Below are 70,318 nucleotides of genomic sequence, written 5' to 3'. Positions count from 1 at the left end.
ACACACCTCTCAATCCTCAAGTTTGTCCATATGAGATGTATAGTTGACTTGCCCCCTACACTATGACTCGGTTCTACCATACATTTCTCATGTGTGATTAACCAACATGAGATAACATGTTTTCATTTCCCCTACGTTCAAAGTACCACTAGTGCTAATGCAAAAACAAAAAAGGCTTCGCATAGATCCAAAGTTAGTGGGGGAATAAACCCTCAGAAAACAGAGGGTTAGTGCCAAAAAAAAAAGCTGAGAAAAGCAAGCCGTGCGTGGTGATTACACAGCTCCATCCTGGCTTAGATATGCCTGAGCAATGTACCTTGCCGTAGGACACTTCACTTTTGGTCCTACACGTTGCAGCACGTACCACAGTCCATGCAGACTGTGCCATGCATACATATAAAGTCAAGGTCACGTTAAACAATACAAGCCAAAGCCAAAACTGACCCGGCGCCGCGGCCCTCGTAGGCACTTTCCATGGAAGCGGAGGCTTATCACATAGACTCGCCTAGTAGAACGTTTTTGGAGTTATTGCATTTCTCAGGCACTTAACATGGTCATCACGCCTCACATCACAAAATGATAAAAAGCAAAAAACTAAAATTAGAAGAAAGGTCCAAAAAGCCAGCTCAGCAATATATCCAACTGACAAGATGAAAGGCAATCAATGGATGTTGGCAAGTAATTAAGAGCTAGCATATCTTGGAGATGAGAGATGATACTCATTTTTTAGAAAACATTGATGGAAGATGTGCAAACATGTCCAGGCTCCTCTTCCCCTGCAAAAACCAGAGCCCACATTTCCATGCGCCGTAGCTCTTCACTAGGTAGAGCACTCTCAACAGCAGCTTGATCTCCCCTCTTTGGAGAAGATCAGAGATAGCTCAGAGGATGGGGACAAGTACAGAGATGCTGGATGTTATTGTTAATTTTAAGGCTGAAGCTAAAGAATTTCATGGGACAACTGTGACTCACTCCAATCTGAGGTGTTTTCTTGATACTGTTACACCGATTGTAAAGGCACACAGTATGGTACCATTTCTTCCATTGGTAAGCATTTCGGCGACTACAATTCTTTTTTTTAAATTTCTTTTTTTCCCCTGATCTTCTTGAACTGATGTTGTTGAATTTCTAGTTGTCTTTCCCTCTAATATCTTTGCTTGGGAAGATGTCATTTTCTTTGTTTGCATCTTACCTCGGTCCTCTGATTTATAAGAGGACATAATATTTAAATGAAACTTGCGATCTCTTTTATGTTCCATTGTGTTTATCTGATTTGTATGTGTGGACCTTTCTAACCACAAGACCATTATCTATGCACGCTCTAAGTTGCTTTATATATGTTAACTTGTGGGACTGTTGATGTTTCCTTCGATTTGTATGTGAAGTTAGATTCAAATTCCTTTGGCGCGAAACATACACGGTGGGTACGTAGTATGTATTTATGAGGGATGTCATAAACGTGGCAGTATTGTTCTCTGACCGTTCATTGCACGGTCATTTGAATTGGGCGGTTATGATGTGGGTTCTCACTTGAGGTCAATCCTAGACATTTTTCTTTCCACATTTAGTGCTTTTTATTTTTTTATCCAAAATTAGCACAGACCGTACAAATACTAAGACATGTTTAGAGTTTGCACAACAATATACATGTCTTATCTTTTGATATTTTTGTGGTACCTAGTTTGTGCCTAGTATCAATAGGTTTAAACACAATGATCTCAAAAGATCCATCACTGTATGTCCCTTTTGTTCTTACTTTTACATCTTCACCTTATGGTGCATCCCATGATACAAGATATGCATTAACTGATTCTACAGATAGCTAAACATGCATTTATTTAATAGGAACCCAAGTGAAAACGATTAATTAGCAAGATCTCCTCTAGATTTGACTATCAGATTGAATTCAACCCTAAACGTTTACATGATTTTCCATTTCTTTTCTTGCCGACAAAGTTAATAGGGACCTTCCAAAAGAGATGGCCCGATTCACGACAAGGTAAAAACTCACTTCATACCCAATTAACACATATTTTAAATTAGCTTACTTGTGGTCTCATCTACACTGATTCACTGAAGTGATTCTCAACGTTCTTCTTTCTCTTCTTCTTTTGGATGCATTGTATTGAACCAGCTAGGTCGGTGGGTTATTTATGTACTTGACCAGGATACACGAACATTCTACTCTCTATGCACACAATATATCTAAAAGCTGCACTAAGCTTAACCTTAAGACATGATGTTTTCTTTTTACATCTAAAAACATGAAAGGCAAACAAACTAAACTCTTATTTGTAACTGCAGCAAAATGGCTATGTTGAAAAGATTGCAGATGGAGTCAAATGTTTTTACCTTGGAGAGCTTTGGAATAGGTTCTATGAGTGGAGCGCTTGTGGTGTTGGTACTTCGGTGCGCCTCCCTTCGGGTGAGACAATAGTCCAATACTTTGTGCCATATCTTTCAGCCATTCAATTGTACACCAACAGAGCAGATTTTTTTCCTTCACAAAGGTAAGCACCTGGTATATATATTAGTGTATTCTTTGTACATAAATTAACATGAAAAGTGATAAATCTAACAGTACCATTGTTGCTTACATGATCATTACTGGAAGTCTCAATTGGCATAATGACTGCAATGTGGTATGTGGTAGAAGGTTTGATGAGGACAACCAGCACAATGTGATGGATTGTTTGAGTAAGTATGGATGTGAAACACCTTTACACAAGTCCAAGATTGGAGATGAAAGACCAATCTCAATATGCAAGGGGGAGTTGTTCTTTAAGTATTTTGAACTTGACTCCCCTTACGAAAGGATGCCTTTCGCAGACAAGGTATGTAATTTCAATAGCTTCAGTTTTAGTTTTCATCTCTATCATCCATATGTTTTAAATCTGTGCACTTTATGATACGCACCTCACTCAACATACCTTGTCTGGTGTCCTTTCATAAGTTAAGTCAAGTTCTACATACCGGAAGGATACCCCTTGCAAAGTATGCAGTTCCAATAGCTCCATATCTACTTTTCTCTCTGCCATTCACATGTTTCAATTTTCTGCACATTATGATAGATAGCTCATCCTACATATATCACATATGGAAAGACATACATTTGTTAGCATTTCTAATTTGACAAAACGATATACTATTTGCTAATTATAAAAGATTTTATTTACTAATTACAATTTTTTTAAATAAAGAATAAGCCAGTTGATCAGCCTTGCGATTAGTTTTCCCATGAGGATGTGTGCTTTGTGAGGATGCAAGTATCTTTGGCTTTAGCGAGGTTATTTTGCCACTATTAGATTTTTTGAGTTCACCAGACCTTAACTATAAATTTTGGTTGGTGAAGGCCTCCCAGAGCATGCATCACTAACAAGGAGGTTGCTAGTTAGGGTCTGGGGGGTGTAGAGAGAAAAAAGGGCGGTGAGGGAAACAAAAGTTTGGATCAGGGTGAGATTTGTGATTTGGTGAAGTACTTAGGGAAGACGGATCTAGCGGTGGTGGACTCACCAGAGCAAGTGCGGGAAGCAATAATTGTTGTGGGAGGTGGTGAGGGTGGCACCATCATCTACCTCTTTGGTGGCACAACTGCATAGATGGATCTTGCTTGTGCTCGGGCGAATCTGGGGACACAAAGTTTGGGTAATGTTGAGGCGGCGATGGAGTGGGCGGGGTTAGGGATAGGGATGGCAAAAGAAGAAGGGAATATATATAGGGAAAGGAAGATATTCATTGAATCTTTATCCAATGATGCCAAATACACCTATTATTCAAGAGAAGAAGTCATATGGTTGGTTGCTAGATGGTTCTTTTTGCAAAATTGTACAAAACCTTGATAATATTAGTAGGATTGGATTCAAGTGTAAATTTATTTAGTGGGTCCATTGCAATATTATATTTTCTATATGATCATATTAATTTCCTTTCTCTCTTGTTTAGGTGTATGAGCTATGCTATAAATTTCCTGCCTTAGCATCTCTAAGCAGTGTAGAGCTCTCACCATCAAGTTGGATGTCAGTATTTTGGTAACTTTCTAGAATCACTTATAGTTTTAGCTTAAAATTAAAATATACCAATATCCATGTTGTTCACCTGAAGTAAACAACGTTCATGTTTTTGTAACAACTTTCTCCTCTTGTGCTCTAGGTATCCAATAAGTCATACCCCTGCGAAGAATCCGAAAGATCTGAATACTTGCTTTTTGACTTACCATAGCCTCTCCACATCTAAAGGTATGTGACATTTGTTAAGAATAATATGAAGGAATTTTTTTTCCTTTTTCCTCTCATTTCTTTACAAGAAAATTATTGATTTTTTTCTTTCAAAAAGCAATGGTTGTTGGTGTCGGTGTATACCTCAGTCACACAGATTGGCTTGGAAACATTTTCATGTTTTATTACCAAATATACTAAGACATAAAGGTCCTCCAACATGTGTTTTTCTTCTCTTATTTTCCCAAAAACATTGCATTTCACATCTTTTATCTACACATTAATATTGCAGCTAGTAGTAAAAATTGTTTTGCAATGCTTATATGGAAGGGAAAAATGTTCATTCTTTCCAATTCAGTAACATGGTAAACAACTAGGCATATATTCTTAACAAAATGTAACATGGTGACACATTCTTGTAGAGTATGTGGCTCTAAATGACGGGCATGCCTTCGACCATGTGGCGCTCGCCCCATTCGGCCTCGTGACGCTCAAGCTGGATGAGAAAGTATGGGCTAGTCCAGACACTAGTGACCAAGAGCATATTGCCTCTCTCTTCAGTTCAGCTCAATCATGGATAAAGAAGCACCAAATCTATCACCACGACTTCAACTACTTCTCTTGCAGCAACACCTTTGCCTGAATAATATGAACCTAATTGATCGACAGTTAGTATTGATTGATGACTCAAGCATGTCGCGTGTTGTTTTTAGCACATATTCGCGTGCAATGAGAGACTGTAGTAGATGACTTATTTCTATTTTCTTTTGTCACTTTTTACTTGGAACTGTTGTAGACTTGCAGAACTGGAGGTAAATAACTAGTACAACATAGTTGATGCATGCTTTCATTTTAGATTCTTCAAATCATGCTCCATGAGTCTACTGGTATGGACTTTTGTTTACACATCTAGAAACTACACACCGCAAAAACATATGCGCATACAAGATGAAAATTGAGTTCCATGATGTTTTGGTTTCACATTGTGTCGTGCTCAAACACCTTATGTTCAGGGCAGTCTAGGCTGAACACTATGTTTAACGCAAAGTTGGCATGAGATTACATTCTTATTTTGACATGATTAAGCATGACCTCTAGAAGATATGGCGAACAATCAACTAAAAATATCTAAAATAGATTAACCTAAAAAGCATATGACATGACTCTATTTGATTGTCAAATACAATTCAATTCAAAGTTGTCATGAGTTTACGTTCCCTTTATTTATGGCACAATTAATAGCAACCTCCAAAAGATATTGTCAATAATAAATTGAAAACATCTAAAATGAATCTGCCTAAAAAGCATATAAAATGACTTTTGACTGGAATGGCTTTGCATTCCTTTTCTTGCTGGCATAGTTAATATATTCGCCTAAAAAGCTGCTAAAATGGCTCTTTACTAGATTAGAAATCATTCATACTCAATTAGTGCAGACTTTGAATAAGTTATGAGATTTCTTATATTTCTTGCAGATATTTATTCAAAAGAAACATATATTTAGTAATCACTAAGATCTCAATATTTGGGTTTTAAATTGGATTCACTCAAAGTTTGGTGTGAGTTTGCATACCTTTTTTTATTTCACGATTAATAGGATCATCCCAAATATATGGCCAATAATCAACTATAAGACATATTCGCCTAAAACAACATCTAAAATTACTCTCTTTGACTATCAAGTTTGATTCCGCGTAAAGTTGGTATGAGTTTGCATTATTTTTTTATGACACATTAATAGAAACTTCCCAAAGACATGGCCCACAATCAACTGAAAACATCTAAAATAGATTTGCCTCAAAACATATAAAACAACTCTCTTTGACTACACTACTACATAAAAGGGTCATTCCTACCCTCATTCACTACTGGTGAGGTAAAAATCGATAGTGATAATTTATCACCCGGTTCATAAGCTCAAGGCGCACATAAAAAGCCGAGTTAGCAAGAATCGGTAGTGATAGTGATTATCACTGTAAGTTATTGTTACGAACTGGTAGTGATAACCAACTTATCATTGCTGGTTCTTAGCTAGAATCGGTAGTGATACCAATTTATAAAAATTCATACCTTTAATAACTGGCAGTGATAATGGCTATCACTTCCGGTTGTATTTACAAACCGGCAGTGATAGCCCAAAAACCGTACCACTTCCAGCACCCGTCTGCTTAGCTTCTCCTGAACACCTTTAAATTTAACTCCAGCGCCCATTGCTCATATCACTCGCTCTTGGTTTTACACGCGTGCACTCGATCTCTTCCGCCCTCTCCCCTCCATAGCCGCTGCCATCATCGTACTATGGACAATACTCCGCCACCTTTTCCCGCTTCGGCCACTCCACCGCTGCCTCCGCCACCACCATCTCTGGTCAAGCCACTCGCACCTGCGCCGTCGTCCGATGACGAGGCTTTGGCCCTATTGGAGATCTTGGACGAAGTGCAGTCCTCAGACTCCGGTGGATCGGCAGGGTCCCCCTCCGAGGATGACATTTGGGATTACTTCCTCGATGAGCGAAAGGCGAAGAGGCTCCAGAGCTTGGATGAAGAGGACGAGGACGATCCAGAGGAGGGGGAGGAGACCGACACATGGGAGGAAGAAGAGGCCACGGATGAGGACGACGATGAAGGCAAAGATGACAACGACGACAACGATGACGACGACGGTGATGACCACTTCTTTTTCGTTGTGGCCGACCCCAACTGGTAGATGTGCGTGGCGGGTTTAGGATTCTTTTACACACGCAACTGTGTCTTTTGTTTTTGGTGTATATTGATGGAGTTAGGAATTATTAGTGACTTAATTAATTATTAGTGTGATCTAAACCAGTAATTCTAGAGATTAGTAATATAAAGCTTGGATAAATTATTGCATGTCTATTCAAATTTTAATTTTCCCCCTAATTGAGTATCACTTCCGGTTCGTAACTAGAACCAATAGTGATAAGTATATCAATCGATAGATTGCGCTCAAGAACTGGTAGTGATATTTTGTACCACTGCCGGTTCATGGATCCAACTGCACAGATATTCATTACTAGTGCCGGTTCTTGATCCGGCAGTGATAATCTATAATCTATGATTATCACTGTCGGTTCAAAAACCAATAATAATGTAGTTTTTGAACCAAAAGAGATGACTATTTATGTAGTAGTGCTATTAAATATAATTCAATTAAAAGTTAGCATGAACTTGCCTTTCTTTCCTTCCTAGCACAATTAATAGCAACACCTCAAAGATATGATCAACAATCATTTGAAAAAAATAATCTAAAACCGATTCACCTAAAAAACATCTAAAATGGCTCTTTTTTTACTAGTATATTTAATTCAATGCAAAGGTGACATGAGTGTACATTCTTTTTCTTGCTGGCATAATTAATAGAAACCTCCCAAATACATGGCCAACAACTGGCTAAAAAAAAAATCTAAAATAGGTTCACCTAATTAAAAAACAGCTATAGTGACCCTTTACTAGAGTGGCAGTCATTAATATACTCCATTAAGCTAACATTGAATAAGTTATGAGGCTTGTAACATTTCTCGTAGATTTTTATTCAATAGGAAATGTATTATTGTGTAGTTAGCAAGATCTTTATATTTAAGTATTAAAATAGATTTAACGCACAGCTGGCGTGAGCTTGCATTCCTTTTTTTCGATGACATAGTAACCTCCCAAGTATATGGTCAAAATCAACTGAAAACATCTAAAATTAATTCACCTAGAAAACATAAAAACAACTATATTTGACTATCAAATCGGACTCTCAGTGCAAAGTTCCTTTTCATGACGCCACTGATAGGAAGCGCCCAAAGATATGGTCAACGATCAACTGAAAAATTAAAAACTGGATGCTAAAAATTTGAATCTAATTTGCCACTGCAGCCACGCATGCAGCTAGTCAAGATTGGAGATGTCGAGTTAAAATGCTTTTACCTTGAAAACATGTGGAAAATGTAATGAAGGACTTGTAGGTCAGTAACCTGTTGTGCGGCTTGTGCCTCCTTTCTAGTGAGGCGATAGTCTAGTACGCTGTGACATAACTCTCTGAAGCTCAGATGTGGACCAGCAAAGACAAAGACTGTCCTAGTTCACAGAATTAAGTATGTGGCATATTTCGTTGCACATACTTGATCATCCAAAAAAGGAATGATTATAGTGAATTTGTTATTTACATGGTCATTACTAAAGTCTTAGTTGGTACAATATGTCCACAATTAGTAAACCGCTGATCTTACAAATACGTGATGATAGTAGGAGATACTTCTCTTGCTGAATTAAGCGCCAAAAGACAGAGATTTATATAGGTTCGGACCTCCTGGAGGATAATAATCCTATGTCATATGTTCTTGTATTGATTTTTGAGATAAATTACAAAAGGACGTGGCTAGTCTAGATGAGATCTATTGCTAGTCGAAGGCTCCTTATACGTTGTCTGACGATGTAGATGGCGATGCATTTTTGATTGCGTCTAGATGGCTCTGGTTATCTCTCTAAATGCATTCTCATTTCCACATAGTCCCTCGGCTTCATATATAAGGGGGTTGTCCTGTAGCATCCGGACTCCTTTTTAAGTAGGATTATATCATCCTTAAACTAAGGGATAGATTTCCTTATTTAAAGGGACACCTGCAGGAGGTTTTCGTACATTCAGAGATTCCTTTCTTTAATACAACCATTTGCTCCGAGTATCTAGGAGACCCTTAGAGATTCATATACATATTATATATAATAGATTTACACTACTCATTGTCACAGTGGTTGCAAATTAGTATATGATATATGGTTGATGAGTACAACTGGAAGAGTGTGACACATTGGGTGGATCGATTTAAGTTTAAAATGCAATGAAGAGTTGTGTTTTAATTATTTTGAACTTGATTTGTAGTTTCAGTAGCTTGGTATGAGCTTTCTCTCCAGAAATTCTACCTAGAGATGTCGTTGCCTTCAAACATGATAATTTTATCATTTGCATTTTTCAAATTGTCCTCATTAAGATAAACGTCTGAACCGACATATACGTAGAGAAGAATGCAACAGTCACCATGCATAATTATACAAAACATGCTACAACTTGACAATTTTTTGGAAGTGTTATGTTTGTCAATAATAAGATATGCTAACTTTTTCAAACAAAAAGGGAATAATTCTTTTTGAATTGAAGCGATAGGAGAACTGTCTGTTGTAGAAAAAAGGAGAGTCTAGAAAAAATACACCAGGGCCAGGATCCCGGCATAATCCCAAGCCCGAAGCAGCAGGCCTACTCTCGCGCGACAAGGTACCCTAGGTGGCGCGCTCCCATGAAAGCCCAAAGAGAAGCTTCGTCCTTGATGACCTGGATGAGGTGGGCTCTGATCAGCTCTCGATGGTAAAAAAACACGCTGATTTCATTCCTTCCAAATCTCCCAGGAAACCAACATGATGAGCGATATGACTCCTTTGTGCGAGGAGTGCCGGATATTAGCCATGGTCATCCAAAATTCGTGGACCAAGTCCGTATGGGGCCAATTGGCTAGGTTGATGCCTGGCTGAGCGTGCCAAGCCACCATTTGCGCCTAAATGCAACAGGTGAATCTTAGTCCGCGAGGAGATGATGACAAGTCTCAGGGAAGCGCTAGCAGAGCCCGCGGATGGAGTTAGAGGGCCATCCCCTCTTGGAGAGTTGATCAACGGTCCATAGCCTATTTTGAATAGCCAGCCACGCAAAAAAAATTGCATTTGGGTGGCGCCCAGGCCTGCCAAAATATGATGGCAAAGTTGGTGTCCATGGATCCCCAAAATTGCATCTTGTATGCCGAAGATGTCAAATACACCTAGCACGCATCCATCTTCCATAAGATGTCATCGGGAAACTAAGGGTGTAAAGGCACACCCTGCGCAGCCTGCCATAGGAGAACAACCTGGTGAATGTGTTGGTGCGATGCCATCTGACAGAAGTCAAGGTCACTGAGCCAGGAGTTATCTCCCAAGGCCTTATGAATGTTTCGTCACTTTGCCCTGCACGAAGCATGGAGATTGAATCGCACCATTGTCATGGGAATCCGAGATGCAAAAGGAGGGAAAGAAAGTATTCCCAACAGACCGAGTCGATGGCCTTAGCGATGTCTAGCTTGAAAAGCAGGCCAATGTCCTCAAACTGTGAAGCTGTTTCACCGTGTTCCGGACGGCCATGTAGTTGTCGTGGATCAATCTTCCTTTGATGAATGCACTTTGGCATCCAAACACAATTAATGGAGTTCATGTATGGCACAAGGCGAAGTGCCAAGAGTTTTGAATTGATCTTGGCCACCGAATGGATGAGGCTAATAGGTCTTAAGTCTGTGATTCTCTTTGCCCCTCCCCTCTTAGGAAGGAGTACAATGTTAGCTGAGTTTAGAAGGTGCAGTCCGCTAGTGGAGCTACAGTAGAGGAAAGCTCAAATTGGCGTTAGAAAGTCATCTTTAATGGTGTGCCAGCATTTGCAGAAGAAAAGGCCGGTGAACCCATCCGGGCTACGAGCCTTGTCTAGCAGAAGGCAGAAAATAGCTTCAAAAATATCATCATCCGAGAAAGGTTGATTAGGGAGTCTAGCTTGTGGCTCGTGATGGTGAGGGGGCTGAGATTTAACTCCAAGGTTCTCGACTGTGACCTCGCCATGATGTTTGAAAAATGTTGTTGAATGACTTTTGCTTTTTCCTCGTGAGAGATGGCCCAACTGGAGCCATTTTGGAGTCACAGAATCCTGTTCTTCCTCCTTCTACCATTTATTTTGAGATGGAAGAATCTTGTGTTTGCATCACCCACCTTAAGGTTGGTTATTCTAGAAACTTGCCTCTTTCGAGATCTTTTGATTACCGCAAGGCCAAGGATGTGCTTTTTTCAGTTTTTGCGCAATTGGCGCTCTCCCGCTGATAAAACTCTACCTTCTTGGGTGATGTCAAAGCGCAGGATGACATCTAGGGCCATTAGCAGCTAGAGCTTGCAGCTGGAGAAAAGCGTATGACACCATTTCTTGAGCATGAAAGCCATGTTGCACAACTTGGAGTTAAGCACATGGAGGGGGTTTTGGTGCCTTGAGCTTCGCTGCCAAGCCGACACCACCACCTCCAAAAAGCTCGGGGTCTTGACCCAAAAAATTTCAAACTTTAAAGACCTCGAGGGCTTTGGGATGCTCTGACTTGCAAGCAGTAGAGGACAATGATCTGAGTGCGAGGATGAGAGAGCCTGGAGAGAGTGACCACCGAACATGGTGTCCCATTCATTATTTCATAAAGATGGTCCAGTCGAACCATAATAGGGCTTCGCCTGCTATTACTCCCGTAATTTGCAAGAATTGATTGTGTTCCAGAAGAGGTGCATGAGCCTTTGGTTAAGGTTGGAATTGTTCTTTTCCTTGGCTTTGTAGACTAAGTTGAAGTAGATCGTGTTGGCCCGTATATCGTTGATAGGAAGAAGGTGGATAGGCGGTTGTGCAAAGTTACTCTCGCGGAGATGTGGAAATCACCCATAGAGATGTCATCAATGACAACCAGGTTCTCATTCCAGAGGATGATGTGCCCCTTTCGGGTGCCGCCCCAAGGAAGCCGACTTGGAATCTAGGCCATTCATTCTTTCTCTGCTTAGCGAACGGGACGTGTCTGGCAACACATCTACAAGTTTGGTCAACTGCAAGCATGCCATATGACATGGAGTACAAGAGAGTAACACAGGAACGATGGTTTTTCTGGCAATATAACCAAGGTCGCGCACATTCTAGGAGAGCAGGGAGAAATCAGTTCGCGTCATCGAGCACAACAAATGACTCTAGGGTCCACAAGACCGGTAGGGCAATGGTCCATGAACTCGTGGCAAGCTGCGACCCTTATCCTTGGATGACGGGTAGGGAAGCCCCAGGAGTGGAGGTGATCGGCAACAATGAAGAAGCAGCCGAAGCGGAAAACATAGGCATAAACGTAAGCATGAAGCGTCAGTCAGAATTATTGGCCAATTAGACTTATGCCTAGAAGGTCTGCAGTGACGATAGCATACAAGTAGCGTAACAAAGCACCTGTAACTAGAATTGCTGGCCAACAGGATCAGATCCTAGTATGCCATGAATAGCATCATCAGAGTTGCATCATCGAAGAATAGTAGAAACACAAAAGGTGTCATGAAAAGGCCAACTAGGCCGCACCATGCATGGCAGCAAGGTCCTGCAGTGCCTCCTCGTCTAACGCTTCCACCAGAGCTTCATCCTTGCGATCAACGTCTTCATCACCTGTCGATGTATAGAATAAGGTCTCTTGTTCTGAGGGCTAATATGGGTTAATACCGGTTGGTAGAAGATTCTTTTCCGGTCTAGGGTCCCACTGTGATCAGACTGCATCTTCGCTACTAGGATCCTTACCACATAAGGGATTCATGCGCCCAGCCTTCGCTGGCCAGTCTATTCTCATTAAATGCATTCCATTCAAGTGTTTTCCTCCCCCAAGCACTCCTCCCTAGAGGACAAGTCATGACTGGCATAGTGGTGCCATGTCCAGTCTCGTAGCATTAAACATTACGGGATGGGCTCGCAAGTGTGTCAGACTGCTTTAGAGGTGCGTGTGTGAGACTGGTGATGGGATGGGCGCACTGACTAATCGGGGTGACGTAAGCGTCGAGGTGTCCAGTGGATGGGATGGGCTCAGCTACTTCATTAGAACAAAAAGGGGCACGTGCGCCGCCCATTTTAAATAGCCTAGGGGTGGGAGGTTTAGTTAAGGTATGAGTCAGCAGAAAGGAGCCCACTTGTAAGGTCTCCTTCCCTTTGGTATATAAAGAGAGGAGGACCCAGTTTCTAAAGGGACAGAGAAGGAAGGATCAAGAAAACTCATCTGTAACTAGTTCGCAAATACTGACAATAAAATACACAGGATATAGGGCTATTATCCTTAGGGAGACCTAAACCTAGATAATCAATGTGTTCTTGGGTTCATCATGAACACACGCACACTACAAGCATCGTTCACGCGCCCATCGACGAGTACACCCTGGAATTATTGTTAGGAATTAAACATTGTGGGATTTCAGCACATTGCTGCCCGATTGAATGAATTGACAAAAAAGGAGTGGTTTTCAAATGAGGACCTACACAAGAAAAAGAAATTGGAGGTGTGTTAATTCAAAAAGGTAAACATGTTACTTATTTTAGCGAGAAATTAAGTGGCCAAGTCTAAATTATTCTACTTATGATAAAGAATTATATGCTTTAGTTTGTGTACTTGAAACTTGACAACATTATCTATGGCCCAAAGAATTTGTTATACATTCTGATCATGAATCGCTGAAACATATTAGGAGTCAAGCTAAATTGAATAAACGGCATGCTAAATGAGTCGAATTTATTAAGTCTTCCATATGTCATAAAGCATAAGAAAGGAAAGGACAATATGATTGCTGATGCGCTTTCTATGTGTTATAACCTTGTTATCTCAATTTGATCATAAGATTTTTGGTTTAGAGATCATTAAGGACTTATATGCTATTGATTTAGACTTTAAAGAAATGCTCGAACATTGTAAAGAAAGGAAAACATGGAACAAATATGTGCTGAATGAAGGATTTCTGTATTGTGCTAACAAGCTATGCATTCTAGCTAGCTATGTTCATCTTTTATTGTTACATGAGGCACATAGAGGAGGATTGATGGCATATTTTGGAGCAAAGAAGACTGAAGATGTGCTGGCCGCCTACTTCTTTTGGCCAAAGATGGGATGTGACGTCGATCACTACGTTTTACGTTGTACCATTTGCAACAAAGCTAAGTCTAGCTTAAATCTACATGATTTTTATATGTCTCTTCCTGTTCCTAGTGCACTATGAGAGGATATTTTTATAGAATTTGTTTAGGAGTGCCTAGGATAATGACAGGGAGGGATAGCATATTTGTAGTTGTGGATAGATTTTCTAAAATGACACATTTTATATCTTGTCATAAGAGCGATGATGCTACAAACATAGCTGATTTATTTTTTAGGAAATCATTCGACTACATGGAGTACCTAACACTATCGTTTTGTATCGTGACACAAAGTTTTTGAGTCACCTTTGGAGATCACTTTAGAATAAATTGGGGACGAAGCTGCTGATTTCTACTACGTGTCATCCCCAGATCGACAGTCAAACAGAGGTCGGTACACTCCACCACCAAGATTTGAAGTCCTACTTGGGAGCAGAAGAAGAGCTTGAGTTGAGAACGACTTCAATTCAAGAGGGGGAGGATGATGAGCTCATGGCTCATTCGAATATAATCAATATAACCAATAATTCTTAAATCATACAAGACGACCAGGTGAACTCGTTTCTCGTTGTCCATGCTTCATTGGATGGATTACTACTAAATTCTTGTGATGTTTTATTGCTTAGAAATATAGGAGAAGTACCATAACCTTACCCGGATGTTACCCCTCGAAGGCCAAGTATACTCGGACTCGAGGCTGAGCTCTAGTCGTGGTCGAGTCTTAGGACAATACATCAGTAAGACATACATAACTCTCTCATACGAAGTCCATTTTAGGCGATCTAAGACATTCTAGAAAGCTTACAATGAGCCCTTTCTAATGGATATTAGCACAACCAAATATTTCTTATAGTTTAGTCAGAGTAAATGAAATAAGGTGATGCGCGACTATTTTGGACCTAGTTGGGTCTTGTAATCGTGTCGGGGTCGGAATCCAGGTTGTGTACGCCTCTTTCCACGGCTGCACAACCCTAGGTCGACCTGCACATGTCTCACTATAAATATACAGTAGTTGTCATAGTTTAGACTTGGGTTTATCTTAGATTATTTTGTTTTAGACAGTTTCACCATTTATTAGTTTGTTGAACCCAACTCGAGTACTTTATTGGTAAGTAGCAATATTTAGATTGCATCTACTCGTTCTTGCTTGTGTTATCGATTTACTGACAGGAAAAGCCTTCTTGGTGAGGCCAACCGCGTCTTGGCATGATTGATAATCACAAAGTAGTGTTGTAGTGGTTGCGAGGGTTCTTGATCTATTCTGATCGGAGCCTTTGGATCATTAATGTTGAAGCTCCACCAAATCAACTTATCATATTACCTACGAAAGATCGGGCATCCCCATATCACCAAGGAATCCTCTGTCTTGAGATAGAATCATTCTTCTCCAGCCTAACCATGATGACTTAAGTCCATCACAAGGTAAGAGCCCGCGATGCTATCGTGAAGGCGGAATCCGCAGCTCTCGGTAGCTGGCCTGGTCTACAACCTAGCCATGTAAAAATACCTAAAGAGATCGAAGCATGGCTCGACCCCAATGAAGTTCTCACATCTATAAGCAAAGATGCTTATCATGATGATGGAATTGGGATTGAGGTGGAGGTAGTAGATATCATAGAAGGAGATGACGATGGTGAAAAATTTAGAAAATGATGGCACAAGGCCGAACAAAAAGAAAGAGGCAAACACATGATCTCCCCCTTGTGGGGAGTAGATGCGTCCTCCCCTGAGCAGTACCCCAAAGAAAGGTGGTGAGAGAGCAGACGGTTGTCGTACATCTACTTCAGCTTCACTAAAGTGCACTTGGACTTGGGAAAGTCTGGCTTTTTACCAATGCGCGGAACCATTGGGAGTGGCAAAGGTGGTTGTGGGAACACGAGTGGAGATGGAGAAATGATTCATGGGCAAGTGTTGGCTTTCCAATTTATAGGGTCAACGCTAGTGCGCGGCACCATTGAGCACAAGGGCTTGAAGGCTGCGGGGATGGTGAAAGGATTCATGGGCAAGTGTTGGCTTTCCAATTTATAGGGCCAACGCGATATCCAACCGTCACACGGAGCTGAGCCATCTCAAAATTCGAAAGGCTGCATTTTGGGAGTTGAAATTCCCTCAGGTCTAGCGGAAATCAATGTCTCTCTCTCTCTCTTCCATGATGTTTCTCTCTCTCTATCTCTAGAAGTTTAAAACCTTCCCTTGGGATACAGTTTTGTGGGCCCACCGCAAAAGTGGATTGCGTTGATGGCCACTCGAAGGGTGAACTCGTGTTGACCTGGGGTCCAGGTGGTGCGACCAGGTCTATCCACGGCCACGCGGTTAACCACTCAAACCACCACATACATGAGGGAGCTTGGTGGCTACTTTTGGTGTATAGAATAGGAGGGTCCCCTATTCTGAGGGCCGACATCAGCTAATACCAGTTGGTAGAAGATTCTTTTCTAATCCAGGGTCCCACCGCGTAACCAGTCTGCATCTTCACGACCATGATCCTTACCACATAAGGGATTCCTGTGACCAACCTTTGCTGGTCACAGGACAGTTACATATCTAACAAGTCTATTCTTATTAAATGCATTCCATAAGTGAAACTCGCACTATTTCATCAGTGAAACTCTAGCTAACAAGTTGTTTGGTGTGGTTCGGGCCACTCATCCAATGAAGGTTCGTATTACTGATGGTGGTCTTTTAAATTGCAATTTTGAAATTCCCTCTTCTCATTGGTGGATTGAAGGATGCCTGTTTTGCTGTACATGAAAGTATTGCCATTGGGCTATTATGATATTATACTCGGCATGGATTGTCTCGAACCGTTGAGTCCCATGAGTATTCATTAGGCGCAAAATGTGACGCCCGTTTGTTTTTGCTGCAGCCTGGCCCATCTCCTCGCAGCGCAGCCCGACCCAACCCACTCCTCCCTCTCTCTCGCCGATAGCCTGGGCTCGCCTATCATCCCCTTCCCTCTGCTTCGCCCGCACCGCGCGCAACGACAGCTCGCACCGCGCGAAACCGCTGCCCACATCCTCACGCCTACGCCCACGACTTCGCAATGGACTGCTCCCCCGCTCCAGCTATATAGATGCGCCAGCAGCACACCGCGCCCCCATCCTGCACTCCCTCACCTACCCGAGAGACCGCAGCCTCGTCACCAAGCCGCCATTGTCGCCCCGAAGCTCCGCTATCGCTGACCGCCATGCTCGAGCCTTCCGCGTCGCGTCTGAGGACGTCGCTGAGTTTCACTGCCACCTCGTCGTTGATAGTCATTCCCATTGCGCCCCGAGGTCCACTGACCATCTCTCCGACATTGTAGGGTCTCGTGGAAGCATCTCTGACTGTCAATTTCATGTCTCTTGCGCCGTAGTCAAGCCTCAATCGAGCACAACCGCTGCCGCCACTTTCCTCCATCGCCGACCACCGTCGAGACCTCTCCAGCCATCGTGAAGCCCTCGGTGAGGATCCCCATCGCCTCCTCTTTCGATTGCATCATATCTCATCAAGTTTGGTAGGCCATAGCTCAATCCCGCGCTTCATCGGCGATGTTCCGGCAATGTCCGAGGCGGTGCTGCCGTATCCCCGCCACCGCCGGCTGCCATTTCTCCTCCAACCATCGTCGGCCATCCGTTGTGCCGCGTGCGGTCGAGATTAGAAGTCGCGTACCCCTTCACCCCTTCGCCCCTTTTGAATCATAGCCAAGCATTTTGATCATTCCATCCCGCTTGTACCAAGAGCCAAGCCGATCAATGTTGGGCCATATAGATATAACCCAGCCCAAAAGGACAGGATGGAGAAACAAGTCAAAGAAATGTTAGCACAAGGGGTGATTCAGCTAAGTTGTAGTCCATTTGCATCTCCCATGCTGTCGGTTGGCAAGAAGAACGGATCGTGGTGATTTTGTGTTGATTATCGTCAACTCAACGCTCTGACAGTCAAAAATAGATACCCGTTGCCAATAATAGATGAACTCTTGGACGATCTCACCCGTTCTTGTTGGTTTTCTAGTCTGGATCCGCGGGCCGGCTCCACGGGCCGGCTACCATCAAATACAGACAAACCCTGTGGATGAACCAAAAACGGTGTTTAAAATGCATAATGACCATTTCGAGTTTAAGTGATGGCTTACGGTCTCATTGGTGCACCTGCAACCTTTCAGAATCTGATGAATACAATTCTCAGCCCACTCATGTGCAAAGGTGTCCTTGTATTCATCGAAGACATCCTCATTTACATCTGAACTCTGGAAGAACATGTGCAGACACTCAAGCAGGCCTTTCTCATTCTAGACACACATCATCTCAAGATCAAACGATCAAAATGTTCTTTTGGCCGACAACAGCTCACTTACTTGGGCCATGTAATCATCGTGATGGGAGTTGCTACTGACAGTAAGAATATTGCCGTTGTCCGATAATGGCCGCAACCGACATCGGTAAAAGAGGTACAGGGATTCTTGGGCCTTGCTGGTTATTACCGCACGTTTGTCTATCATTTTGGTGTTATTAGTCGCACATTGACTGATCTTCTTAAGAAGAGTGTGGTGTCTCTTTGGTCAAATTTGGAAGAAGCTTTTTGCGCACTGAAACAAGCACTGATACCTGCCCCGGTTTTGGCATTGCCGGATTTTACAAAGCAGTTCGTGGTGGAAACGGATGCATCAGATAAGGGCATTGGGACTATACTTTTGCAAGAGAATCATCCATTAGCCTATCTTAGCAGATCTCTGGGGCCGAGGACTCATCAACTATCCACTTACGAAAAGTAATGTCTGGCAATTCTACTGGCAATAGAACAATGGCGTGCATATTTGCAGACTGGCGAATTTCAGATCAGGATGGATCAGCGAAGCCTTGTCCACTTGCAAGACCAGAGATTAACCAAACCATGGCAGCACAAAGCCCTGAGAAAATTACAAGGACTGAAATACCAAATCATTTACAAGAAGGGCAAGGACAAACGGCTGCTGATGCATTATCTCGTTGTCCATCCACTATTGAACTTTCTACTGTCTCCACTTGTGTTCCAGCATGGATCTCTGAGATTGTGTCGGGCTACGACACTGACAACGCTACTCAAAACATGTTGGCCAAGCTTAGTTTGAACCCAGCTGCTCTACCCAATTTCCAGCTGAAGGATAGAGTAATCCGGTACAAAGGCATGATTTGGGTCGGTCGAAATCCGACAATGCAGAATACATTACTCAAGGCTCTACATGACAGTGCGGTTGGGGGTCATTCCGGTATTCAAGTGACTTATCGTCATGCTCGCAAACTGTTCGCGCGGCCTGGGCTAAAGAATGATGTTAAAGCATTTGTGTTAGCCTACTCTATCTGTAAGCAAGCTAAACTAGAACATGTGCGGTACCCCGGACTTTGCAGCCGTTACCTGTTCCAGATCATGCTTGGCAAATTGTCTCTCTTGATTTCATCAAGGGACTGCCACAATCTACAAACTACAATAGTATTTTGGTGGTTGTCGACAAATTGACACGGTACGCGCATTTCATTCCTTTAGCTCACCCATACACTGCTTGACAGGCGGCTCATGCATATCTGACCAATGTCTACAAGATCCACGGTCTGCCACAAGCACTGATCTCTGACCGTGATCGCATTTTTACGAGTGTGCTCTGGAAAGAATTGTTCAAATTGGCAGACACTCAACTCAACATGAGCTTAGCATATCACCACAAACCGATAGCCAAACAAAAAGGATTAATCAAACTTGTGTTGTTTCGTGCATTCTTGCCCTTCTAGATGTCATTCTTGGTTGGCATTGGCAGAGTTTTGGTACAATTCATCGCATCATTCGGCGTTGGGCTGCTCCTCGTTCCAGGCGTTGTATGGTCATGAACCAGGCACTTTGGCGTTCAAAGCTGGTCCGTGTGCGCGGACTCCAATTTGCAAGATTGGGTTACAGGGCATTGTTTGCGCATTGCGTTGCTTCGCCAGAATCTGCAGAGAGCTTGTCGGAGGATGAAGCATCAAGCAGATTAGAAAAGCTCGGAACGAGTCTTCAACGAAGGTGACTCGGTGTATTTGAAACTCCAACCGTACGTGCAATCTTCTCTTGCTGATCGTTCTAATCATAAGCTAGCTTTCCGGTTCTTCGGCTCGTTCCTCATTGTGCGAAGAATTGGAGCTGTGGCTTACAAGTTGCAGCTACCGGAATCAAGCCGTATCCATCCAGTGGTCCATGTCTCTTAGCTCCGGAAGGCGATTCCTCCTGCTACATCGAGCACTGACTAACTACCTGAGCCGGAACATGATAAAGCCAAGCCGCCCGAACCGGAACGCATCCTGCAACGCCATCTCTACCACCGCATAGCCAAGGTCATGGAGCCAGCGCTGATCCAATGGACCGGACAACCTGAGTCGTTGGCTACCTGGGAGAGGCTATCGGAGGTGCGCCATTGTTTCCCATCGGCACCGGCTTGGGGACAAGCCAGATTTGGAGGAGGCCAGGGGATGCCACGACGCCAACTACCTCGGATGATCATACACCGGAGGAGCTCAGCGCGAGAAGGGAAGTGAGTGGGACGAAGGCTTCGGGCAGGAACGAGCTGGGAGCGCCAAGGGCTCGCAGTCGGATCCGTAAGCCCAACAGGTTGTACCCGCCGTCCAGCTGGGTCCAGTGAAGCTACAAGCTGGCGCGAGCCATATGTAATGAGCGATCGAGGGAGAGAGAGAGGGAGACAAGCGAGATCAGACATCTAGAATCCCTCCAGTCTTCTCCTACCTTCCTCTTCTTCCTCATAACCCTCTCTGAACTCTCGATTCAACCTTACTCTGTGAACTATTGAAGAGCCTCGAATCAAAGCATTGAGGCGGATCGTAACAGTGGGACTCTTTTCTTGGCTCAATTCCATGTGAAATTAAACTTAGCTACTCGCACACTGAAGCAGATGCCATGGAGCTCGATCGGCCCCATAATTTCCCACACTTCCTAGCTAGATATACAAGGAAGTTACAGCAAATATACAATAATACAAACGATGCATGCAGCTCAGTAATCCTCAGCGGACAAGGGGAGCCGATGGGCTGCAGCTGCCGGCGCCGCCTCAGGTTGCTGCTTAACCATGACGAACTCATACAGCGCGCCAGCCAGACCGGCGCCGATCAGCGGCCCGACCCAGTAAACCCAGTGGTGGCGCCAGCTCCAGCCGACGATCGCGGGCCCGAACGCCCGCGCCGGGTTCATCGCCGCGCCGTCGAACGGGCCTCCGGCGAGAATGTTCGCGCCCAGGACGAAGCCGATGGCGAGGGGCGCGATCGCGCCGATGACGCCGCGGCTCCGGTCCACCGCAGTGGCGTACACGGCGTACATGAGCCCGAACGTCATAGCGGCCTCGAGCAGGAGGGCGTGCCGCTCGTGAACGCCGTGGCCGAGCTCGAAGCCCACGGGGCGCTGCAGGACAAGCCATGCGCATGCAAGAGTGAGACGTGGCGGGCATGATGCGTACGCGTGTGCCTCCAGATAGCTTACGCCAAAAGGAAATACGCAACCATTCTGACTTTGTTGCCAGGACGAAAGAAACAAAAGGTGACATGAATGTTGACGTACTGCTCAGGTATGGCAGCGTTCGTAAACTACTAGCAGGAAAGCTTAATCAAGAGCAAAATAGTGCTTCCGATGACGGAAACAAATTACCGTGCCTCCCGAGATGAGCCTTAGGAGCAACGCCGCGACCACGGCGCCGAGCAGCTGCGCAGCCCAGTAGACAGCGGCACGCCCGAACGAGATGCGCCGTCCCACGAGCACGCCGAACGTGACGGCCGGGTTGACGTGCCCACCCGACGCATTGCTCGCCACCGCCACCGCGGCGGCCAGCCCCAGCGCGTGCGCGATGGCCACCGCGAGCAGGCCACCCGGCGTCCCCGTGTCCTTGTACAGCTTCCCTGCAGATTCAACAACGCAAAACCTTCAAGCGCCGCACTTCAAAGTTGAAATCAACATTGAAGCCTCGTGTGTAACGAATGCGAGTGGGCATGCATGCAGACGCAGTTGCTAGTACTACATATGTGTGTTCAGGTTGGCGTACAGAGGCCGTAGACGGAGCCTTCGGCGGCGAACACGAACATGGCCGTGGCAATGAACTCCGCCACCGCCGCGCGGGTGGCGGCCGGCAGGAGGGCCCCCGTGCCGGATGCGTCAGCACGGCGGGAAAGGTGGCGACCTGGCAGCATGGCCGACGATACTAGGAAGGATCCCGCCTTTTTCGTAGGTTGTGGAACCCGATTTCTACACTTCTGGCCACTCTGCTTTCCGGCGAAGTGTTAGCTGGGGAGCTCAGTCTTTGCAGTGTGAGAAAGGCAGTCCTGGAGAGGACAGGTGGTCAGGGGCAATGGACACGTGTGGGAGGGGTGACGTCTGGGAGTTCGACGGTCCCAAAAGCTTTGAGACCAGCGAGAGAAAGCTTAAGAGGGACTGGGATCCTATGCCGTAAATTTACAATAATCTATAGTAGGGATATATCTCGATCCTTCGATCGGCAAGGTTGTTCCGGATTTAATTGCTCCAGTAAATGATACAGCACAGAACTCTCATTGTAGTTCATCAAAATACTGTAGAGACAGTAACTAATGATTAGTTAACACAGTTTACTATAGCACTCATTTTACTGTGTCACAGTGATCCTTAATGCAGAGGATCTCAGTCCGCTTAGAAGAAGTCACCACACTTTGCGTACGGAATATTATATGTGCAAAAAATGAAGGCACTCGGAGCGTCACACATACCTCATTTTATCACTTTTGCGTGATTCAAATCTTATGAATTATCCATCCAAAAAGAAACCTCTTATCAACCTGTTGAAGTATATTTTCACCTTTTCACGTCTAGCAGCTTTTAGATGAATCAATCAGTGCAGACAATATAGCATGAACATGTTTACATAGTTTTCTTTCCTTTTCTCTTTTTAGGAAAGCCAGCTGATTCAGTTCAGGACATCTTTGAAAGCGAGAGACGATGTCTTTCACCTGGGGCCCAACAAACATTCCATGCCCCAGCATCACCACATTAGGCCCAATAAAACCACATGGCCATAGACGGACAGGCCGAGTCTCGGAATTGGGTGGCGCCCCTGCTAGCGCCGGCCCTTGTTCACAACCACCCACCTGAAAGTTGAGCTAGCATAGGAGGCTGAGCTTGCTCCGTTGTCCCCTACCTTCCCGACTACACTTCCAGCAGACCCACCCATGAAACCGTAGCCGGTCTCCCTTGATGCTGGCATCTGCGCTTCTTGTCCCCTCCTCCGCCTTCAGAAATGATTCGTTGGTCATCCTTTCTTTTGTCTTTTCTCCGGCACGCTTCCTAAATTTCAGTCGCTTGAAAACGGGATCAACATCTCAGGCGACAAAAAATGATGTGTTGGCGGGGGTTAGGGAGGTTTTCATTTTCGGCAGGATTCTCCATCGGCGGGCTTAGAGGGAGGTCGTGGAAGGTAGGCTGGCTCATCAGAGAAGGTGGGCGCAGGGGTGGCAAGGTGGCAAGGACGTCGTTGGACGCAGGTGGCAAAGGATGATCGAGGGGCAGAGCCAGGGCCGGGGCAAGCGAAGATAGCCTGATGGATCAAGGTTAGTGTGATGGTAAGCGGTGCCGGTGGATCTGGCTGTGGGAACGCTGCTGGAGACGGGTGGGGGCGAGTGTGAGGCAGGGAGCGAGCATGGGAGAAAGGCGAGGGAGAGAGGTCCCATCCAACAGCTCTCAATCATCACTTGAAAAAAAAAATACCATCTGAGAAATAGTAATGCCCTCACGTTGCTAAATTTTAGGTGCCTGAAATTAAAGGTCATTTTAGTCAACGTTCCAGGGCCGTTCGACTGTCATCAGACGGGAGACAAGTTGTTTTCAACCTGCGGCACTCTCTGTCACGCTCTCTGTCACGCGTGTTTTTGTCTTGCATTGTCCGCCCTCACCGCTCTCTACTCACCCTCGCCTACCGCTCACCTCTGACTGTCTCCTACAACGCTAACCTAGATCCATTGGGACACATCCTTACCTTTCACCACTGGCACTGCCTACTAGCCATCCTCTGTCACCCACAACCAGTAGTGTTCCCGCTACCCCGCTTGAGATCATGCACGTTCACACGGTCGCCTAAGATATCACGCAATTTCAGACGTCTGAACTTAGGAAGCGTGCATAAGAATTGTACCACCTAGCATTTTGGTCTATATTAGGCAGAATTTTTTTAAGGCTTTTTTAGACGATTTTTACTTATGAATGATGTTATGAAAAGCTTAAATTTTCTCTGCAAAGGATAAGAGGAGGAAGTGGCAAATGAAGTTATCAAAAGCTTAAATTTTCTCTGCCATGGAGGCTACATCACATGAAGTCGCGGACCTTTATTTTATCGCGCAAGAGGCTCCGACTACTAATCAATAAGGGTACACGTATAAACTCAGCAAGGAACACTTTAAAGGTTTGAAAAATGAAATTTCAGCAACTACAGTTAACCCCCCTGCATAAATTATGTTGTGCCATGATCCCACATTCTAGGATGATTCGTCGCCATGTCCCAACTCCAAGAAAATCCGGGGCGCCATTGCCAAAGAAATATGCATCACACTCATGTTTTCATAATCAACCGCTCTTTACTCTAAGCCATGGCATTGCATGCAAGGGCAGGTGGTCAGTGAACCAAAATCCAACCACGGTAAATCCCAAATTGTCGGTGGTTTAAATGCTCTAAAATTCCAGGAAAAAAAATCATGGATGTCGGGGGCACATGCCATATTAGCTTAAAAAATCTCTTATGCCGTCCACTTGCAGAAAAAAAAAAAGAGAAACAACTGACTTAAGTGGTTGGTAAATGAAATAACAACCAGTCCACTGCACATGCCAATTTGGAAACCGACTCCTCTGACTTAAAAGTAAGCAAATTCAAAGGGCTACAGTAGTATGATTAGTATTTTTATGGGACTATGAATAGTAATCTACAGTGGAACACTGTTGCACAAACACTGTTTGGGAAATGTTGTGCTGATTTCACTGCGGCATGAGCATTGTATCATACTGTAGCATTACTGCAGCACTAGATCTTAACCATACATTTCTAATCCACCCGCTCATAGTGGACCAAAGTCACGTGTATTATAGTCCCGTGACTTTGCTCTGTCAAGTCAACCGAGGAATACAGTGACACATCATCACACTAAAAATACTTGTGGAAGCATTGCTTCTATTATCTTAGGAGCACTAATCGCTAGGAATGGAAAAAAGAATTTTTTTGGGTGGTCGGTAAATAAATACGTACCACCCCATTTACATTCGCGTGCCACCGAGCCACGATTTCGGCATGCATTGCAAGCACGATCCGTCCGCCCACATTATTGACAAGCTACCCAGGGCTCCACACAGGTGCACGGTGCTCTTCTTGACATGGCGTGACAGTGAGGCCATCGTACATGACTAGATAGATCACCACCTCCTTCAGTTGTGCTCCCCCCCCCCCCACCTCTTACCGCAACATGACCAAGTAGATCACCACCTCCTTTAGGTGCCCACATGGAGCGTGTCACGATAGGGCAGGGCAAGACGAAGAACATGTCGTCCAGGGAACACACACCGGTCGCAGAGTGCTCTAAGGGGTGTGAGACCCCTTTCCTGAAATCTTCTCTACCTTCTTTATCAGTATCTGAATAAATATCTAAGACGTATAATATAATAATTATGACATTATAGTCATATATTGTATAAAAAGTATTAAGATTGCAATAGTACAAAATGTCTAAGAAGTAGGTTGCGATAGTACAAAATGTTTAAACCATAGAGTATATTTTAAAAACTTGCCAACAAAAGCACAGCGGAACAACAACCCAAAGTCACATGGGTGTGAACGTGATAGCTAACTCTACTCCTCATTCGCGTCTTCATCTCCAGCGAAATCGACATCCATCTACTTATCTGAAGGATAACAAGAATAAGTACAAAAGGCACTCAACAAGTCTTATACTATTACAAAGGTTTGATAGATGCATAAAGGATGACTCAAGGATCAGACTTTATGGTTTTATTTTAAGCATAAAGCAGTTTATACAAGTATCCAGTTATATTCTCTATTGTTAACTTTGAAATAGTATAAGCAAGGTATCAAAATATATCTGAGGAGTTTTCTGTCTTACGAGGGGTTATACCTCACTCTGCAGTTTCTATCATTATGTTTAGTGCACCTCCAGTACTATACAACTCCTGACGGATCGAGCCAACAACCTAATGATACGAATATGTACATGTACAGATTGCCCATAAACAGGCGTTTCACTCCAACACACGCTGTACGGAACGGAGCATTTTTTTTACATGTACGGACACAGGAGAAGTGAAAATCATTTCTTCATCACAACACATGAGTACACGACAGCACCATGGTAGATTTGCCATCCTTTAATTAGTAGAGAATTACATAACGTTAATGAGTGGGGCATAACCGAAAACGTAAAACGGTGTACATTTAAATAACATTCCCGCTTTCTATAAACTCACTGCTACCATTCTCTTGGCAACTTTGGTTTACTCAAGTCATGGACAGGTCTGACACAATGCCATACGTTCTGGCCTATTCGAGAGGCAACTTACAAAACTTCCAGCCAACTATCCTGCTCACCCCTCCTTCAATGGCTGGAAAAACAATCTGAAGGAAAAGGCTGGAGAAACTCACACCAAGCTGAAGTTGCAACATTATCAACGATGATGCTTAGTGTCATTCCATCACCATAAATCAAGATGATGACGAGGGGCCACGTTCTAAGTCAGAATCATCGACCATCTTCTGTATAGATTCGATATCACCAGTTGCAGAAAGGGTGTGAATTCGGATGCTGTCCACGTCCTCACTGCTCACAAGAAAACCGAAAACAAAAATGGTTACAAACGAGGGACAAAAATCTTCCCATGAAAAGAGCAGCACAAAAAGCTGTTGAGGTAAAAAGAATGCAAGGATTCTCCATATAGTAAATTTAGTCATACTCTGTAACTCCAAAGATTTCTTTGACAACAAGTGAGCTGTCCCGTGAACAGAACTCCGGAAGCTGGATAGAGATTCAAAAACAATTTCTGTTAAAACAAACCACAGCAAGGATAAAAATAAACTTGAAGATTGCACCTGATGAAAGGAATAAATCGATTTCAACAAAACCGACAATATGGTTGCAACAAAAATCCTACAGCACCTAACATTTCTAGCTGAACTGCAAACTAGTAATCAATTATCTACATCTTCAGAGATTAGACACATTACCACAGCAATAGCATAGTGGCAGAAGTGAGTGGAGGTCAATAAGGGCCTATTTGGTTCAGCTTCTACTAGCTTTTACTACTCAGAAGCAGAAAGCTAAACCAAACAGTCCGCTTCTGGAAATAGCTTCTGAGAAGCAAAAGCTGACAAAAGCTATCATTATTACTAGAAGTCTGAAGCTGGTTTGAAGAAGCTTTTGTAGCTTCTGAGGGATGATGTTCTGAGGGGTATTACATATATAATATATTACATCCGCATCAAAAGCAACTTTTAAAAGTAGCTTTTAGAAAAACCTCAACCCAACCAAACAAGCCCTAAGAAGAGGCCCAAACAATTTATGGGGTGTTTAGTTTAAAGAATGAGATGGCGAGTGGACCATCTGATCCTAGCTCTGAACCTAAAAGACTGCTTTGTTTTGACAAATGGAATGGGTTGGTCCATGTCCATTACAATCTTGCACATTTCTATTATAAAAGTACAGAATTGTGCCATCCCATCAATACCACGGAATAATCCTATGTCCATTTAGAATGAGATGGTTCGTCAAACCAAACACTCATTAGAGACTTCCAGAGCAAGCAGTGGGCCATCAAACCTTTCTATTTCTGTTACATCTCAAGTGGTTCGTTTAAGAGAGCACAGGGTCAAGATTTGGTTAACATAAACAGATCTGGAATTATAAGTTAGTAACAGCTTACCTCTGATAAGTACAGGATTTTTCCAAACAACACTTGCACAGCAAGCTTCCGCTTAAAACCTTGTTCTGTAAACCCAGATAAGTCCATAACTACTGGCCCTGCAAGATTGTGAAGGCAAAAATATCTTGAGTACTTCTATCAAATAGCAAGCATGATATCACATAACCAGTTAATTTGTTTTTTTTAATCATGACTACTAATGATAGGAAAGAAATAGAACTACACTATGGATGTTGCCACTCTTCTCACATTACAAATCTGTAGAAGTAACAAACATCTGTAGTGCATTATGATCGCCCCCAACAACCATGACAATTAAATTGATTCTTTGGATATGCTTTGCAGGACTTGAAGTCAGAACATTGCATGCAGCAATCACAGACTGTAGAAGTAACAAACATCTGTAGTGCATTATGATCGCCCCCAACAACAATGACAATTAAGTTGATTCTTTGGATATGCTTTGCAGGACTTGAAGTCAGAACATTACATGCAGCAATCACAGAACATAAACTCTTGACAATATCAATTTGCCATCAATGCATAGTTTTACAAAAGAATTGCATTTGAGAACAAGGGAAACAGCTACATGTCAAGCATAGTTTCTGTACGCATTGGCAAAGTTAAGCAGCCAGAGCCCAGGATTTTGGAAATATTTGGTGCTCTCTCATAGTACTAGAATAAGCAGAAATAGTTATACCTTTTTCCCAAACAATTCTTCTTGAAATCTCATTCAAAATTTCAGCAACTTCGGCACCTTCTAACATTGATGCCTTCCTAAGATGTATGAGATCCACAACCGCATTAGGATTGAACGGTTTTTCATTCAGTGTGTACCAGATGTACTTTCTTACTACATCATCCATGTCAAATCCTGTCTGAGCACACACAAAAACATATTTACAATTTCGTGAGCATGTTGTCTGCAGTGGACAGAAATCTTTTCCAACACTAACATAATCAGTAAATTAATCATTCCTCCAATAGCAATAGATATCAACTATGGACTCATCAGTGTAAAGAACTAACAGTTTGCTACGTAAATATCATTATTCTGACCTATGCAGCAGATTTTCTAATTTAGATTTTCAGCACAAGTTAATAATAGGATCAACTCACTAGCTCTACTACCACAATAAGATAGCTAGTCAAGTAACAATTTTTACAGTAGAACCATCGATAGAGAAAATAAAGCAAGTACATCCTACCTGCCCTTCTGGAACAGCTCATCCTACAAGTTAACCATCGATACAGTAGAACCATTATCACTTCATTACTTCAGTTTCTCAAGAATAATATTAATATTAATGGCTGAACAGGGGACACACCTTCTGCATTAGGTCTTGGAGAGCGGGATAATCTACTGCCTCCCTGCCCTTCTGGAACAGCTCATCCAGTGACTTCAACAAGAATATATTCTTACCCACCTGCGGAGAAACACTGCTTTACCATTAAGTGCCAGCATAATATAGACACCAAAGAGTTTTCGATTACAGGAGTTACAGTATCTATAGACATAAAAAAAAGCAATGACAGACTATAGCCTAACATCAAGCCTGCAATCAACAAAGAAAGCAAGCTCAAAACGATTTGCTTTAGCACCTCTGCATATTCACAACGGCATCTATTTGATTTAAAGGAGCGAACTTATAAAAGGTTGTAAAACCAGTGTTACCTGGACACCCGTGTCCAAATTTATTTGCCGAATCGGACACCCCAAATCCGAGTCAGATTTCGAGTTGTATTTCGCGTGTCCAAATTTTCTTTGCCGAATCGGACACCCGAGTTCAAGTCGGATTCCGGCACCCGTGTTCGTGTCCAGGTAACACCGTGTAAAACTGAAATTGCAGGTTCATTTTAGTTTGAATTTAAGAAAGGTTGTAAAGTGATCTATTTAGTATGGTTCCAATATTCTATACAATATACATAGATAGATGAATTTGCAAACACAGAATTCTCTGCTGAAAGAAGAGGGGATTGTAATTCCAATGAGCAAATATTGTGGGGCTAGATTGATACCAGCAAACCTATGTTCCACACAATGTACCTAATTCACAAGGCTAAAACTCAAATACCCTCATGGAACCATACTAAAATTACGCTCATGGCACACGATAAGAGTGGCAAATAGTTAAATAATCCACCAAATTACGTTCATGGAACCACACTAAAACTTATGACGCGAATACTTACCCTTCGCTTCTTCTTAGTGCGCGGGGAGGTGAACCTGCGCACGGTGCGGACGACCGCGAGCACGAAGGAAACGCCGACGTAGGCGAGCGGCAAGGCGAGGAGCCACGGCACGGGGCTGGAGCCAACGCGGGGCCCCGGGATGGCCTGTGTGACGGTGCCCGTGAACTCCACGAGGTCCAGCGCCTTGTCCTGGATCCACGGCATCTCCTCCTCGACCTCCACCTCCTCCGCATCCCTCTTCGGGGCCGCGCTGGGTTTCGCGGGCTGCCGCGAGGCGGTGGCGGGGGTCCGGCTGCCGGCGCGCTTGGCGCGGGCGACGAGGAGCGGCGCCGGTCGCCGGGGCGCGGTGCGGGCGGGGACCGGGAAGGTGAGGGGGCAGCGACGGAGGCGAACGCCGCCGCCGCCGCCGCCGGCCATCGGGGCGGCGAGCGGATGGAAAAAGGAGCTGGTCGCCATGGAGGTGGAGGTGGCGAATTGGCGATTAGGGCTTATTGCGGTGCAGAGGCATGGAAGTAGTTGGGACCTCCGGAGTTCGGAGGAAGAAGAACAGGGAACGTGCGCCGAGCGGCCTAGTAAGATAAAGTGTTTTGGGCATTCACGCGGCCCGTTTCTGTCCGTTTCCGAGTTCTTCAGATCAGCAATGCCTCAACGGTTGTGGCTTTGCATATCTTCTTTCAGAAATGAAAAACTTTGCAGGACCTGTAAATCTGCAATCCGTAACAACTCCTTCACGCAGAAATCACCAGCAGGCAAATAGGATTCGCCGGAAAGCACAGAAAAACATCAAACAGTGCCTCAGAGGCTCAGAGGTCAGACAGCAACTAGTATCATTGACAGCGCGATCTTCAAAACTGTCACCAAAACCACAGTAATACACTAGCCCAGCATGAGCTATCATCATGGAAAATAATTCGTCTGCATCTTTAATAGCCCGTGTACTCCGTCTACCACTCGAATTGTTCAGATTACAAGTTTGTTCGTTTCCGATGGCAATGACGTGTATGTTCTAAAAAAAACTGTGGAACATTTATACCACACAAAATATGCTTATCTCTGACAGAGTATTTCAGATGCTTCTTTGCTCTCTGAAATCAATCTAAAACTGAATAACTTATAAGAGAAATAAGGTGAAGTCTGCGGACTGGATGAATCTCAGTATCAGTTAATACCATGCAACCTCAAACCTTGGGCTTGGATTCTTTAGACCATACTGGAAGTCTAACTTCCAGGTTGGACTTCTCTGCTTCCTCGTCATTCTCCTCTTCCTCCAAAATCTCCTTAGAAAATGCCTCTGGATTTGCTTTAATACAGTCCTGCAATGCGATAAAGGGTTTCACACAATCTGATCCCTGGAAAGGCAGAGACAGTAAAGTTCAGTACTAGTTGATTTATAAGAAGAAACAGACATGAATCAAACAGTTAATAGTAGCACATGGTCAAATGTTATTCACGTACACATGATATTAAATGTTTGAATGAAGAATACAAGTTTTCGTGAAACAGTACAACAACATGCAGGGCATAACAACATACATTTGAATTTTTTTTTAAAATAAAACTATGTGATTTGTGATTTTTACATGTGAAGAACAAGAAAACACATGCCATGTTGATATAAGAGTACACAGATCGCCGCAAAACAACAATGAGTGTTTTTTATTAAATTTAATTAGCTTACAATGGCTAACATTAACATTGTTGTGTAACTAAATTGACAATGATACCATTAGTTTATATCTGTTGATAGCGATATCCTTTTGTTACTGATGCATTAATTTTAAAAAATACATTAGGTGCACCTACACACTTATCAGCGCTGACACCTAGACCATAGCCAGCGCCGACACCTTCACCGTTCGCAGGTCTTTCAGGTAATGGACGTTAATATACTGTCGAATTCAATATATTCAATAGTATATCTAATGTAATCATCCTTCTGCATGTTACTACGGTGATAAAGTCGGGATGTCTTCATCTACACCTCCGCCATTCGCACCCTAGTTCAACACTCAGGCCTGGCCATCTACAGCTGCCCCTGCATACCATACAAGTATAACATTGTATTTTTACTAATACATTTATTTCCACATTTACCGTATCTAATACATTCATCCGTTCACAGGCCCCCCGACAACAGCGGGGGAGGCAGTAGTAGAATTTTATCTTTTATTTCATAATTTAGATGTTTGTTTTATGATACATGTTCGATTCGTAAAATATCTTATATATTTGAACGTGTTTACTTTATATGTACTACATGTGACCGCACGCTAGTGCCTTTTCAGATTAATGAAACCGCCTTTTATGAGCGATGTGATCGCACGCTACAACCTTTTATGAGTGATGTGACTGCACGCTGCCAACTACTCCACGTCCACTGACCCCTCGCTTCAGGAAGGCATCCAATGCATTCACTATATGCCAACCGCTTACTGTCAAAAGGTATGCTGAGTCCCGAATGCCATTGTCGACAGACATGTAGTGTTCGGTGTTTATTTGACTTGGATACATTCGGGAGGCGGTACTTCTATTGTTTGAACATAAATGTACTTTTCCAAAGAGAGTGAATCTTCCTAGGCAATCACTCCTAGAAAACACAAAATTTCGTTCATTTCTTGTACTACCACATTTTGTCTGCAGGCAACAAATCGCATCCAGCCACCAACAAGAGTGTGTGCATTTCACCAGTGGATCGATGACTTCATATCTCTCAAGGACTAAGAATGGATGGATCAAGGAACAAGTGGGACGAGAAAAAGCTAAACTTGAGGCATGAGAAAGAAGTCCGCACGCAAGTGCGTAAGAAAGAAGCATCAATTGTCGAGGGTTGATTCTGGTGTGACTCCACTGTAGGCCGGCTATTTACTTTCGCTAAGGTGTGTCAACATGTTATGCTTACGTTTTGTATCGACCATGATACCTAACGTCACAAAAATTATAATTTTCCTATGTGTGTGATGTATGGCAGTGTAACAGTATTATATAACCGTACTCGAATGAATTATCACCGGTCGTTATTCGACAAACCTTTTTTATATCATATATTCATATGCCCCTCCGATGATCTGCCTTTGTCAGTTATGTGACGAATGGCATATATAACATGTCTAGTCTTATATGTTCGTACATGTCTGTTTTCTATGTATTACAAATTTAAACATTACTACTTACCATATCATTAATGTATTTATTAATCCATATGACATTACTCTACTAGTTTCTCAGAGTGAAGTGACATCTTGCTATCACCTTTTTAGGAAGATGCAACCTCTCACTGACAACTTTTCAAGCTAACGAAACTGCACGCAGCCACCTTTTTAGATCGATGTGACCGCATACTACCGACTACTCATAGTCCAGTGACTGCTCACTATAGGAAGGTATCCGATGCATGCATTGTCTGTAAATTACATACCTACACTTGGTGTATACACCATCGATCCATGCATATAAGAGGCGAGGCCAAGGCAACGAGAAGACCATGACATCACAGTTTTTCGGAACACCACTACCATTTGATACCTAATACCAAACTATGGCTGCCTCCTCAAGCAGATATTTCTGATGGATATCCAAATTCTTAATGATAGCCCTACAGACTATGAGGGAGACTCAAGTAAAAGGTGACGATGTATTCAAGGAGGAGAACCTGAACAAAGTACTGTCAAAATGGCAGACCATGACCCACTATCCCTGTTTCACCACGAAGGAATAGCGGCAAATGGTAAGCTCTGTGATCTTCATGGACCTAAAGACACACTTGTTAGAATACCGTCAGAGATATATCAGGGTGTGCAAACTAGCCGACATAGCAAAGTGTTCTAGCAAGCGAGCGCACACGATATTTATGCACTCTCAGCAGTACGAGAAGCATATTAAGATACATTCATCGTTATTATATGTCTTAGTTAATTATTATATTGCACTTCTAAGATATGTTTATATTTCTGTATGCTATTTTTTATACTAGGTATTCTCTCGTGATGAAGAGTTATTGAACAAACTCATTGAGAACTTTTTAGGATTGTATTCGTTGACGTTTGTCTACCCAGATATAACTGGATACACAGAGGTGGTCATTCGAGACATTCACGCCGTTGTGAAAGAGGCGGTGGTTTGAGCCGCCATGAAAGAGGTGGTCGTTCGACAAAAACCACAAGAGGACATGCTTCTACTACTTCCGTTACAATCGAAGGGGTTGGTTCCGACGATGATGACTCCGTGCTTACTCCTCAGAGAATTGCACGTCGTTGCGAATTCTCTGACGACGGGGCAGATGACTTGGATCCTAACTATGATTATTTTCCATATATATTGGCACCACGTAGACCAAAATTCTCAAAATATGATTACCATTGGATGGAACAGGAGATAAGCCACGTACAACTTCAAAGGTCATTTCATTCGTAATATTTATGATACTAAATATTGTACTTATTAAATTTAAGATGGTTATATCATTTTAAATCTATTACCTATGTTATGTATGTATCTTTGATGTAGCATATATACTATTAGTAATGATTAAATTCTATGTACTCATCTCAGTATATATTCTATCTAATATTTAGTGTTATTTTTTTATTTCACTTTTATGTATTTATTCTATCTTTACTTTAATATTTTCTAAGATTTTTGTTATTTTTATCTTAGATAACTTCTAGAATTTTTTGTTATTTTTATAATAAAACTGTACTAACCGTCCTCTTAGAAGGTGGTGAGGATCGGGCACGCAGAGTAGCTAACCGCCACTGGTACGGGTGCTAACCGCCATATCATAGAGTGGTAAGGAGAGTGTGGGACCTAACCGCTCTATGAGAGGACGGTAAAAGGTACATGTGCTACCATAACATGATTACCGCTCTGTGAAAATCATGCAACTCTTTCAGAAGGTGGTAAGCATATAATAGTGTAATTTTTTTATCCGATATCTATTTATTTAAATATTAATGTTAGAAAATGTAAAAGTAAAAAAGTCACCGTTTCGCCGTTCGGGCGTGTCGCGCGTGTTCCGGGCCGCCGCGATGGTTGGAGGCGGCAAGCCGCTTGGCGACAGCGTGTTCGCCGGCCACACGGCCGCCGGCGTGGCGGCTATCAGCGCCTCCGGCGTCGCCGTGCACCCCCTCGACACCGTCAAGACCCTCCTCCAGGTGAGCGCCTGACCCGCCCCCGCCTTTCTCCTGTTGAGGTACTTGCTGCTGCTTTCTCATGGTTTGATTTGGCATTTGCGCGGTGTATTCTTGCCCCTGCAGCTGGGCGCGGCGGGGCAGAAGCAGAACATGGGGCTCAGACAGGTGGTGGACCGGCTCGTGGCCTCCTCCGTCCCTGCAGGTTTGGTCGTTTGCCTAGCTGCTAGAGATCTTTTGTAGTGGGGCTTTGTATCGCGATCGGAATGCTTCATCCTGATTTGCATTGCTACCGAGACGTGCGAACTGTTGCAGTTTACAAGATGGTATGCTAACTATGCTGAGTTGCTATGCTAGGCCAGAGTCGTTTGATGATTTTGATTGTTGAGCCTGCCGACAGAGCTACCAACTAAAGAAACAATGAAAGCCCGTATGCAAATAAAGTTAAGTTCTGTATGAAACTATGAATCCAAATGTTACAAGATCCAGAATTACGATGTTTATTGGTTGAACGCTGTTGTTGTACTTAAGTTTCCAGATGTACAAATAAGATTTTCCCCAAGTTGTTTATCTGCCTGTTCCATATAAACTTTCTTTTGTGAGAAATATAGTGGGAAAGACATGAATCCTGATTTCTTTTTTTTTCTTTTTTACTTTTCTAGTTCATGTATGATGGCTTCATATCCAGTTATGTATCTCTTCATGTATGAAACTATCGTCTTCCGACTTTGTTATACGCCTTTCAGGTCTTTACAGTGGCATTGGATGGTCCATAATGGGTAAACTACCTGGGTTGGGAGTGCGTTTTGGGACCTATGAACTTTTTACAGCCTTACTGTAAAGGTACATATGTTCTTCCACAATCCATTGCTTTTGTTGGGCGCGTTTACATTGCATGTTAATTTTTCATACATCTGAAGAATCGTATTACATTGTTTTTTCTTTTGCCCGGTAATGAAACCATCTGCAGTTCATTATGAACTGTGTTCCTTTCCTAATAGTTTGAAGTACCTTTATGATTTAATCTACTTATGATGACATAAGCTGTTTCTGGAAACTAATGTCTAATATTACTGGCTGCACTTAACCAAATTTATCTTCTGCTGTTCCAACTGATCGTGAAATGTGAGAAATGATCAATGTTTTGTATATGTCTTGGCAGACGGGAGGGAGGACAACTATGTTTATTATTCTGAGGCTATGATGGCTGGCATAGCTGCTGGTGCTATAGAGGCTGTTTCCTGCACACCATTTGAACTTTTCAATCTTCGGAACCAAGTTAGTTCTGTGATACCTTCAAAAGCAGCGAGCCCTGCAAGTATTGCACAAGAATCATTTCCTCTGCTTTCCAAACTGCTGCCTGGTTATGTTGCTGACATGAGGGTGTGGAACAGCACTGTGAGCCTTTTGTCTGATCTTTCTCCGAAGCATCCCGACATGTTGGGTGCCCTGAAACAGCACCCATGGATGCTTACTAGTTCTGGGAAGCCCCCATTACCCTCTGTCCAGCTACCTTCTAGAGTGACATCACTTGAAGGTTGGGGTGCTCTGTGGAGAGGGCTTAGACCAGGGATAGCTCGAGATTGTGTCTTTGGTGGTATGTTCTTTTCAACTTGGCAATTCATACACACAGGGATGCTCACTTGGAAGGCAGTTAATATGAACCCTAAACCTAGGTAATGGAATCACGTTCACATATTTGATTTGGAAAGTAAAGATAGGAATAATGTTACAGCTAAGTTTCTTTATGTCCAAGCATTTTTAGTTTGTTTTAACCCTTTTTCTCTTATCAGGAAACTAGAAGAAGCAGGCCCTGTACGTCCTTTTGCTTGTGTTGCTGCAGGCTTCTCAGCAGTGGTAGCAGCTGCTGCTTCACATACGTTTGATACTGCGAAAAGTCGTTCTGATTTTCCTTTGCAGGATATCGCAATGGAGAGGAAGTTTCTCAATTGGAAAGCACCAGGAACGTGGATAGAGAGAAAGACAGGAATATCTCCTGCTGGTAGGAGTGTTCTGTTCCGTGGAATTAGACTAAGGGTCTGTTTGTTTGAGCTTTTCTGATAAACTGTGTTTTTAGTTTGTTTGAAAAGCTGTTTTTGGAAATAGGCTGTTAGCTTCTACAACAAATATTGGGCTTCTTAGCACGTAGCTTCTCAGAAAAGCGTATCTCAGCGAGCTTCTCAGTTTTAGTTTATTTTCCTCAGAAGCAGACTTCTGGCTTCTCCAGAAACCACTTCTCCAGAACCCCGTTTGTTCTGACTTCTAACTTCTGTCCGTAGCAGAAACAGAACTAGAAGCAGGAAACAAACAGGACTTAAGAATGGCGTGTAATGTAATTGCATCGTTTGTGCTTGTGTGGTCGTACTATCTAGCTGTAGATTACATCTCTTAGATGACATGAAGAGACATCATCAGATGATTTCTTTTATTTGAAAACTTCATTCAGAAATAAAAAATTCATGATTGTAGGTGAATTTACTGAATGATCAGAAAGAGGTAGGAGTAACATTTTGGGAAACCCCGATTATTCGACTATCTTGTTCATCTCGTGTATACTTACTTTATTGGAACTGAATGTTCCAAGGTAGGTTTTTAAGATGCCAGTGCAAATGTTTATAACAAACTGAATTGAAGGCTACCACTTTTGGCCTGAGGTTGGTTACACTTACACATCAAATAAAGATAAGATTCCCTTAAATTTATAGTCCTTTAAGTATGATGAATTTGGCAAGGATATTGTTGGAGCACGCATAAATCAGAATGGACCCAAAACTATTGCGTTGTCAGGAAAATGCAAAGCACCAGGATCAAGAACAGTCAATGGAAACCCTTTGACAAAGCATTTCTGTTATCAGAAGAAGAATCGACTGTATATTGCTCTTGAGATTATCTTCAGGCCTTGCTAATTTCTGCTTGAATTTCGTTGACACCAAATTTTGCTAATTTCTGCTTAAACACTTTTTAATGACTTTCACAAGGGCATGCTTCCTTTATTTAGCCTCAACTTTGGAAAGAGGTGACACACATACAACATTACAGACCTATATGCCTTTTAAATGTAAGCTTCAAATATTTACTAAAGTAGCAACGAATAGAATTGGACAAGTGGCACAAAAGGTGATCAAACCTTCGCAAACTGCTTTCATGCCCGGGAGGTACATTTTGGAAGGGGCCACAATATTGCATGAAACTATACATGAGATGCAGAGGAAAAAATTGAATGGGGTAATTTTCAAAGTAGATTTTGAAAAGGCTTATGACAATGTTAAATGGCCGTTCTTACAACAGACTTTGAGAATAAAAAACTTCTCCTCAACTTGGTGTTTGTGGATACACCAGTTTGTCACTGGGGGAAGTGAGGGCGTTAAAGTAAACAATGATGTTGGGAGTTACTTCCAAACTAAAAAAGGTGTTTGTCAGGGGATCTGCTATCACCCATCCTTTTTAATATAGTGGTGGACATGTTAGCCATTTTCATTGCTATAGCTAGAGGGGGGGGGGGAATAAGGGGCGTGGTTCCACATTTAGTTAATGGGGGGCTCTCTATTTTACATTATGCAGATGATACCATTTTTTCATAGATCATGATCTTGAACAAGCCAAAAACACGAAACTTTTGCTTTGTGCTTTTGAACAGTTGTCTGGCGTAAAGATCAATTTCCATAAGAATGAACTTTTCTGTTATGGAGAGGCTAAGAATTGTATGGAATAGTACTCACAGATTTTTGGTTGAGAGATGGGGAGTTTCCCCTTTAGATATCTCGGAATTCCTATGTATCATAAAAGACTAAGTAATAAGGATTGTAAAACTGTGGAGGAACGCTTCCAAAAAAAAGCTAAGTAGCTGGAAAGGGAAATTGTTGACCGTTGGAGGTCGTTTGGTTCTCATTGATTCAGTGCTTAGTAGTCTAGCTATGTACATACTATCGTTTTTTAGGTTCCTAGAGGCATCCTGAAGAAATTGTATTATTACAGATCTCGTTTCTTTTGGCAAAATGATGATCATAAAAAAAAGTACAGACTGGTTAAATGGGGTATCTTGTGTAGACCCAAAGACCAAGGGGGCCTAGGAATAAAAGATTTAGATATACAATTTCAGTGTTTGCTGAGCAAGTGGCTTTTTAAGTTTATCAATGAGGAGGAGGTATGGCAAGACCTCCTTAGGAGAAAATACTTTTTAAAAAATAAAACCATAGGAGAAGTACAATGGAGGCCGGGTGACTCGATAATCTAGTTAAGTGAAACTGGCAGGGTAGTGAACAATGTTGCTTTTGTAGTAACAAGGAAACTATCCATCATCTCTTTTTTCGAATGTCAATTTGCTAAATTTATTTGAAAAACAGTACAGATTGCTTTTGGAATACAACCACCGACTAGTATAGCTGATTTGTTTGGAAGTTGGCTACAAAATGTCAACTCAACATGGAGACCTCAAATTTTGGTTGGGGCAATTGCTCTCTGTTGGGTGATATGGTTGAGCAGGAATGACATTGTTTTTGATAAATGTCGATCACAATCTTATATGCAGGTAATCTTCAAGGGACATATTGGATCCGTTTGTGGTCCTTACTCTAAAAAGAAATTGCAAGTGTGGCGATGAAGTGGGCTTGCCGCACTTTGGAGACGACCATCATGGAAATTTTCATCATCAAGTATGGGTGAATGTGTTCTAATAGATTATGTCTTTGATGTTTCCCCTCTTGTTTTGGGCTTATGACCCAATGCTATCTGTTGATATTTTATTTTAAGCTTATAGCTAGAACGTGTATTAATGAATGGTTGGGTGCAAACCTTTTGCAGAGGCCAGAATAAAGACATTCCTTTATCTAAAAAAATTTGTTACCATGTTCAGCTTTGACATGGCAGAATCTTTGTTCTTCCTTTCTCACCAGAGCCAAGCCTAAAGCACTCTGCTGAATATACACTTAGCAACGGCTGCCTTCTTTGTTCCAAACTGGATCTAATGGAGGAAGATCATAGTCTTCAGGTGTTAGAGCCAATGCGAAATCCGGCAATGGAGGTGGTGCTCCGATAACCCTGCAAATTCAGCAAGATGACCAATACATCAGTGAAGGGTTTCACAGTTCCATGCAGTATGTTTGTCATGACCAATTTTTGCTGATGATTCTTACTTTTCTTGAGTATACAGGTCCTGGTTGATTCGGACCTTGCTTGAAGCATCTTTTGGGATCTTGTCAAACAGATATTTAGCTGTTCCGAATAGAGGAGGGCTCCTGCAAAGTTACAGGTACCGACTTTAGTCTCCACGATTATGAATGTATTATTACAATTCACATAAACAGCTGTTCCTTAAATATTATTATTACTGAGCACCGCTTATCTTGGTAATGGTGAGTAGTAAACTAGGGGGGTGGTGTCTTACCTCGATGTCGGAGGAGTCGCATGGAAGGCTTCCAAAACCCTTTTGCTTTCTTTCAGAAATTCCTCTGAAGCTTGGAGCGCAGCTATTGCCATTCCATGGGATTTCTCGGTATTTCCTTCGTCAAGAATCAAACCATGAAAATAGTATGCTGCAGCCTAGATAAACATGTAAAATAGACGTCAGATAGAACACAAATGCTTACAAGACTATACATTAGAAAAGAAAAGATCTGTAATCTGAAGAAAGTCAGTCTCTCAGATTGAGATGAGAATTTGCAGTTTGGAAAAACAATTAGTGCCTAGTTTATACACCTTTGCTTCAACATATTTCCACTTGACAAACAGCAGATGTTTTCTCCCCCATCCATCAGAGACAGGAAGCTCTGGGATACTCTCTTGAACCTGGTGCCAATACTTGACCATCTCACAAGCTAAGCGCCGTTTTACTGCTAGAGTGGCCTTTGGACTATCGATTGCCAGCCCAAGCTGCATGTCGACCCCCTATAGGAAGATCACCAATGTTCAGGACCACCATGAAATATCAAATGTACTGGCTAGCAAAAGCATAGGTAATAGTATGACTACTGTACCCAATATGACAACGTGCAAATCCATGAATCGCGAAATCATGGTAAACAGAATGCTACTAGGTTTCTTATGCAGTTCACAGAAACAAGTTGCAAATAGAGGAGTACAAAATTTTACTTTTCAAAACCACAACCTATCTATGTTACTTCAGCGGTAACAGAAAATGTATCATTCAAAATTACATGAAGGAGTAATATGTTCAATGTTCTTTTCAAAACATTTCATCAAATATTCTAATCAAATGGAATGTCCATTAAAATCATGACAGCATTTGAGAAGTTGCTATCAAAATTAGATAATCCAATTTTCCAAGTTAAGAAGACAGTACCTGACCCAGAGCTTGCAGGCTAAGAGCTTTAAGATTTCCTTCAGCCAGGTCTACTGGAAGTTGTCTCCTGAGATCCACAAGTTGAAGGGGGAATATTTCAGTAGATGTTTTCAAACTTGAAGCCTAACACTACCAGTAAGCTCCTCAAGAGTTCCAGAACCTTAGTTCCGGTGGAATCTGCGGAAGTACATGTCGGATTGTATAGTCTAAGTAGCCAGCTGCCTTCAAGAAAACATCGACAGTGGCCCGTCTACTCTCTGGCAAATTGGAAATACATGGCGCCTCATCAGCACATGGACACTATAGACAGAAATACTCCAATGCACAACAGATCATTAGTATTTTTCAATGATCTTATTTAAATGCATAAACTTTGAACAACAGTTCTAAGACCATGATTCTTCGGTTGTACAGTAACAGTTGTAGTACCTTCTGAAACCCTTGACGCGTAACCATCCCCATATGACCTGGGGAGAAGCAGGGTGTTGGCCTGCAGCAAGCAGATCATGGCCATCAAATGCAGCACGGACAGCACCTCGTACCAGGCATCTGCCATGGCCATCTCCTGAGATTGAAACAACTGATTTTACATACTGCTAAGGCGCAACAGTTAGTTCACATGATTGGTGCTCGACATACCTCAGCATTATCCTCCTGGTTAGTCCAAGTGAACTGCACTTTGTGCCTCAACATACTACCTGCACATTTTGCAGTCTGGATGAATCAAAACAACAAAATTGTATATTTCGGGGGAAAAAAACAAAATTGTGAACCAACATAAGAACAGACCACCGGATTATTGCAGTAGTTGCTCACCTTCCTTTACTAGTCCTAGCAGAACCGGCAAGTAATCTTCAAGGGCCTGTAGGAGATTGGCTGTACTAGACCCTGACACGGAAGGAAGAGGCAATCCAAGGTTAGCTCTGAAGTCCTCAGCTTACAGACAAAGCTCTGAAGTCCCCAGCAACTCAGGTGCTCTACCCCCCACCCCTGCACGCACCGTTCCGTGCCGCCGTCTTTCGCCTCGGCTTCAGGGCCGTCACCGATTCTTGCATTGCCATCTCGACGACTCGCGCTCTCAGAGCCGACAGCCTCTCCACGACGCTCCTATCCAAGCGCTCGCCGAGCGCTTGGGCGAAGTCTACGCTCCTTGGCATCCGGAGTCCCGGGAGGAACACGACCACGTCGCCGACGCTCCCCGGCCGTCTCCGGGGCCCTCCGGCGTCCTTCTGGCTCGACACCCCGCAGCCCATGGTTGCACGGCGGCGTGCTTACCTGCAAGCACCACGAATTCACGACGCAAACACCAGCAACCGAACGATATCAGAAACTCAACGGCCCAAAAGACGAAGCAAAAAGGTTCCCACGAAGAAGATATTTATCATCTGAAGAATCCACAACCGAAACAGAACATAAATAACAAACGAGGGCTGCAAAATTGTTTTAGTAAATCGTTTTTTGAAAGAGATGTTAACACGAAAGATTGTAACTTACAAGCAAGCACAACCAATTGGAGAGAAAGCCATCGAACAAGAGCCAAAAAGAAATCGAGAAAAGCTCTTACCTTTGTTCTTCCTTTCTCACGACCTTTCCGGGATTCTTCAAACCACAAGCACCGCCCAAATCGAAGCCTCCACAATTTCTGCTTCCTCTCTCTCTCTCTCTGTACAAGTCACACACCAATCGAACACAAGTAAGCACACAGTGGGAGGACAAAACGAAGCAGGTCTTATCCTTTAAAGGTTCGTAGGGGACCAATCGACATCAGAACAGGAGTGCTACTTGGCGTACTTTTCCTCAAAAAAGGTGCTGTTTTTTGCAGATCAGCGGCAAGTTGTGCCGTCAGAAAAAATTAAAGAAAATTCCGCTGCATGTGCTAGTGCGACTAGTAGCCGAGCCATGCATCAGCATCACCCGATATTTAGCGTTCGATACCTCTACCTCTACTGCAATATTGAAATGATAAAGTACATTGGAAAGCTGTTCAAAGATCGTGAATCGAGCTGAAAATCCAGAGGAAAACGAGGAGCTACCTAATCTTGACGACGGCGAAACGTCAGGCGCGCGCTGTTTCTTGCTGTGAAGCGCAGGTACGATTCTAGAACGGAAGGAAATAAAACAATGGGGTTGAGGAGAGAAGAACTCAACTGTTCAAGTGTGGACGCTGGATGAGGGAAGAAGGCTATGGAACTTCTGCTGGTGAGCTGAAGAGGAAGTCAGACAGAGAGAGACGAGAGGTACACAGGGATGACCATTGTCTATTTGAAGGGCACGATTTCGCGCTGATGCAAATGCAATCTGCCCCTCAATTATTAAGCACACAGCTGGCAGCTGCACGGAAACCAGCGTAGAAAAGATCTGTAAAATGCAACTCCAATACAGTGAGTATACTTAGGGATCGTTGGGTTCAGTTTTGATTCTGTGGTGTGAGTGATTTTACGATGAAAGTAGGTGGAAGTGATTTATTTGTAAAATCGTTTAGTTTGCTGGTGATAGAAGTGATTACTGAGAGAATATTATGTTGAAATCGAGAAGAATCAATTAGGAATAGTTTTTTTAGCTCCCACCTCGCTATACAAAACGGGAAGTGATTCCCGCGTGAAATTACTTTCCGATCAGCCCGTTTGACAGCGCTGAGAGCGATTCTAGTGCGAAATCAACTTTCAAAACTCTACCAAACGAGACCTACTCTCTTACCTATATGTTGATTTTTTACTTACTTTATATTTTTTATTCAACTTTCTAATATAAATTTTAACGTAAATATATGGTTGAGATGGAAGGTACGTTTTCCCTTCTAAAAGATCCGGTGTCATGGCTATAGTACAGCTCCCGAGTCCTACTTGTGCGATACTACAAACTTGATCTCCCTGCCTGCACGAAACTGGGGGATTATCACGTCAACTACCAGGAGATTCGTTGCTCCGAAATTAATCTAGTTAGACACCTGTATGGCTGTGTCCAGTCTTCGGGATACAATAATGTCGGGTCCCCAGCTAATTATACATGTTGAAACTCTCATGTAAAGAGAGAAATAAAAACTTGAGCGGAGAGTTAAGGTAGGCGAACATTTTTCTTCTTCTACGTTTTCCTATCCGTCCTTCATTCTAAGAATATCAAGGGGAAGAAAATATACGGAGCGCTTGTCTCGAAATCTCATTCGAATCAAGAATTCGGAATGCATTCGAATTTCGAAGTGATGACGTGTACTTATTTAGATAATGGAACATATATAAATCCTGGCATCTGCATCCAAAGATGACTTATAATTTTCAAGTTTGAACCTAGATAACGACTGTGTTGTGTGTGCATATAATACACTGCAGATGCATAAGAAACCCTGATATTTTAGTATGTGTTGCAGACTTGCAGGCCTGCCCGACGTCACGGCATAAACAACCCCAGCATTGGATCACGGCATGACATAAACACCGGTTGTTTAACCCACCGGGATCAGATTAAATAAGCACGGCTGCCACCCCTGATCATAGTATGGTTAGGTTCAGATCGCTACACATTTGGAGTGTTTTGGTGGTCTTACTAAATGTCAAAGCTTAAAGGCTCCTGATGGAGCTACTTAACACACTTAATCATGGATTAATCTTAATATTAATAGCAAGTGGGTTATAATCCTCTTTAGCTTTGAGGCAGTGCTGGTATTACTTTTCAGCAAATGTGTCCGTGATAAAAACAGTCCACGATCCATAGATTCTTCAGACAAAACAGTATCGTCTCAGCAAATCTGCACACACGCACCGCTGATTTACTACTGATCCAAAGATAGAGTTGCAGTGGCCATCTGGTTACGGGAGGGGGCTTAGAGCTCTGAGATCTATCTCGAGTTTGACCCCAGCCGGCAACAAGATTTGTAGAGTTAGTGAAAAAAAAATTCCTTAAAATATTTACTACTGATCCATGCGCATCAGATGCAGATACTGTGCTTAGATGCAAGCCATGTCCCCAAGATGTGTAAGCCTGTAAGGCATTAGGAATCTGGACATCAGGCACATACCTCTTATAATTGCGGTTGACACCAACGTGTGTGTCATTTTCGTGCCGAAAGGGGAAAGGCGCCGGTGCCGCTTGAGTGCTGAACCCTTAGCCTTCCTGTTTTTGGATAAGCATAAGCTGCACCCTTAGCTTGAAAACAAAATTTAGGGTCCAAGATCTAGAGACACATGAGCAACAGAGCAAGGCTGTGCACGCACACAAGGTATTCGACAAGTGATAAATATCAGCATAATTCTCTCCATAGAGGAGACCTTTTGGAAACAAAAATGTTGGAAGACCATGGTGAGAGAGGGTGACAACAATACAAAGTTTTTCCATCTGCTAGTCAATGGTACAAGGAGAAAGAATCAGATCCTATCTATGGAGACTTATCAGGGCCAAATCAACTCTAAAGACCAAATTAGGGGCACATTTATGACTTCTAAAAAAAATTGTTTGGTAGTGATTCTAGGGAAAGCTTCACATTAGATGAATCCTTCTAGGACAACCATGCATTACTTTCAGATGAGGCCAAAGACTCTTTGACCAAACTCTTCTGCTAAGGAAATCAAATATGCCTTTAGAGAGATGAAAGAAGACTCTGCACCTGAGCCTAATGAATTCCCTGTGACCTTCTTTAAGGTCTTCTAGGAGTATGTCAGGGAGGATATTTGTAACATGTTTAATGATCTCCATGTTGGTATATTAGATCAGAAGAGGTTAAACTATGAAGTCATTACGTTGATACAAAAGGTCAAGGAGGCTAACACCATCAAGCAGTACAGATCAATTTGTCTCCTTAATGTTGATTATAAAAGTTTCACCAAGGTTCTTAACAATAGGCTGACCCCATTAGCCAAGGAGGCGATTGATCCAAGCCAAACAACATTTATCAAGGGAAGAAACATTTTGGAGGGTGCGGTGATCCTCCATGAAGTGATTCATGAATTAAGAAGATCCAAACACTAAGGACTGTTAGTGAAGATAGATTTTGAAAAGGCTTATGACAAGGTAAAATGCAGTTACCTGGAAGGAGTCATGAAAGGAAAAGGTTTGCCTCCCATGTGAATAGAATGGATTATACAATCTGTCAAGGGAGGCAGAGTCTGCATCAACATTAATGACCAAAGTGGCCCTGTCTTCAAAACCTATCAGGGCCTGAGACAGGGTGATCCCTTATCTCCTTTGCTATTTAACATTGCTGCAGATGTGCCGAGTGCCCTGATGGACAAAGCAACAGCTAAGGGTCTGCTCAAGGGAGTAGTAGACCACCTAATTCTAGGAGAGATCACACATGTTCAGTATGCTGATGACACCATCTTGATGGTAGATGGCTCTGATAGCTCTATCATCAACCTCAAGATCCTGCTTTACTGCTTTGAGTGGCTATCTGGTCACAAAATTAATTTTCATAAGAGTGAAGTCTTTGCCTTTGGGATGGAGTAGTCTGATAAGGAAAGGGTTACCAATACGCTTAATTGCAAACTGGGCCAGCTCTCTCTGAATTACTTGGGTATCCTGGTTTCTGATCACCAATTAGGGATTGTTGTCTCCTCTACTGTTCTAACAAAAATGATCAAAAGGTTAAACCCAAGAAAGAGTAAAAACCTAACTTACGGAGGCAAGCTGACATTGACAAACTCTTGCCTTGCCAGCTTGCCCATGTTTACCATGAGGTTCTATCTGCTCCCTAAAGGGGTGCACAAGGAAATGGACAAATACCATTTGGTTAAATGGGAAGCTATTTGCAGGCCTAAAGACTATAGGGACCTTGGCATTTTAAACACAATAGTCATGAACGAGTGTTTGCTAGTCAAGTGAATTTGGAAGATCTGCTCTAAGTCTGATAGCTCATGGTTTAAATTCCTCAAAGCCAAATATATAGGGGATTTCCTCACCTCCAGGCAGAGAGGCACCTCTCATTTTTGGCAGGGCTTACATGAGGTGAAACATATTTTCCAATGGGGAGCTATGTATAATGTGAAGAAGGGCAATAAAGCTCTTTTCTGGAAGGATGTTTGGTTGGACGACACCCCTCTGAAAACCCAATTCTCTAACCTTTTTGGCCTTTGCTCTCATCCTGATTCACTGGTTTCTGAGTGTTGGGCTAATAATGAGTGAGAGGTGCAGTTTAGAAGAAGTCTGACAGCAAGAGATTTACTCCAGTGGGACGAAATGATGCTCAAGCTATAGAATGTTTAGCTAAATGATAATGAAGACGAGGTGGCATGGGCCCTGGATAAACCAAGGAGATTTACCACTAAGTTTCTCTACAAATTTCTTACCTTTGAGGGAGTATCTAGCAAAGAGGCTATGAAGATTTGGACTTGCAAAATCCCCTTAAAAATTAAGGTCTTACTATGGAAAATGTTGCATGAAAAGCTCCCGATGGCCTCCTCCTAAGAGGGGTTGGAAAGGGAGCTCAACCTGCTGTCTGTGCGACAGACCTGAAGATGGAAACCATATATTTTTTGGATGTGTCTTGGCACATTTTTCTTGGAGTTCTATGAGAGATTCCTTCAGCTGGAATGGGTTTTTCACTTCGGTAGCTGACTTATGGGCGAGATGGCTTTGGAGAATTTCAAAATCTCTCAAAATTTAGGTCTTTTCCTCTTTGCAGGTCTCGCATGGGCTCTATGGAGGACTAGGAACACCATGGCGATCGAGAAGAAATTCCCCAACAAGCCTACTGATGTTCTAATCCTTGCTATGTCATTCGTGCAGAGATGGAGCATTCTACTAAGAAATGATGATCAGCTCAAGATGGACAGTGCGCTGTCACATGTTTGCGAGTGGCTGTAGGGATTCACCCCTGCTGCTGGTCCAGTCTTGGATGTCTGGGAGCTGTGATTTGGTGTCCTGGTGCTCTTTATGTAATAGGCTAACCTTTTTTTGGTCGTTTTGTTGTGTCTGTACTAAGCTACTTGGCATGTTGGATGCTTTTCAGTGGTTGATCGTTCCCTTCCCTTTTTCCTGATACTGTTGTGAACCTAGTTATTGGTTTTTAATAAAAGCCAAGGTGATCTCTTTTAAAAAAATATCAGCATAACATTACAGCCTTGAAGGTGGATAAATTAAACTGCATATTTAAGGTTGTGCTATGTGTTTTGTTCTACTACCTCAACAGGGGACCCTTTTGAACTTGTGTCACCCTGTAATGGCTTTCTAGCTAAGCATACCAAAAATGGCTAAGAACCTGTAAAGCTTGATCTGTTTCGTGGATTCTGCAAACAGTTTTGCTGGTATTGACAAGCCAGTGAACAGTATTAACAACACACGCAAGAATGTCCACGAAGTAACATGATACCATCTAGGACCAATAGAAATAGCATAAGATACATGTTCGGTACCTCATGTTGCTTTAAATCCTCCCTAAAAGTGCAACAAAAAAAAAACAGTGATCCGCGCATGCTACTAGAGCTTTTTTTTTCATGGTTTTTCCGCTGGAGATGATATCGCCACCTTTCCTCTTGCAATTAGTCGCTGCAACTCAACTTTTTTTTCTGCTTGTTCTGTTCGACGAGCATCAGCATTTCCCAAAAGCAACAGTGGGCTGAGGATTTCCGCTAGCTAATAATTGCAAGGGAGCAAGGTATGAACATGGAGGACCGAGAATAATGACTATAGGAGTTAAATAGACTCTTACTAATTTTTTTGGAAATGGATGATATTCTCCTATTTTGTTATCCAACGTATCTCAAAGCAAAGAGTAGAAGCAAAACCGGAGAAAAAAGTAAGTTGCAACTAAAAACATCAAAGAAGTCAATGCTCTCTTGGATATATATGAACTCTAAGTTTCATTAAAACTTATTCCAATAGTCATAGTCATACAAGATAGCAACTTGAAGGAAAAGCACTTCAATTCAAAGAAGAAAGCAACTGGGGGAATAAACTCTTCAAGTTAATGATCTAGAGGCGATGAAATACAAGACTAACTTTTTATATAAATTTATGCCTCTAACAACAAGAAGAATAACTTTCCAAGGTGAAAAAAATCAACTCCAAGACCAAAATGAAAATGGCAATGCAAATCGAAAGACTTGCAACCAAAGCAAAGAAGTCAATAGATGGAAACTAGAAAGAAATGAGTACAAGTATGAGAGGAAACATAGATTTCATTACTTGCAAAGAACAACCCTATTTCAGCAGATTACAAAATATTTAGCTCACCAAAACTCTCACCTAATACATAGGCTAAGCTCTCCTGTTCCTCATCTCTAAATCCCTAGCACAAGGCTCTCATATAAGCTGGTTCACACTCCCCTCACAGTCCTACATCTAATGGTCCCCTCACAAGGCTCTCATATAAGCTGGCTCACACTCTATTTATAGGTATAGCAAGATAGCTTAACTCTTAAGTTTCTTTATTCTTAAAATACCCCTCACATCTAATGGTCTCATGCCTATCATAGGGGTATTTTAGTTTATTTTTTCTCCATGCATCGAATGACCGTGACTTCTTCATGACTTAGCTTTATCTCGATGTAAGTTTCGTGATGATGTCACGTGCACTCTATCCTTCCACGATTTTAAGGTCAAACCGTAAAACCGTCTTACACGCTTCTCAAAATATGACTCACTGTCACTTGCTTAAGCCTTAAGTAAGTATCCTGATGTTGACATGTATACTCCGTCTTGTGATTTTGACCAACAGCAAGTCTCTCTCGTTCCCGATCCTCGGGCAACCTTGTCACTTGTACCGACACCCCCTTCGCTTAACTTTGTCAACACGTTGTCTTCATCAACCATCTCATACTTTGCTTAGCTTCCATGTGTACAGCTAGGACCACCTTCGACTCCACTCAGCCTCCTAGATCATCCAGTACCAAGCACCCTTCTTGGTTCTGATCATCCCGCTGTCGATCATCAAGTTACATCTATCATCTGCACACCCCAAGACATGCAAACATGCATCTTCAACACCATTATGGATCAGTCAACATCCAAATTCTCTATTGAAGAACTCATCCCAAACAAATCGTGAACGTCGGATGATCCGGCGTTGCCAACTCCTCATCACCAGATCATTCGATGTGTACATTTTCATCAGAAGCCATTTTGCAACCTCGCTGAAATAAGTGCTCTGGTGTGCACACAGGACCATCCAACGTGTACAAATGCTCTTTCACTAAGAAATTTCTTCTCTCAAAAAATAGTCTGGCGTACACTTATACCCAACGCTGGACTATCCGAATCATTGAGCACCAGAACTCCTCCTGGAATGGTCGGGCGTGCATTTATGCCCAACACTGGACCATCCAACATATTCATCCTTGCCAGAATCCATTTTGCACCTTCTCTAAAAAAAACTAGTCCGGCGTGCACATCCTCCATCGCCAGACCATCCGGTATACACTTTATTTTTTGCCTTGGCTTGAAACACTCTGGCGTTTGCAATGCCCCATCGTCGAATCATCTGTTGTGCGCAAAATCTCTAGGACCGGACCATCTGGCGTGAGCAAATTTTTTGAACTAGAGACAAAAATACCAACTCCATCTTCTCTGCAACTTTAGTTAGTCATGATCATAATTGCAATACATAGACATGTTCACATAATCTCAAAATCTTCAAACCAAATCGATCTACCTTATCAATCACTTGTCACAAATAAGTCAACACACATTTCAACTTGGTTTCTCAATCTCTCCCTTGATGAGTACATTGACAACTCTCAAAGCACATATATTTTGGTTTAAAAAAAATTCAACAAGAGAAGCTCATCTAAGTGACCAAAAACTAAAGAAAGAGCAAACCGAGGTTACTTGGCATAAGAAGATTGCACAAGCCCGTAGAGAAGCAAAGATAGGCCAAAAATGCAAGAAGCCCCCTTTATGAATGCACTTTTTTTATTACACAAGATTATTCTTTATGAATTAGTGTATATTTTCTTCCTAAAAGTTTAGTGCATACATTCTCTCTCTTTGGCAATACAAACATCAAGGATAAAAACATCATGTAATACGTGATCATGCAATCCTAATGAGCTTCCACAAGTATACCATAAAATATTTGCAAAAGCTAGAAACATTAAAGAGCTATGGAGAGTATAATGCGGAGCTCACAATCACATAAAGGCTCAAAAAGATATAGTATCACAAGAGCTTAAAGCTATGTAAGCTAATCCTCAAGGATTATTTGCGCATTTAAGTGTACATAGCTGAATCATGTTAAAAGCGATCACAACATAAGCATCCACTAGTGCCGAGGCAATACAAGCATTAAGAACTAGTAAAATTCAATGTCAAACTAGGCAAACAAGCATTCATGACAATAAGCTTTGCAAACACTCACATATAAAACCAAGACTTAGTTAGATCAAATGATTAAAACGGAATTGATCATTTAGGTATATTTCTTTGTAATTTATTTTATCCTCAAGTTGACTTTAGCTACTATGGGTTCACTTCTTTGGTGAGTCACGTGAAGCATCAAGACAACCATATTGGATCATATTTTAGCACAAAAAACTTGACTGCTCAAGAGTATTCAAATTACACAGATTATCAAGTTTTTACTAGATCAAATCAAGTAGTGTCTTTACGATACAAGGAACACATATTCCTACAAGGTTCTATCATGAGCTAAATATTTGACAAAGATAGAAAATATAGTGTGATGTCCCAAATCTACAATATTAAACTAAGAAGCCTAGAATAAGATATTCATCAAACTAGTCTTAACACAAGCATTGACTATGCCAAAGCAATTACGAATATAGTGATCGAGAATGTAGCATTTAATAGTTTACATGATTCATAAAATAGCCAAATTTCTTTTTTAGAAAGCTAGCTTGCTTATAATATTTCATGTCAAAGTATCAAGAAGAACCTAAATTTAAAAGCTTGTTTCACACAACTACTCAACTTAGTCCAAATTCAAGTCTAGCAATAAAAAATACTAAAGCTTTACAAGTCAAAGCTAAACTACTATGATTATCTTACACAATACAATGCAATGTAAATACAATAAAAGTAAGATAAAATATGTACAATAGCAACTCCTCCTCATACAATACTATAGGGATGACACACTCCAAACTCTCCTCTCAGATAGGCAAATCTGGTTGCATATAGAGTCTTGGTAAAGATATCGGTAAGCTAGTTCTGGGTATCTATGTATATTAAGTCAATATCTCCCTTCTCATTGTAGTCTCACAAGAAGTGTATCTCACATCTATGTGTTTGGTTCTGAAGTGCTAAACTAGGTTTTTGATCAACCTTATGGCACTGGTATTATCACACAAAAGTGGCATACTCTTAAAGTTTAACCAAAAATCTCTCAAAGTAGCAAACATCCACAAAATCTAAGAATAATAGCTAGTGGCAGCAACATATTTAGCTTCAGCAGTTGACTGCGTAACACTACACTATTTGCAAGAAGACCAACAAACAAGAGAGATATCTAATAAGTGACAAGTATTGGAGATACTCTTCTTATCTATTCTACAACCAGCAAAATTCGCATTCGAAAACCTCTAAAGGTAAGCGAAGAAGATGCAAAAAATCAAAGATCATATTCAAGGGTGTTTTTGAGATATCTCAATATGTGTTTCACCGCTTAGCGGTGAGATGTCCTTGGTGATGCTTGGAAGCGAGCACAAAGGCAAACGATGAAGTGGATATCGGGTCTTATTGCCATCAGGTACAGGAGGGAGCCAATCATACTCCTATACTCCCACTAGTCTACCTCCTCACCATTTTTATCTGGATCAAGCATGGTTGATGTAGCCATAGGTGTCGTCAAGGGCTTCCCATTGTTCATATCAAACTTTTTCAGTAAATCCTTGGTGTACTTTTCTTGGTAGACGAATGTACCTTACTTGTATTGTTTGATTTGCAATCTAAGGAAGAAGTTGAGCTTGCCCATCATCGACACCATAAATTCTTTACTCATAGTTTCTACAAACTTGGCTACAAGAACAAGAGAAGAGTCACTAAAGATGATATCATCTACGTATATCTGAACAAGTAGAAAATCATTGACATGCTTAAAGGTAAATAAAGTTTTATCCACCGACCCCATCACATACCCATGCTCTAGCAAGAATGACTTAACCCTATCATACCAAGCCCTAACACTTGCTTAAGCCCATACATGTGAGTATTTGGTGTGCTCGAAACCTGGGGGCTTCTTGACATAGACCGCTTCTTCTATTAAACCATTTAGGAAAGCACTCTTGACATCCATTTGATACAATTTAAATCCCTGGGATGCCACAAATGCAAGGCTAATGGCTTCTAGTATAGCTACCAGTGAAAAGGTCTCTCCAAAGTCTATCCCATCCATTTGAGTGAAACCCTAAGCCACAAGTCTAGCATTGTTTCTAACTACAGACCCATCCTCCCCCTACTTGTTTTTGAAAAACTCATTTGGTACCTATGGTGTGAACATTTGGGGTGGCTCTACATGGACGAAAACTTAGTTTCTCTCAAAGTTTCTAACTCTTTATGCATAACAAAGACCCAATTTGAATTAGAAAGAGTGTGTCCAATATCATGAGGTTTAGAAGATACAACAAATGCAGAATTAGTGAAATAAGCATGTTGAGCAGATTTGGACCTCGTTACCCTCTCACCAAGGTCGCCGATCATCAGCTGTGAGGGATGTCTCCACTGAATGTGTTGTGGAGTCTCTCGCTGTGAGATGATATCCCCCTCAACCACTACAGGTGCAGGCTCAAAAGTAGCTGAAGTAGAAGTAGAGGTTGCATGACCCTCTATCGGTGTCGAAGAGGCAAAAGCCAACTTGAAAGCAAGTGTGATGGTAGAAAGTAGTGGATCATCTTTATCATCACCGAGAGCTAAAAGGTCACCATCTACAAAGATGCTTTCACTCATCTCTTATTCATGTGCACACTCAAAAATAGGGACTAACACAACATCCATCAAAGGTCACATCACAGGATTCCATAATTATGTTAGTGTCAAGATTATAAACCCTATAAGAATGACCATGAAGAGAATAACCCAAGAAGATCTTATCATAAGAACGTGACCTAAACTTGTCAAGATTGTCACACTTTAGGATGAAGCAACGACATCTAATAACTCTCAAGTAAGAATATTTGGCTTCCTCCCAAAGCGTAACTCATAAAAAGTCACATTCAAGATTGAGCGCAAAAAAATCTAATTGGAGATATAGAAAGTTATGCTAATAGCCTCTGCCCAAAATTTTCTAAGAGTCATACGCTCATCAAGCATCGTCCTAGCCATCTCCACCAAAGTTCTATTATTCCTTTCAACCATGCCATTCTCCTGAGAAACACGTGAGGCAGAAATTTGATGCTTAATGCCATGTTCAAGATAGAAAGCATTAAAGAGATAGTTATTGAACTTAGTACCAATATCACTGCAAATTGCTTTCAATACACTAGAGAGTTTCTTGAACAATTTCAAAGCTAAGTTCCAAAAGTGTGAGAACACTTCATCCTTGCTCATAAGAAAGAACACGCAAGAGTAGCGAGAGTAATCATCAACAATGATAAGTACACACCACTTCCCACCTGCCGAACGAATTCGGAAATGACCAACAGTGTCCATATAGAGAAGTTCTTCTGATTATTCAGTCATCACCAGATTAACTAGTGCGTGAGAGGCAGCAACCATCTTGCCATATCAATAAGGAGCACAAACAAGGTTCTTCTCAAACTTGAGCTTGGACAATCCTTGGATCAAGCCTAAGACACTCAAACGAGAGAGCAAATCAAAACTCATGTGCCCTAGACTCCTATGTCACATCCAAAGCTCAGAAAATAGTTGAGCAATCAAACATCAAGAAGATCCAAAAGGCTCAGAAAAATTGACTCCAAATACTCTCCCTACTCGAGAAATCTGACAAATCAAAGCGCATGAGGAATCAATAACTCGAGAAGCATCATGCTTAAAGTGCACTTTCAAGTCCTCATCCAACAACTGAGACACATAAAACAAATTGTATCCTAGATGCTCCACCAAATACACATCTTTGAGAGTGAAACTCTCACTCACTCCTACAATACCTTTGGCCTTCACTCTTCCTTTTCTGTCATCCTTGAATGTGATGTATTTGTGTCGTTTTGTTAGGGTGAGGCTGGAGAACCATGATGCATCTCGGGTTATATGGCGCGAACAATCGAAGTTGATGAGCCACTTGTTCTCTAGGCCTCTGCCTGCCACCTACATATGAGACGAATAGTAGATAAGTGGCTCAGTACTAGGGTTAGATAGAAACCTCTTGGGAATCCAATACTGGATCATCTGTCTTGAAGCAGTAAAAGCAGGTTCATGCAAATCAACACTAGCTCGCTGAGGGTAAGTACCACGATGAGGGGAAAGTGGTCCGCCAAAGTGCTTCGACTCAATGCCTCTAACTCATGAACCAAAACCATATGAATCGGTAAGATCCACATCCGGCATTATCTCTAGGAGGAAACTAAAGAGCACCGGAACCTCGTATGTAAGAGCGAGGAAAAGGCTCATGTACACCAAAAGAGAGACAACATATGTCCCGAGTACTCCACTCCCACTTATGCCGCTCATCCCTCCTACAGCAAAAGCAAAACTCAACTAGGAAACCCTCTTTCTGGTAGTAGGTGCAGTGGTAGCGTCTCTCAGATACTTGAATGTCGGTCAATCTAGACTCTGTCACAAGAGCTTTCATCTTAGGCTGTGAAGCTCTCTTGGGTTGTGGTGTGAGTTTCTTCTTGGTGGTTTGTGGTGTGGCATTGATCTTAAATTTCTCAGTCTCAAGGGTAGTAGGTGTCATAAAAACAGTCTTACTATCCCTATTATAAGCCACCATCTCAAAACGCAAAGCTAAACACGCCTTATCTGCACATATTTTGGTCTTCGCCAAAATCAGATTCATTTTGTCCTTGCATTCTGAGCATTTCTCCATAAGAGAAAGGAGATACTCATTCTCATCTATAAGCTTTTGAACTTGCCCTTTAACCCAGCTAAGTTTGTCCTTAAAGACAATGCAGGTGAAACAATTTGACTACACATACTTAGAACACTCAGCACTCTCGAATCTAGATTCTAGCTCCTTGAAGCGCTTGTCTTTCATCTCAAGATCCTTTGCAAGCAAAGGGCAATTCTTGCAAGCGTCCAAGAGAGTAGACCTAGACTTCTCCTCGAGGAGCTTCTTCTCAATAGTCGCAAGCTAGCCAGCAGCTTGAGCATGCAAAGTCTAAAGCTCGGTAAGCTCACTAATGACAACAAGCCAACTATCACATTCCTCATCCTTAGCCCTAGACCTAAGCAACTCAAGCTCAGAATAAGAACATTCTAGCCTAGACTTGAGCTCCTTCACCTCTCGAACCGCTCTCTTAAGCAATCTATCCTGACTAACAAGAGTGTCATTCAATGTATCAACCTGAATAGAAAGCATGTCATAGGAAGGTGGTGCCTCAGAAGAATAAAGCTCGAGATTGCTGTCATTGTTGTCTGCCATGAAGCAAAGACAGGTGGAGTCCTTGTTCTTCACGGGTGGCTCCTCCTCCTCCGAGCTCTCCTCCTCGCTTGAGAAAGTGTTGACGTCACTGAGCGCCCCCATGAAAGCTTGAGATGCCGCCTTGGCGGCCTTCTTGGCCAACTTGTCACGGTTCTTGAAGAAGGACTTCTTTGTCTTCTTATGCTTGTCATGGTCATGGATGTGGTCTTCCTTCTTCTCGATCTTTAGGTAGTCTGTCTTGAAATAAGTGGTATCACCACACTCATAACAAGCACGAGAATCATCTCTCCTCCGGTCTCTTCGGTAGTTGTAGAAGCATGTGAACTTCTTCACTATCAAAGCAAAATCATCATCATCAAGTGCGTCCAACTGCTCTTCAATGATAGAGACCAGGGAAGACAAAGCAAATCTACCTGGTGAAGTGTTAGCACAAGAAAAATCAACTCTAGCCTGAGTGTCACTACTATATCCTGAAGCCATTACCATGTTCCGAGATAGGGAGTTTCAAAGACATATCCTAGCCACCTTGGCTATCTCAGTGAACTTGAACTTGCTCAAGAGTTTATCACAAGTTAATATATTATAACTAGATGACTCCTCAATGCTTGAGATTTTTACTTCTCATATGTTACGGTCAAATGCTCAAAATCTTTACTTCTCATATGCTACGGTCAAGAGCATAGACAAGTTTGATCGCCCTCTCATGATCAGAAGGTTGCTAACAATATCATCAAAGACTCTCCGGGTCCTTTTATAAATATCTAATATTCTTGATTATATGTGATTTAGAGCCGAGCCTTGATTTGGTTACTACCCTCATGAAAGATACTCAGAGTAGTCCAAATCTTTCGAGCCGTATGAAGGTGCTAAACTCTATCAAACTCATTACGACTCATACTGGTGAACAATATGTTTTTAGCCTTGTTGTTGACTTCATATTGTTCAATTTGGGTCTGAGAAGTACGAGCAACAAGAATCTCATAGTCTAAGTCTACAACCTCCCATATTGCACTTTCTTGGCTTAAAAGATAAACCTTCATACGCACTTTCTAATAAGAAAAGCCACGACATTCAAAGGGAGCAATCTTCCCATGTCACTTATCGCCTAAAGATCACAAAACCGGTTAAGGTCAACAAATAATCAAACCGACTTTGATACCAATTGTAGGACCAAGAATAGTGACTGGAGAGGGGTGAATAGACGCCTTATCATTTTCTTTCGAAACGGATGTCTTCTCCTATTTTGTCACCCGACACACATCAAAGCAAAGAGCGGAAGCAAAACCGTAGAGAAAAACAAGTTGCAACTAAAAACATCAAAGAAGTCAGGGCTCTCTTAGATATATATGAACCCTAGATTCTATTAAGACTTATCTAAGAGTCATATGCATACAAGGTAGCAACTTGAAGGGAAAACACTTCAATCCAAAGAAGAAAGAACCTGAGGGAATAAACTCTCTAAGTTGATGATTTAGAGGCAAGAGAATTCAAGACCAACTTTGTATGTGAATTTTATGCCTCTCGCAATAAGAAAAATAACTTCACAAGGTGAAAAAAAATTTAGCTCAAAGACCAAAATGAAAATGGCAACTAAAACCAAAAGACATGCAACCAAAGCAAAGAAGCCGATAGATGGAAACTAGAAGGAGATGAGGACAAGTATAAGAGGAAACAAAAATTTCATTGTTGCAAAGAACAACCCTATTTTTTAGCAAATTACAAAGTATTTAGCTCACCAGAACACTCATCTAATACATAGGCTATGCTCCCCTCTTCACCACACTTAAACCCTAGCACAAGGCTCTCATATAGCTGGTTCATACTCCTCTCACAGCTCTACTCCTCTATTTATATGCACAGGGAGGTAGCTTAGCCCTTAAGCTTCTTTGCTCTCAAAATACTCCTCACCTCTAATAGCCTCTTACCTACAATCGGGGCATTTTGGTCCATTTTTCGCTCCGTCTATCAAACAGTTGTGACTTCTTCATGACTTAGATTTGCCTCAACATAAGTTTCGCGATGATGACACGCACACTCTATTCCACAATTTTAAGGCTAAACTGCGAAACCGTCTTGCACGCTTCTCATAGCGTGACTCATTGCCACTTGTTTAAGCCTTAAACAAGTATCCCGATGTCGACACGTGTACTCCATCTTACGATCTTGATCGACAAAAAGTCTCTCCCGCTCCTAATCCCTCGGACCGTATTGTCACTTGCATCGACATCCCTTTCGCTCGATTTTATCAACACACCATCTTCATCAACCATCTCATGCTTTGCTTGGCTTCCATTTGCACAGCTAGGATCATCCTCGACACGACCTCCTCGACCGTCCGACATCAAGCACACTGCTTGATCCTGATCATCCCGCCGTCGACTATCAAGTTACATCTATCACCTGTACATCATAAGATAAGTAAACATGCATCTCCAACACCATCATGGTTCAGTCAAAATCAAAATTCTCTATTGAAGAACTCATCCCAAACAAATCGTCAACGTTGAATGATCCAGCATTGCCAACTCCTCATCGTCAGACCATTCAACGTGTACATTTCCACAAGAAGTCATTTTGCAATCTCTCTGAAATAAATGCTCCGGTGTAAATACCGGACCATCCAGCGTGTACAAATACTCTTTCTCTGAAAAACTTCTTCTCTGGAAAAAATAGTCCTACTTACACTTCTGCCCAATACCGGACCATCCGGCGCGTTAAGCACCTAAGCTCCTCCTCCTGTAATGCTCTGACGTGCATTTCTGCCCAACGCCAAACCATCTGTCGTATTCATCTTTGCCCAAACCCATTTTGCCCATTCTCTGAAAAAATTAGTCTGACGTGCATATCCTCTATCACCTGAGCATTTTAGTTAGTCATAATCATAATTGCAATATATAGACATACTCACATAATTTTAAAATCATCGAACTAAATTAATCTACTTGCCCATCATTTATCATAAATAAATTAAGATATATTTTCAACTTAGTTTATGAGAACAGCTGCATGATTGTTTTGCCTCAGCGACAGGCTGCCTGCCCATGAACTGTAGCTTGGCAACAGCCGCCATGATCCGGTGGGTTTCCGCTCGTTGTTGCGTGCTTTTCACGTGAGATCGTGCATAAACAACGCGGGAACGGGTGGTTTTGGCCGGACAAGTGGCGAGTGTTTCCAACGGCATGGGCCCGTACGTTTGACTTGGAAGCCACACATGCGATCCCACGTGGCGAGCCTCGACATGGCCGCCGCACCAACCGGGAGATATCTCGGCGCGGATGCGGATGCGGATGCGAGGACGGCCACGCCAGTCGCTAGTCAATGAACAACGTGATCTAGGAGGTCATTAGTAGGTCGGCCTCCGTCCAAATCGTGCGTACGTGATCAAGTCTCGTCTTCAGCGTTAACGAAGTTTTGCGAACTTCTAAATGAACTGGAGTACCAACCAGATCGTTCTTCATGACAGCAGTCGTTCAAGCTCAAACGAACTGAGAAGAACAACATTGCCATGTTCTCAGCAAACCTTTATGGCCGATGGGGCTGGTGTGGAGTCGTAAGATACAATGCTGCCGATGCAATCAACCCATGACGACGGGAGCCACAGGTTTCTGCAAGCAATTGAATTTCACTGCCGTGCTACGGCACACGTATCACGCATGTCACCGCGCGTGAGGTCAAAGGAGCAGTCAAAGCTTCCAGGAGATCGCCGCCGGAGGAATCACACCGCGCCGCGTAGTAGGCCAGTACCACCCTACACCTGCAGTCAAAATCTCAGACCGAGCTTTCAGTTGGAGCCCGGTCGTGTGCCTGTGTAAATATCGGGGGAAAGCCACGGTTTGTCCGCTAGCTTCGAGCCCCGCCCGACCCGGCGCAGCAACACGTTTGCGCGGCGGCGCCCTCACCGTCGTTCCCTCGGCGACAGGGCAGCGCCGTGGCTGGCCTGCGGGTCGCTACCGCCCCAAAAGCAGGCGCCAGCCGTGACTGTCATCGGCCGTCGCCGCCACGACGGGGGCCACGTGGCTGCAACGGCCCAGGGAGCCTTGACATCGCGCATTGACTGCCGCACGCGTGCGGCCGGTGGCGCTGTGGCCGAATGCCGTCCTCGCGTGTGCACCCTGGGCGGCTGGGACGCTGAGTAGGCATAGAGGAGGCTTAATGGCAGCGACGCCGTCCAGAGCCCCGCAGCAGGGGCCGGTCACCGAGGAGATAGCAAGAAGGCTCAATGGAGGCCATATCTTCTGGAGACCCGCAACAGAGGTTAGGCGCATAGTCGATGATGAGGAGGTTGGCCGGAGGTGACGTTGTCCGGAGTACGATGACAGTGGTCAGACACTGAGTAGACAACGCGAATGCTTGACGGTGGTGACACCCTCTGGAGCCCCGCAACAAGGGCCGAACGCTGAGTAGACGGTGAAGAGGCTTGACAGAGGTGAGTTCATCCGGAGCCCTCGCAATAGGGGCAGATGCTAAGTAGATGGCGAGCCGGAGGCAACACTGCCTGGAGTCTGACGATAAGGGTCGAACACTGAGTAGACGGCAAGGAGGCTCGACGGTTGTGATGCTGTCCGGAGCCCGCATCAAGGGCCGATCTCCGAGTAGATGGGGGAGAAGGCTCAACGGAGGCGATGTTGTCCGGAGCCCCACAGTAGAGGTTAGGTGTATTGTCGATGACATGGAGGCTGGCCCGAGGCGACGTCTTCTGGAGTCCGATGCAGTGGCCGGGCACCGAGTAGACAGCAAGGAGACTCGACAGTGGTGACGCTGTCTAGAGCCCCGCTGCAGGGACCGGTAGCCAAGTAGACGGCGAGAAGGCTCAACGGAGGCAATATCGTCCAGAGCCCCACGAAAGAGGCAGGGCGTGTAGTCAATGATGAGGAGGCTGGCCGGAGGCTACGCCGTCCGGAGTCCATGGCAGTGGTCGAACGCCGAGTAGATGACGAGGAGGCTCAGCATAGGCGACGTTGTCTGGAGCCCTCGCAACAGGAGCCGGACACTGAGTAGACAGCGAGCCAAAGGTGACACCGTCCAAAGTCTGATCGCAAGGGCTGGAGACCAAGTAGACAGCGAGGAGGGCGTACACGTAGTCAACGGCGAGGCCAGGAGGATCATGGTCCCGTGACCCCCTCGGTAGTTATCGCGGGTGGCGGCGCCATCCAGAGTCCGACGGTAGGGGTCGGACACCAAGTGGACGGAGAGAAGGCTCAATGGAGGCGACGTCATTCGGAGCCTTGTTTGATGTATATATTTTTCTGCTATGTATTTTCTCTTTCTAGGACCCCCATGCAGGTCATTTACCTGGCGTGATCTTGGAGTATGCACCCCGAAGCATATTCAAACAGGACGTTGGCTCCTGCGCTAGCCCTTTTATGATTCTCGTAAACTGATTTGAAAATAATGCATCTTAAATGGGCTTATGAAAGCCTTCGATGTGCAAGAGCAGTCAAGCCATTAATGTCTTAAATTCTAAAACGGCGAACAACTACTGTTTGGTTTAGTGTGTAACCTATCTGGCATTACCAAGTGTCTGTCGCTTCAACTATTTTGCACTCCCTTGAGTCTTTTGTTCATGAGTGCGCGAAGGGCGCATCCTGTCATCCCCAGCCCCCCTCGCTTCTTTCGGTCATGAGTGGGCTGAGGGAGGCCTAGAGTTTTCGAGGTGTGGCGTAGTGCCATAGTGATAAGCCTATTTGTGCCGTCATTACGGGCTTGGCCGAGGCAGTGTTCCTTTGAGGCAGGATGTGCCATGCGATCAAGGCTTATTAATGCCATCGTTGTGGGCTTTTGTCGAGGCGGGTGGCCTTCAAGGTGGAGTGGCATGCAACCAAGGCCTGGGACCTACAAGGTGCGGATCAGTGCCACAATAATGGGCTTATTAATGCCATCGTTGTGGGCTTTTGCCGAGAGATGTGGCCTTCAAGGTGGCATGTCACGCGACTGAGGCTTGGAGCCTGCGAGGTGTGGAGCAGTGCCACAATGATGGGTTTATTAATGCCATCGTTGCGGCTTTTGCTTATTTTGCGATATATCACACTACAGAGCAGAGATACAACTCGAGACATGCCACGACTGTTAGCACCGAGTAGCCATTTGTAGTAAAAAAAAAAATATCAACAGCTAGCTAAGCTAATTTTAGCACACGTCAAATTAATATTTGCAATATGTAATTTTGATGATTGCATGTGCCTGCAACTCAAGGGCCCACCCCAAGGCATCATGTGTGTATGGCTGTATGCAACCTTGGGCACGCGTGGACCATAGCGCTAGCATCACAATAGTGCGCTAATTATAAAGTATCACACGTAACAGGCGGAACCAGTCATTAGACATGCTGGTTAGGTGCAATTAGCTGTGTTGCTGTGAGGTTGCAGGTGTGGAGTTCAACTCCCATTGGCCGGACTTGTTTCTTTTTTGCTGAATTAGAGAGGACAACAGTGGGGTGTACCTCGCATGGATTGGGCCCCCACAGAAAGACTGGAGCCTAGAAGGCATTCAGACTTTCCCTTGTGGGCCGTCTACCGGAGGGGCCTTCACCTTGGTCTCTGGGACAAGGCCAAAGCTTGGAAGTCCTTTGGAGCCTCACACGCGGGCCGCCTGTCGAAGGAGTAGATTTGCTTGGGCCTCTAGCAGGCCTCAGGAGTGGGGCCAGAGCCCGATAGGCCTCTGGCGTAGGGGCCTTCGCCTGAGCCTCCGGAGCGAGCTAGAGCCTAGCAGTCGGAGCTGAGTAGGCCTTCGTTGGGCCCCATGATGCAAAGCCAGTCCACATGTGGAGGGATCCGCGTGCCTCCATTGTGGAGGCGGCCCATCAGTGGAGGGAGGGCCTTTGCCTGATTGCCACGTGCAGTGAAGCCGGTCCGAAGCCAGGAGGTGTGGCAGTGGGGCCGCGTGGAGCCTGTGTTGTAGAAGGGCCTCCCCTGCGTGGGTATTCGTTGACGAACCTCGTGCTGCAGATAAGATCAGAGGGCAGCAAAAAAGGAGCACACAACTACCCTTAGTACATTTTTACTATGCTCATAGTGCTTTCTAGTACCTAATTGTTGTAGCTATATTGATATACTAGTCTACTTGTTGTAGCCATATGATGTGTGGGTAGACTAGGGATGTCTCGTCATGTTATGGTGCATGGAGCTCTAGGCGGAAGGAAAAGGAGCACCATATTATATCACCTACTCTTTTTATTTGTCAGCATGTTCATACCCTCACAATACGAACAGACCCGTGTGTCACCTACTCCCTTCATTGTGGGGTGATCTAATCTTTTTACTGGCTACCTACTCTGCACGGCCTTCACGACCGCGTGAGTAGACAAAGGAGTCGGCTCGTGCATCGCACAACTGAGCCTGTTGGCGACTTGTTGCTGCTCGCCGGCTACGTCATTGTCATGTTCGACATCAACGCCATCAGTCGCGGCAACGACTCCTGGATGCCCATGGGGGCAGCCACCATATGAGGTTGGGTCTCAGCCATGGTTGCAGCCCTATGGCCTCTGGCGGCATGACGACCACATGCTGTAAGGTCAAGAATGTAAAGATGAAGCCTGATACAAAATGATGTGAAGAAGAGATATGTAAAAATAGTGTCCTCATCTTTCTCCTCCTTAACACGGCTTCTTGCTCAATAGTCTCCACAAACGACGCCATCTGTTGGGTCATAAAAAAGTCCCGGACAAAGCACAGTGAGAACTCCTCACCAGAGTGAAAGGGCTCAAACTTGGGGCTAAAGAATCATGCAAAAGGGCCCCTTCTACCCACCACTTAAAGGCTTATTTATAGAGAGAATGTATATAAAAAATTAACGATCAATCTCTAAAGTTATATTATAATCATATATATATATATAAGGTTATTTTTGACTCATTGTTATTTTTATTTACGTTATACTAATCTGAGAATTATAGCCGTCATAGCGCCGTGGGGTATTATAGGCTAAGGCATTTTCCTCAACCGTCATCATACGTCATCATACAGACCAGGCGTGGCGAGCAATACTCGATGCCTAGGATGCTGAAACGGTGGAGGCGATGGCTTCCAAACAAGGCCTAGCCTTGGTTGCCGAGTGGTGCAGAAGCCCAGCGATACTGAAATGCGACAGCGCCATGATCGTGAAATACCTGAAGAAGCTGGCAGAGCAACGATCAACGACTCGTTTCCTCATTAGTGATGAAGCCTTAGATATGTGACGGCTGCTTCCAGATTATGTCGTGGCCCATGCAAAGAGAGAACAGACATACGTTGCCCATAAACTCGCACAACTTGCAATTTGCAAAGCGAACGAAGCATTCTGCAGTGTAGATATTGTGTGCTCCTGTGTGTGGTCTTTAGTTGCCCAGAATTGTAACTCTGTTTTTGAGTACTAATTAATAAAGTTCCCTTAATAAAAAGGGTAAAAAAATCAATTTTAATTCGTACCCGATACTTAAAGGACGTGGACACTGATGCAGTTTGACGGATTTTCAATTCGTACCCAACCGCTTTACATCACTGTTCTATACTGAAGTATGGCGCATATGAAAAGTTGGTTCTTGGACTCTTGTTCACGTATCAGTGTCACCCTACTTAGCATCCGTAGACCCTGAGCCCCTGACTCGTATCTTTTTGTTAGTCTGTCTATCGTTATCGCTCGTGACATTGCCGTGTTCGTTCTATTGGAGGAGCGATACGGTCTGAGTTCATCTCCAATAGTTATTTTAAATTTTTGTTCTTAAAAATATTATTACAGTATTATTTATTTTTTCATCTTCAGCAGCTACTTTATTTCTTAACTTTTACTACTCTTTTTCTCCCTCCGGTCCCGCTGTCAGCCTATGTGAACAGTAATAGTACAGTACAGTACCGATACAGTGTTCCCCTCCGGACCCACCACCGTCACTGCAAACAGTACTGATACAGTGTTTGTGTATGCTACAGTACCCCCGGGAAATACGTCTGCTCTTCCTCGTAACACTGTAGCAGTACTGTGTGTCACTGCAGCACCAATGTGGTATCTGCTAAAGATCGAATTTTAGTGCTACAGTCCTCCACCGTCCTCTGCTGGAGTTGATCTAAGGACTGAAGAATTAGAGGACGAAGACAACTCGGACGGATGCTCGTGTCAGTTCCCGGATCCAGGATTTTTCTCCACGGATCTAACTGATAAGACGGAGGGCAACACGGGGAAGAAGATAGGATTTGTTATTTTTATATTTTTTAATATTAATATTTAGATAAATAAACTCTTAATATAAAAAATTACAAAACTAGATATCTACTGTCGAGGATTAGGCTCTTACCGATCAAGGGCCGTAAGTAGTCTGACACGCTGTGCACGGGCTAACATGGTTAGCTGCACGAGTAAACAGTGTTTAGTTGAAATCACTGTTCACAGTAACATTTTTTCCTCCTTCCTTCTTTATATAAAATTGTGCTCTTCTGTTACTCTAAAAATTTTAAAATATTTTGTACGTGTTTCATAATTCATGTGCAACCCATTTTAATTGGATTTACCTAAAAATTATGTGTATAATTTAAATTAAAATTCTCTAAAAAAGACTATTTTAATAACTTTTAACAATTGTTAGGGTCTCAAATAAATTTTCAAAAATCTGGGACAATTCACTAATATTCATATTATGGGATGGACTAATTTCTAAAATTATTTGCAGCCCTAGTATATATGGTGAAAAGGTAAGTTACTTTGTAATGCTCTATTCACATGAAATTAATAAAAATACATATAAATAGAGTATTACAAATGAACTCACTTTTTCACCATATATACTAGGACTTGAAATAATTTTAGAAATTAGTCCATCACATAATATGAATATTAGTGAATTATCCCAGATTTTTGGAAATTTATTTGAGACCCTAACAATTGTTAAAATTTATAAAAACAGTCTTTTTTTTTGAGAATTTTAATTTAAATTCTACACATGATTTTTAGGTAAATCTAATTAAAATAGATTGCACATGAATTATGAAATATGTAAAACAGTTTTAGAATTTTAGAGTAACAGAAGACCACAATTTTATACGAAGAAGGGAGGAGAGAAAAATATTATTATAAACAGTGATTTTAGGAAACACTGTTCCCTAGGCAGAGGGGCACAGCCTGTTAGCCTTACTGTGAACAGTGATTTCTAGGAAACACTGTTCTCTCGGTAGAGGGGCACGACGTGTTAGCCTACTTACCGACCTCGGAGAGGACGGTAAGAGCCTAACCACTCAATCAGAAGGTGATAGATGCCTAGTTTTGTAATTTATTGAATCTATTTATTTAAATATTAATATTAGAAAATAAAAAAATAAAAAAAACTCGGAAGAAGATGACCCGATTAGGCCGTGAGGCGGCAAAAGCGGGCCAGACATCTAAAATTCCGTCCACGCAGGCCATCTGATCTGATTAAAGTGGGTCCAGTTTTCTTTCTGAAACCAAAGCAGGCCCAAAATAGTAGGCCCAGATCTGACCAAACGTTCTAGACGTTGTGTAACTTCTGCAGCAAAGGATGGCCCCTCAGATACGGACCAAGCCCACACACACGATCAAGGTGATCTCATTGCGTCCAACGAATAGGTCCAGATCAGACTCAAGGATTTGTCGTGCTCCGTAAGAAAAACCGTATACTCTTACTTTGCTTTGCTGCAAGGGGTGCATGCATGATGCATCTGACGAGAACTTGATAGATTCCATCGAAAAGTATAGCCCAGTACATCATTATAGTCACAAAGCCTTGCGTGCTGTCCATCCAACCTCAATGTTCCGGATTTTCAGTGCGTATTTCGCCGCTTCTGATCGCCAACTCAACATCAAACACTAACGATGTATTGCAAGTTGAACCAAAAACAGGACTCAAGGTACAAATTGAGGAGAAATTTTTTCTTAAAAGTTTGAGGTAAACTTTTTTTCTCGAAAGTTTTAATATAAAAGTTTGTTTACTAAAAGTTTTCAAAAATAAAGAGTCAGGGAACTTTTTTCCAATATGGGAACGAGAGTTCTCGTCCCTGCGCGTTCGAAAATTAGAATCGTCTGAGGAAGATAGCCAAGGTTGTACCTATGTTCTGTTCCCTCTCATGATCACTGCTCTATTCCTTTTTGGAAAAAGCACTCGAATCTGTTTGTCCCTCCCAAACTATAAAACTAGTACAATTTATCTCTTTAATTGGTTTTGATGGTGACTTTGCTCTACATAGCGACAAATCAACCTGCCCTGGTAGCGTTTTGCTGACATGACATCAAAAAATTTTAAAAAATAATAATAAAAAACACAAAATTTCTAAAAATACTAGAGACAATTCTAAGACATTTTGCGATTTTTTTTTCAAAAATAATGTCATTTGCATCATATTTCATGGAAAGGAAGGTTGGGGAAAAAAAAAGAAAAAGCATGCTTTAAAAAGCATGCAGCTCATATGTTAACTAACATAAAGGATCTATAAAATTAGTATCACTTCATTTGGAGTTTTATTAATTTCTCCATGATTTTTACAAAGTTCACCAGCATAAAGTCGTTATTTTTAATACCTAGCTGGGGTTTTGATCTTGGAGTTAGAAATAATGACTTTGTTGCATCTCCATCTGAAATTTTGAACAATCTGATTTGTGTTTGGTTCGTTTTTTGATGAAGTCGAGTTGCAAAGGGCCGGTAAGGGTGAGCTTGCTGCTCAGAGCGAAGAGTAATGAGGCAAAAAGGAAGGTGACCACAGAACTGTTCCCATATAGCGCTGGGTTACATGATGCAGATAGGTATTAGATCGCACCATTTCGCCCCATGTTAAAACATGTGCAACATTCCTCAGGCTATTTGAACATGATGGTTTTGTGGTCATATCAAAGAAATGTTTTTTTTTTTTTGAGGAAGACCTTAATAAGTCATAGGCTCATTGCTGCCCACCTTTTCTAGAGATACGCATGCCTAAACAAGCCTGCAAGTTTTATTAAAATGCGTACGTAATGTTGTGTTCATCTTTCAATGATAGAAATATTCTGTTGAATTTCCTTTTTTATGGAAAATTGTCATTGACTGAGAAGCTAACTATATATCTTCATCTCTTCACAAGTCCATGAAATGTGAAACCAAGCAATTTTGCCATTACTATATTCCATCTTTTGATATTCGGATTTCCAGTACTATATTTCATCTTTTGTATTCCATCTTTTGATACTGTGATTTTCAAAAATTATTGCTATGGGAGTAGAGTTGTAACTAGCTTAAATCGGTTTGTTGTTTATTCACATTGTTTTTTTTTTAATTTGACATTTTGTCTACGGAAAGAGATGGCAACATCATTTTTCCAGTTTGTATAAAGAATGCAAACACTACTGATAAAGCTTGGTTCTAATCTCTAGGTGTTGTTTTGAACAAATCAATTACTTGGATTTACCTTTTTGAAAAGAGACACATTTGATTAGCGAGAAAAAGCATGGCAATCAGTAGTGTATTGACAGTGCATTTAGAGCTGTGAGTTGATTTCTTAATTATCTCCTTTAATATGTGCTCTTGTGAGATTCTCCTTTTTTTAGGGTAGCTTGTGAGATCCGAACTTTTCTGCAGCACCAAGGGTCCATGTTTTCTCGAGTTGTATGTCTTCGGATTTGTTGTGTAGTTTTGGATTAGTTTGGTGAACTAGCGATATGCTTATTGGCAAGTTATTTTGACGGGCTAATGTAGTAAAGCAGATTTCTTTCGAGGTTGTAGCTTGTTAGCACAACTAGGCGGATCGGCGCGCTACGCTGCGCCAGCTCGAGATCTATGTGAAGAATATAATATATACATTCTGAAGCTTAAGTTTTTGTTCTCGATATACTGTTTCACACCAGAGCAAGATCCTGGACAATGAGGATTTGTACAGAAATGCAAGATCTGCTTATTTGGAGAAAATTGTTCCTGGTGCAAATACGTATAGTATTTTGATCTATACAATATATGCAGTCTACGGTGGTATTTTTTTATGTAAGCGGGATAGGAATGACCTTGCTGCGACAAAGCTTTGTATCGGTTAACACGTCTTCTTTTAGCACGATTTTCAGTAGCAACGTATGGAGATACTATAGGACAAAAATGATCTCCTACACCAAACAGAAAATATTCTTTAATCATTATTTTTTTATAAATGTTTAAATAAAAATTTGATGAGATATAGATCTAACTTCCTGCATCCTGATGTCTTTTTTGATGTTCTATATACATCCATGGTGTGTTTTCTAAAAAAAAAAAAAGAATCATATGGTCAATCTTTTTTTTTTTACAGTGAGGAACTTTTTTTTCCTAAAGATATATTTATATTATATTAATCACTATTAATGAAAGGAGGGCCCAATGTAACATGATTTACCTTCTTCTGGTGTAGATGTCGTTGTATTTGTTGTAGCAATATTACCTTGGTTACTGGTTGAACCTGTATACGTATTGTACGAACAAATAGCAAGATATATTAAT

The 70,318-nt window shown here is 42.6% G+C and overlaps 6 protein-coding genes across 9 annotated transcripts in view; 2 read left to right on the top strand and 4 right to left on the bottom strand.

The window, feature by feature from the left end:
• Window positions 1–888: 888 nt before the first annotated feature.
• LOC133925556 (uncharacterized) lies at window positions 889–4,857 on the top strand. The gene is made up of 6 exons (XM_062371443.1): window positions 889–1,047; window positions 2,305–2,510; window positions 2,654–2,834; window positions 3,943–4,028; window positions 4,150–4,235; window positions 4,637–4,857. The coding sequence occupies exons 1-6, from the start codon at window positions 889–891 to the stop codon at window positions 4,855–4,857; spliced, it is 939 nt and encodes a 312-aa protein (XP_062227427.1).
• Window positions 4,858–20,935: 16,078 nt separating this feature from the next.
• On the bottom strand, window positions 20,936–22,183 carry LOC133923584 (probable aquaporin TIP3-2). 2 transcript variants are annotated; one of them, XM_062368863.1, is made up of 3 exons: window positions 21,979–22,183; window positions 21,588–21,835; window positions 20,936–21,344 (listed from the first exon to the last, which is right to left on the bottom strand). In XM_062368863.1, exons 1-3 carry the CDS (start codon window positions 22,121–22,123, stop codon window positions 20,943–20,945), a joined length of 795 nt encoding a protein of 264 aa, XP_062224847.1. In that variant the 5' UTR covers window positions 22,124–22,183; the 3' UTR covers window positions 20,936–20,942. The 2 variants fall into 2 exon arrangements, with proteins under 2 accessions (XP_062224847.1, XP_062224848.1); XM_062368864.1 differs by having other exon boundaries at window positions 21,985–22,183.
• A 4,108-nt stretch (window positions 22,184–26,291) lies between these two features.
• Window positions 26,292–30,690, bottom strand: LOC133924624 (uncharacterized). Its single transcript, XM_062370246.1, has 6 exons — window positions 30,066–30,690; window positions 29,201–29,299; window positions 28,573–28,750; window positions 27,873–27,970; window positions 26,907–26,968; window positions 26,292–26,773 (listed from the first exon to the last, which is right to left on the bottom strand). The coding sequence occupies exons 1-6, from the start codon at window positions 30,519–30,521 to the stop codon at window positions 26,659–26,661; spliced, it is 1,008 nt and encodes a 335-aa protein (XP_062226230.1). The 5' UTR covers window positions 30,522–30,690; the 3' UTR covers window positions 26,292–26,658.
• Window positions 30,691–35,048: 4,358 nt separating this feature from the next.
• On the top strand, window positions 35,049–37,627 carry LOC133924623 (mitochondrial thiamine diphosphate carrier 1-like). The gene is made up of 6 exons (XM_062370245.1): window positions 35,049–35,215; window positions 35,318–35,396; window positions 35,938–36,024; window positions 36,345–36,867; window positions 36,985–37,228; window positions 37,503–37,627. The coding sequence occupies exons 1-6, from the start codon at window positions 35,090–35,092 to the stop codon at window positions 37,581–37,583; spliced, it is 1,140 nt and encodes a 379-aa protein (XP_062226229.1). The 5' UTR covers window positions 35,049–35,089; the 3' UTR covers window positions 37,584–37,627.
• A 2,356-nt stretch (window positions 37,628–39,983) lies between these two features.
• LOC133924622 (uncharacterized) lies at window positions 39,984–43,780 on the bottom strand. 3 transcript variants are annotated; one of them, XM_062370241.1, is made up of 12 exons: window positions 43,638–43,780; window positions 43,054–43,150; window positions 42,490–42,764; window positions 42,306–42,377; window positions 42,129–42,187; window positions 41,919–42,054; window positions 41,650–41,746; window positions 41,490–41,556; window positions 40,886–41,074; window positions 40,575–40,729; window positions 40,324–40,425; window positions 39,984–40,228 (listed from the first exon to the last, which is right to left on the bottom strand). In XM_062370241.1, exons 3-12 carry the CDS (start codon window positions 42,740–42,742, stop codon window positions 40,117–40,119), a joined length of 1,242 nt encoding a protein of 413 aa, XP_062226225.1. In that variant the 5' UTR covers window positions 42,743–42,764; window positions 43,054–43,150; window positions 43,638–43,780; the 3' UTR covers window positions 39,984–40,116. The 3 variants fall into 3 exon arrangements, with proteins under 3 accessions (XP_062226225.1, XP_062226226.1, XP_062226227.1); XM_062370242.1 differs by having other exon boundaries at window positions 43,054–43,152; window positions 43,523–43,761; XM_062370243.1 differs by lacking the exons at window positions 39,984–40,228; window positions 40,324–40,425 and having other exon boundaries at window positions 40,571–40,729; window positions 43,523–43,762.
• Window positions 43,781–69,394: 25,614 nt separating this feature from the next.
• LOC133924621 (uncharacterized) overlaps window positions 69,395–70,318 on the bottom strand; it is a 1,878-nt gene continuing 954 nt past the window's right edge. Inside the window, exons 3-5 of the mRNA XM_062370240.1 lie at window positions 70,215–70,277; window positions 70,030–70,083; window positions 69,395–69,948 (exon numbers count right to left, since the gene is read on the bottom strand). Of these exons, the coding sequence (XP_062226224.1) occupies window positions 69,608–69,948; window positions 70,030–70,083; window positions 70,215–70,277 (458 nt within the window). The 3' untranslated portion in view covers window positions 69,395–69,607. The remainder of the gene's footprint in view (window positions 69,949–70,029; window positions 70,084–70,214; window positions 70,278–70,318) is intronic.

This window comes from Phragmites australis, chromosome 7 (assembly GCF_958298935.1).
Source record: "Phragmites australis chromosome 7, lpPhrAust1.1, whole genome shotgun sequence".
Lineage (NCBI taxonomy): Eukaryota > Viridiplantae > Streptophyta > Magnoliopsida > Poales > Poaceae > Phragmites > Phragmites australis.
Note: the sequence above shows the minus strand (reverse complement) of the source record. Positions and strands in the feature narration are given on the sequence as shown.

Excerpts from the sequence above, each read along its gene's own strand:
- LOC133925556 (XM_062371443.1), top strand. The coding sequence starts at position 889 with ATGGGGACAAGTACAGAGATGCTGGATGTTATTGTTAATTTTAAGGCT. Across the intron at positions 2,835-3,942 it reads GGATGCCTTTCGCAGACAAG|GTGTATGAGCTATGCTATAA; the intron begins GTATGTAATTTC and ends TCTCTTGTTTAG. Across the intron at positions 4,236-4,636 it reads TAGCCTCTCCACATCTAAAG|AGTATGTGGCTCTAAATGAC; the intron begins GTATGTGACATT and ends ACATTCTTGTAG.
- LOC133923584 (XM_062368863.1), bottom strand. The coding sequence starts at position 22,123 with ATGCTGCCAGGTCGCCACCTTTCCCGCCGTGCTGACGCATCCGGCACG. Across the intron at positions 21,836-21,978 it reads AGGCTCCGTCTACGGCCTCT|GGAAGCTGTACAAGGACACG; the intron begins GTACGCCAACCT and ends TTGAATCTGCAG. Across the intron at positions 21,345-21,587 it reads GGCTCATCTCGGGAGGCACG|CGCCCCGTGGGCTTCGAGCT; the intron begins GTAATTTGTTTC and ends CTTGTCCTGCAG.
- LOC133924624 (XM_062370246.1), bottom strand. The coding sequence starts at position 30,521 with ATGGCGACCAGCTCCTTTTTCCATCCGCTCGCCGCCCCGATGGCCGGC. Across the intron at positions 28,751-29,200 it reads TCCAAGACCTAATGCAGAAG|ACAGGATTTGACATGGATGA; the intron begins GTGTGTCCCCTG and ends GTGTGTGCTCAG. Across the intron at positions 26,774-26,906 it reads GAAATCTTTGGAGTTACAGA|TGAGGACGTGGACAGCATCC; the intron begins GTATGACTAAAT and ends TCTTGTGAGCAG.
- LOC133924623 (XM_062370245.1), top strand. The coding sequence starts at position 35,090 with ATGGTTGGAGGCGGCAAGCCGCTTGGCGACAGCGTGTTCGCCGGCCAC. Across the intron at positions 35,397-35,937 it reads GGCCTCCTCCGTCCCTGCAG|GTCTTTACAGTGGCATTGGA; the intron begins GTTTGGTCGTTT and ends TACGCCTTTCAG. Across the intron at positions 37,229-37,502 it reads TCCGTGGAATTAGACTAAGG|GACTTAAGAATGGCGTGTAA; the intron begins GTCTGTTTGTTT and ends GGAAACAAACAG.
- LOC133924622 (XM_062370241.1), bottom strand. The coding sequence starts at position 42,742 with ATGGGCTGCGGGGTGTCGAGCCAGAAGGACGCCGGAGGGCCCCGGAGA. Across the intron at positions 42,055-42,128 it reads ACCAGGAGGATAATGCTGAG|GAGATGGCCATGGCAGATGC; the intron begins GTATGTCGAGCA and ends TTTCAATCTCAG. Across the intron at positions 41,747-41,918 it reads CGCGTCAAGGGTTTCAGAAG|AGAGTAGACGGGCCACTGTC; the intron begins GTACTACAACTG and ends CCAATTTGCCAG.